The following is a 72,089-nucleotide window of genomic DNA, read 5'->3' on the forward strand; positions in this document are numbered from 1 at the left end:
TCAGCGCCCGACTTCGGCTCAGGTCATGATCTCACAGTCCGTGAGTTCGAGACCCTGATTGGGCTCTGTGCTGACAGCTCAGAGCCTGGAGCCTGTTTCAGATTCTGTGTCTCCCTCTCTCTCTGCCCCTCCCCTGTTCATGTTCTCTCTCTGTCTCAAAAATAAATAAACATTAAAAAAAAATTTTTTTTAAAAGGCAGTGGAATCTTGAGAAGCCACACCCCATGTGGTTTAGTTCCCTCATCTGTAAATTGAGAATAATTGTTGTATTCCCCTCCTACGGTGTTTGCAGCTTACATGGGATGATTCATGTCGAGCAATCAACCCAATGCTTAACAGAGGGTAAGTGTTCAATATATAGTAGCCGGAAGGAGCATGGAATACTCCAGTAAATGATGACCAGGCCCTCGGAAACGTCAGTAGGGAAAAAATTACCTGTATTAATACACGTGGGAATTTCTTCAATGTGTTTCATTACTTACATCTGACTGTCAGACAAGTCAGTATGGATATCCCAATTTGGGGGTTAAGGACCAATAAACAGTCTTTAGGATTTCAGGACCAATAATTAAAAAAAAAAAAATTTAGAGCCAACATTCTTTTAATTTTGCTAAATGAGCAAACAATGGTAAGTGTCCAAGAACCGAAAAAATACGAAGGACATAATTGCAATTTAGAGGTTGTCAGTCCTTCCAATGAAATTAATTTGGCTTTATGAAAACTCTCTTTTTTCAAGGACTTGTGGAAACTTTATCTTAAACCAGTGCCGCCTGCAAACCACTGATTAGGAAACACGGGGCTGTAACAAATTTAACCGTGAGAGCCAAAAACACATGGATTGACAGCAAACCTGGAGGGTGACTTTCACTTCCCAGCTATAGGCAAGGGACAGAGCCCCCCGTCCACCTGGAGGAAACATAGGCAAAATGGGTGGTAATGACTGGGGGGTCTTGAAGCACCGGGAGAAAGAAGGTGCAACGTAGACGGGAGCCCCGCTACTCATACTTAATATCGCCATATTCGCCACTTCCGTTCTTCTGCCCTAGAGAGACAGTCACCTCTGAAATGTTCGTTGTGAATAATCCTAACATATTGTTTGTCCTTCTGTTCTTGCCCCTCCCCCTTCTCATCACCGTCAAACTTTTTTAACCTATTAAACCTTTTCATGATGAGCCCCCCCTAGCTGGACTCCACTCGGAAGCCCCCAATGCAGGTTAGCCTTTGAACATAGGAAGTTGATGTGCACTCCAGGAACTTTCATTTTTGAATGTGCAGTTGGCAGCTCAGCGTGTTAATGGGAACCGAATTCCATTGAATGGTATGAGAAGGAAGAGCCCTTTTCCTCATAGGTACGTGCTTTCTAAAGAATTTCTAATGATAAGCACTTCTGCATCAAGTTTCTTAGCGACACATGCCCACAACATTAATTCCATTACAACCTTCCACATTTCACATTTTTGCTACAGGCAAAGGCAAGTTCACCATAAGCAGTTTTCTTTCAACCCATTTTGTGCAAAATGAGCCGGATTCTCTAACACGGTACCAGAGGGCCACTCCAGGCTGAATAGAGTGAGAGGAAATTGAAAGGCAAGATGTTGTTTACCTGAGATGTGAAATGGGTTGAAGTATTAAGTGACACTATATCACATAAGGGAAAACTGTGTCACACGGACGCTTTCTCCCTAATGGTGTTGTGCCATTTCTTTAGACTCCTTTTCTTTTTTCTTTTTTTTTTTTTTTTTTTTTTTTGGCCTGGAAAATTGGGGCTTTGGGGAAGACATAGAAATTTCATCTCACAAAGAAAATCTCATTATGAGACGTGCAGAGTAGAGGTCTTTGCTCTCAAAGCTGCACACCCTGTCTTTGACTCGTTCGCTGTTCAAAATTTTCCACCCATATTTAAGGAGAGGCTGTACAAACAGGGACACAAAGGTTAAGTCGCTGCAAAGGAGATTTGACACAGGACCACTGAAAACTGCATTCCCTGAACTCCGGCAGCATTTACGAAAAAGGGCTTTCCTTGGAGACAATCACCCAGATGGAAGGGATGGATGGTGGTGGGAACAGAGGCTTCTCTTTCTTCCCCACCTCCTCCGGTAATCTGGGAACACTAGAAAGAAATCCAGCAAAATGTCAATTTTCTAAGTCTAAACCCCAGCGAACCAAAGACCAAAGGCACAAATTGTAGTAGGAAAGAGAAAAAGGGAAAAGAAGAGATGTCTAAGAGTGCCTTTTTCAATTCATTATGTAGGCTGTTTCCCTAAAGGAGAGAGTCCATGTTCCCCCAAAATGTGCTGGAAATAACTGCTTATAATTACTTTGTAGTATCTTTTTCTTCTTTTTAACTTCCCTTGACAAGTGCGGCCTTAGACGAAAGATTAGGTTTGACAAAATAGATAGAAAACCACTCCCAGTTTCAGCTTTGACGTGAAATAAGCTTAGACATCTGTCATTCCGGCCCTTAATGTACGAAAAAGTGAAACAAATGGAAAAGAAATGACTTTTCTTGGACTGATCAGAGAACTGAGGTTGCACAGCAAACCTCTACCCAGAGATCTGGAAAAAAACAGCAGAATCCAGACAGTCGTGCCTGACCTCTGCTACTGGAGGCACACCTGGAAGAACAAACAATCCTAAAATCTGTATGAAACCACAAAAGAGGGGCACCTGGGTGGCTCAGTCGGTTAAGCGGCTGACTTCAGCCAGGTCACGATCTCGCGGTCCGCGAGTTCGAGCCCCGCGTCGGGCTCTGGGCTGACGGCTCAGAGCCTGGAGCCTGCTTCCGATTCTGTGTCTCCCTCTCTCTCTGCCCCTCCCCCGTTCATGCTCTGTCTCTCTCTGTCTCAAAAATAAATAAACGTTAAAAATAAATAAATAAATAAATAAATAAATAAATAAATAAATAGAAACCACAAAAGACCCTGAATAGCCAAAGTTATGTTGAAAAAGAAGACCAAAGCGGGAGGCATCACAATCCCAAACTTTAGTCTCTACTACAAAGCTGTAGTCATCAAGACAGCTTGGTATTGGCACAAAAATGGACACATAGACCAATGGAATAGAATAGGGAACCCAGAACTGGACCCACAAATGTATGGCCAACTACTCTTTGACAAAGCAGGACAAATGGAAAAAAGACAGTCTCTTTGGCAAATGGTGCAGGGAGAACTGGACAGCAACATGCAGAAGAATAAAACTGGACCACTTTCATACACAAAAATAAACTCAAAATGGATGAAAGACCTAAATGTGAGACAGGAAATCATCAAATCCCTAGGGGAGAAAACAGGCAACAACCTCTCTGACCTCAGCCGTGGCAACGTCTTACTCGACACACGTCTGAAGGCAAGGGAATTAAAGCAAAAATGAACTATTGGGACCTCATCAAGATAAAAACTTCTGCACTGCAAAGGAAACAACCAACAAAACTAAAAGGCAACCGACGGAATGGGAGAAGATATTTGCAAATGACATACAGGATAAAGTGTTAGTATCCAAAATCTAATGAAGAACTTACAAACTCAACACCCAAAAAACAAATAATCTACTGAAGAAATGGGCAGAAGACATGAATAGACACTTTTCCAAAGAAGACATCCAGATGGCCAACAGACACATGGAAAGATGCTCAATGTCACTGATCACCAAGAAAATACAAATCAAAGCCACACTCAGATACCACCTCACGCCAGTCAGAGTGGCTAAAATTAACAACTCAGGAGACAACAGATGCTGGTGAGGATGTGGAGAAATGGGAACCCTCTTGCACCGTTGGTGGGAAGGCAAACTGGTGCAGCTGCTCTAGAAAACAGAGTGGCAGTTTCTCAAAAAATTAAAAATAGGACTACCCTATGACCCAGCAGTAGCACTACTAGGAATTTACCTGAGGGATACAGGAGTGCTGATGCATAGGGGCCCTTGTACCCCAATGTTTATAGTAGCGCTTTCAACAAAAGCCAAAAAGTATAGCGTACTTGCAGTGGAAATACCAGAACTAGAAGGAAGAGGAAAGGGAGCAGAAAAAAATATTTTCACTAGTGATGACTGAGAATTTTACAAAATTAATGCTAGGCAGCAAATACAAAATCCAGCAAACTCAGAGGATTATACAGAAGGATAGATACCAAAAGGTCTACGTCTAGGCATATCAAATTCACACTGCAGAACACCAAAGAGAGAGGAAAAGAACTTCAAAAAGCTAGGGAAAATAGAACTTTAACCTATAGAGAAATAGGAGAGGGATTGCAACAGTCTCCTCATCAGAATCAATAGTCACTTTAAATATGAGTGGTCTAAATACACCAATTAAAAGACAGAGGTCATCAGAGGGGATTCAAAAACAAGATCACAGGGGACACTCACATGGGAAATATGTATCTATGTAATTATATATCTTTTAGGTAACTATATATCTTTAAAAAAAAATTTTTACATTTATTTATTATTGAGAGAGACAGAGACAGAGTGTGAGCTGGGAAGGGTCAGAGAGAGAGGGAGACACAGAACCCGAAGCAGGCTCCAGGCTCCGAGCTGTCAGCACAGAGCCCAAGGTGAGTTTTGAACTCACACACCGCGAGATCATGACCTGAGCCAAAGTCAGATGTTTAACCAACTGAGCCACCCAGGCGCCCCAGTAACTATATATCTTTTAAGCAATTTTTATTCTCTTTGTTTGAAGCAATGCAGAAATGTTGTTGCTATTGTGTCTTCATTTAAACTGTCTCTGACAAGGGCACCTAGGTGGCTCAGTCAGTTGAGTGACTTCGGCTCAGGTCTTGATCTTGCGGTTTGTGAGTTCGAGCCCCGCATCAGGCTCTGTGTTGACAGCTCAGAGCCTGGAGCCTGCTTCGAATTCTGTGTCTTCCTCTAACTGCCACTTCCCCCCTCTCAAAAATAAAAAAAAAAAAAAAATTAATTAAAAAAAACATTAAAAACCATTTAAACTGTTTCTGACCTCCTTTTGGACCATTTCAGGACCAGGTACAAATCTCACTTTAGTCTTTTACGCTTATTAACTGTTGTCTTTTGAAAGAGAAGTTCGATGAATATATCTCACCCTGCATTTCTTCTTTCATAACCAAACAGTTCAGAAATTTCATTGCATTTACCAAAAAGTAATGCAAAAGTAAAATTCTTACTGAATTGGATAAACATAGATACTAATACGTTCATTTATGCACTTGTAATTCTCCACTTTCCTTACAGGAATTTTTAAAATCTCTTTCATGTTTGCTCTTGTATTACTCCATCACTTTGTGTCATTTCTTTTTGCCTGCCTATCTCTCTGACCAAGATGATTTCAAATTTAATCATGCTCACAATAATGTATTTCAAAACGATTTACATGCAAAATAAGGAAAAGCAACTGTACTGATGTGCAAATGTTAAATCCCTCAGGTTCTGAGACAGACTATTTCTCAAGAACTAGCCCTTGCTAATTTGGGGGAAGTATTTGCATATAAGAGTCACGGTGTCACCCGATTATGCTCATCCTGAGTTGCTTGGCTGTGATCAAGCACACAAGTGTCAACTTTACCTTTTTTTTCAGCAAAAAGTGCTTTAATGACCTCAAGATGTAACACATGAAATGGTCCCTTGGTGCCCTGAGTTCCTCCCTAAACATTTCTGTGATTTTCTCTAGTTCCGCATAATAGGAATTACTCTGTTTCTGTAGGCTGCATTTTCTTGGCTGTGTAAAGCAGTCTAGGATGTCATGTGACAGTGAACAGACTCTAATACTATGTACTGACCAGAGTCCTTAAAAACAAGTCTAGTTCATTTTTTCATATTTCTTAATTGAGGGACAATTCAGGGGAAAAAATGCCAGGGAGAGAAAGAGAAAGAGAGACAGAGACAGAGACAGAGAACAAAGAAAGAGAGGGAAACTTAAAAAAGAAAAGCTTGGTTGGCTGCTGGATGGGCTGCGTCTTTGCTTCCGTGGCCTTGCGAGAGAGTCCGGAGGACCTTACTTAGCCCTGCCAATCTGCTATTGAAAAATGCATCTCAGTCTATTCAGTCTGCACAAAAATCAAAGCAAAGCCATTCATTCTCTTATTTTTTTTTTTTCTGCTTCATGGGAATGAGAATAAGTTAACCAGAATGTCTTTCACTGAAGTTAACATTTCAAGGTTTTCCTTTTTCCCTGTTCAGTCTTTTCCATGGACCCACTCTGCAATGGTATCTTCAGGACTTAAGTGCAAAGCCACAGAGACGTACTGAACATATTGATTACCAAGTAAAATGGTTTCCATGGCAACCATAACCCAATGAAAGCCCTTAGAACTGCCTTCCTTTCACACATGAAGGTTTTCTAATGATTACAGACATCACAGATAGCAGGGAAATACCTGCTTTAAATGCATTCCTGCAAAAACAAAGCTGATGCAGCAAGAGAGACTCTGCTTCATTAGCTAATATATTTTTAATGTATAATAGAGGTTTTTCAATAATTATAAAGTGAATTCATTTCCTCATGCATTATAGTATGTGAATACATTAGTTTTTTTGTTTTGTTTTGTTTGTTTTGGTTTGGTTTTTTACTGCCATAATAAATCACCATAAACTTAGTGGCTTAAAATTAAAAAAAAAAAAAAGTTATTATCTTACAGTTCTGGAGGTTAGAAGTCTGACCCAGGCCTCACTGGACTAAAATCAAGGTGTCCACAAGTCTGTGTTTCTCTCTGGAGGCTTTAAAGGAGAATCCATTTCCTTGTCTTTTTCAGTTTCTAGAAAACACCTGCTTTCCTTGGCTCATGGCCCCTTTCTCTTTTTTGTCTCTGGTCCTTCCTCCACTGTCACTTCACAGCCCATAAAGATTCTTGCTTTTAAAGACTTCTGATTATATTGGGTCTGCCTGGATAATCCAGAATGATCACCCCCTGCCCCCTTACAAGGTCATACCTTAAGTTACCTGCAAAGTCCCTTTGGCCAGGTAAGGTAACATATTCACCTGTTCCAGGGATTAGGCCACGGAGATCTGTAGAGGATCATTATTCTGCCTACCACAATGAGTCTAGTGTTTATCATATTGAACAACAACAAAAAAGGCTTCTCGAAATATTGATGTCAATGCAGCATGCACTTTGAACTGCTTTCGTTTAAGTGCTGGTGATTATTTGCTATTGATCTAGATCAGAGATCAGCAAACTTCTTCTGTAAAGGGGCAGACCTTATATATATTTGGCTTTGCCAACCATGCAGTCTCTGTTACAACTACTCAATTCTGCCATTGTCATGTGAAAGCAGCCATTGACAATACATCAACGAATGAACTTGGCCATGTTCCAATGAAAATTTCTATACAGAAACAGGCAGTGGGCCAGATTTGGCCTGTGGGCTATAGTTTGCTGACATAAAAACTAAAGCTATGAAATCTCTAATCCCATAAGTAAAATCTGCCACACATTTTCAGAACTGAGACCTCTCTTCTTGGATGTAGAAGATAATAAAAGTAAAAATCTGCACGTGGCTTCGTTTTTTTTTTTTTTTTTTTTTTTTACATTTTTATGTTTAAGAGACAGAGAGAGACAGAGCATAAGTGGGAGAGGAGCAGAGAGAGAGGGAGACACAGACTACGAAGCAGGCTCCCGGTTCCGAGCCATCACCACAGGGCTCAATGCGGGGTTCGAACTCACAAACTGTGAGATCGTGATCTGAGCCAAAGTCGGATGCTCAACCAGCTGAATGACCCAGGCGCCCCTGCACGTGGCTTCTTTAACCATATAAGGAGGAACAGAGGCATTCTTCATCATCATAAAACCTTTGTTGAGTATCAGCGTTAGGGAATAGGACTACAGGAAGCTAGACCAAGAGCCAACCCTCAATGGGCTTGCAACATAATTGGATATGTGACACATACTCATTGAAAGATAAGTACATAACTTTTGACCTATATATATTTAGTTAAGCACACTATTTAACCTCCAAAAATGTCTTTAAAAATTGTATAATGGGCGCTCTACTTCTGGTAATGGTAAAGGACTTTTTATGACACTAACCTCCCTGAAGACAACAAAGATAAACTCTGGGCAAAATATTTTTGAAAACAAACAACTATATGTCGGCAGTGGAGATTGACTGAAAGCACACCAGCAAAGCTATACTGCAAGAAGTACTCATAGAAATTCTTCATTTGGAAGGGAAATAACAACAGATGAAAGCAAGGATCTACAGGAAGAACTAAAGAGTGTTTGAAATGCTAATTATATGGATACATACATAAGACTCTCTCTTGTTCTTTTTGACTATGTATTTTTGTATGCACATATAATATGTGTGAAGCAATATGTATTTGTTGCTTTTTAGATATATTTAAAAGCCATAAGAATGTTTAAAGCAAAAGTAAAAGGGAGCTGATAGGAGCTGTGAATCTATAATGTATTTGATGTAAGATACACAACAACAATAGCACGTGGGATGAAGGATAAATTGCAATGAACTATCACATTGTCCTTACATGTTGCATGAAGTGATACAATATGAGCTCTGGTACATTGTAATATTAAGTATCTATATTGTAATTGCTTTGACAAACACACACACACACACACACACACACACACACACACACACACTACAAAGAGGCATGGCTACAAAGTCAACAGAGGCATCATAATGAAACACTAACAAGTATTAAATAAAGCAAAAGAAGGCAGAGAAGGAGGAATAAATGAATATAAAACTGATAGGAGAAAGAGAAATGAATAAAATGTATAAACCTAAATCCAAACATATCAATAATTATTAAACATAAATGAATTAAAGACTCCCAATAAGAAGCAGAAATTATCAGACTAAAATTTTAAAGCCATCTGTGGGAATCACACCTTAAATATAAAGGCAATCTATATATAAATATAGAGAGTAGAAGTAAAAATATGGAGAGTGATACCCCATAAAAATAACAGCAAGCACAAGAAATCTGAGTGGCTATGCTAATGCCAGAAGAAAAATGACATCAGTATAAAGATTATTACCAGAGATTAAGAGGGCCAGTTCATAATGATAAAACCTTAATCCACCAGAAATACATAATGATTATAAAGTTTGTGCAATAGTTGAAGAGCTTAAAAAATAGCAAAGCAAACATTGACAGAATTCAATGGAGAAATAAACAAATCCATACCCATAGATTGGATGAGTCAATACTGTTAAAATATTACTTCTCCAAAAATTGACCTATAGAGCAAATGCAATCTCAGTTAAAATCCCGGCAGGATATTTTTGGTAGGTAATTACCAGTTGACTTCAAAACTTATATGGAAATGTTTAGGGCCTAAAATAGCCAAATAATCTCAGGTGGCGGTAGGAAAGAAAATATTTGGAAGACTTTCACTACCAGATTTCAAGAGCTACTATAAAGCTGTATTAATCTTGATAATGTGGTAATGATATAGGATTGATAAATAACTAATAGAATAGATCCAGTTTTATACGATCAAGTGATTTTTTAGCCAAGGAAAAAAATTAATACAGTAGAGAAAGCGAAGTCTTTTCAACAAATTCTGATAGAGCAAAAGGCTGAAATTAACTCAAAATGGATCATAGAGCTAAAAATAAACCTAATATTCTATGGGAACATCTGGAAGAAAACAGGGGGATATCTTTGCAAACTTAGGGTAGGAGAAAATTTCTTAGGGTCCAGAAAACATTCTCCATAAAAGAAAATATTGGTCAAGTGTATTTCCTAAAAATTCTACGTGCCAATAGGCACGTAAATAGTCCACACTAGAAAAAGTATTGTGTATATACATATATTTTATATATATTTATGTATTAAATATACATAATTTATAACACATAATACATGTCAAGAATATTAAATATATGTCCAGAATATTTGAAGAACTCTTACCACTAAGACAAACAACTCTAAAAAATTAAGATGAAGAGAAATCCTCAGAAGACATTTTAAAATGGAGGGGCCCCTAGGTGGCTCAGCTGGTTAGGCGTCCAACTCTTGATTTTGGCTCAGGTCATGATCTCACGGTTCTCATGAGATCGGGCCCCACACTGGGCTCAGGGCCAACAGTGTGGAGGCTGCTTGGGATTGTCTCTCACCCTCTCTCGCTGCCCCTCCCCCTACAACACATGTGCTCTCTCTCTCTCTCTCAAAATAAATAAACATTTTTTTAAAGACACTTTAAAATGGAATGTATACGAAGGTCCAATAAACACATGAAGAAGTGTTCAACATTGGTAATCATCTACAAAATGCAAATTAATGCCCCTAACACCACTAAAATGGTTAATTAAAACAAAACACCCAAACCCTTGAGTTCAACTCAAGGTATGAATGTGGAGTTGATAAGAATGTGGAGTGCCTACAACTAAAATACCTTGCTGATGAAATGGTACAAACATTCTGGAAAAAGGTTTAGAAGTTTATCATGAATTAAATGTTTACCTACCCTATCAACTAGAATTTTCAGCCCTAGATATTACTTAAAGGAATGAAAATATCTATCTGTTTCAGAATGCTCATAGCTATTTACTTAGCCCCAAACTGGAAACATTGCAAATACTCATCAACAGAACCATGGGTAGATAATTTGTGGTATATCGAACAATGTAATGCTGATTAACAATAAAAAGGAATGAACAACTGACAGGTGAAAAACATAGTTGAATTCCACACAATTTATAAGTGAAGGAAGAAAGACGCAAAAGAGTGCCTACTTATATAATAGAGTTTATAGGAAGTTCTAGAAAGGCAAAACTCATCAGTTTCAAAAAATATCAGAACAAAAATGTTGGCTCTGGGAAGGGAAGACTTAACCTAGGAGTAGCATGACAGAACTTTCTAAGGTGATGGAAACAACTAGGAACTAGACAGACTATTACAGGTGGTTGGGTTTGTTAAGTTCATCACATGGTGCACTTAAGATTTGTGTATATAATTATATACAGATTTTATGTGAAAGAAAACCCTACAAACAAAATTTAAACTCTACTTAGTAAGTTTGCTTTCCACACTGGGCATTGTTAGCAATTTGGAAACTACATTCTTGTTTATCATAGGAATAAGCAAAGGAGTGACATGGCTGAAGAAGCGAGTTACAAATATAAAAAGGCAAGGACTAGAATTTATCCTCTGATGTTTTATTGTTGTAATGAAATCGGATGTATCAGTATGAACTTGTACTCCTAACTCCGTGTAAAACTTTCTTTCTTTTCCTTTCCTTCATCTGTCTCCGTTTCCTCCTCCTCAGCCCCTCCTCCTTCTTTATTCTCTCTCTCTCTCTGTATATGTATGTGGACGTGTGCACGTGCACGCACACACACACACACACACACACACACACACACACACACTTGCTAGCTCTGTCTGCTCCGAAAGTCTATAAATAATTGTAACATCAAAGCAATAAGCACGTCTGGCACCTAGATCTTGGTTTCTAAATACCATTGCCTACTTAAAGAAAACAGACTTTTTGGGAGAAAAGTTTGACTCCAGGATTGGCAGGGAAACAACAAAATGAAATTGCAAAAGCTTACGTCAGAAAAAACCAGTGTGATGGTCGGTTTCATGTACCAACATGTCAGAGTAGGCAGTTAGATAGACCTGAGCAGGAGGATGACAGATGGACAATTACCAGGAACCACCAGTTGTCCCCCCAGAGGCCACCCATCTTCCTTAGACCAACCCCCTTTGTGGTTTAGCACAGACTGATTAACAAAAGATACACGCTGCTAAGAATGCTTCCACTTTGGAGCATGAGCACTGAAGAAAGACCTTGTCCGCTATTATAATGTCATTATAATACCATTGGCATTGCGATTTGGGGCCCCTCACCCCCATGGGTAGCTCTCAGGCCTCAGGAGGAGATGATTAACACAAGCTTGCACAAAAAGGTTGGAGGGGAGAAAACCAAGGTGGACCCAAGGGTGGAAATGTAACTATGACATGGGAGAGAGGAGACAGAATAAACCCCCACACAAAGACACAATGAGAAACTCAGCACACTGTCACCTATCCTCCCATCAGTCTGTCCACTCCTGTCTCTGGAGCGTACTGTCACTTTTTGCTAAATAGTAAAGCTTTGCTAGTTTAACTCTCCACAGAGTCTCTCACCTGAATTCTTTCCCTGGAGAAGACAAGGACCAAGGAGTTGCACACCCCACCAGTGGTAACAAACTTAGCTCGACTCTAGCCCCAGTTACCAAGCCAAACACTAGTCTAAGTGCTGTGGAGAAGGTATTTTGTAGATGTGATTAGCATCTACAATCAGTTGACTTTAAGTAAAGGAGATTATCCAGGATAATCTTCGTGGGCCTGACCCAATTAGTTAAAAGGCCTTAAGACCTAAACAGAGGTTTCTCTGAAAAGGAATATATTCGCTCAGGGACCACAATTTCTGCTCCTGCAAAAGAGTTTCCCATCTTTCAGGGGGAAGATCTCGTCTACAGATTGTGGATTTACCTAGGCAGCAATAAATTATCTATCTATCTATCTATCTATCTATCTATCTATCTGTTATCTATTTGTCTATCATCATCTCTTAGTGTTTTTCTCTCTCTGGAGGAACCCTAATTGACCCAGTAAGGGAGTACTCAATGACGACAACATATCAGAAAGACATAGCAGCTAGCTTGAAGAAGCTCTGCTTACCCAAAATGGAAATATGGGACCTCAAAATAAATCATGGGTTATAACGCATTGTAGAAAATAAGAATCTACACTTCCATACTAACATTAATAAGTGAATAAATATAAATAAGTGGGAAGATGGAAAAAAACTTTCTTATGAATGCCAACTGATCAATGAAGAAGGAATAGTGTAGCTAGAAAACCATCAATGGACGTTACAACTCAGTAAAAGTCTGTGCGGAACTGGATACCTACACAGTGTCCAGCTATCTCCTCCCAGATTATTAATTGTAGAGAAAAATAATAACTTTACGGTGAAGAATAATGGGCCACATCATCTAAATTAAAGGATCAAAGCTAACCCTGTCATTACTGGGACAAACCGAGCTCATACGCCTCGTGATATAATTGATGCACTCAGAAGGACACGCCATCACTTCTGCGGTATCCCTGACAAGATGCATGTAGTCTAATCATGAAGAAAGAGACCCGAAAATGAGAACGATTTTGCAAAATAAATGTCGGTTCTCCTTTAAAATGGCAATGTCCATACAGATTTTTAAAAGGCTGTAGAACTGCTTTGGGATAAAAGAGACTAATTAGCATAACAACAAAGAGTAATTTGTAATCCTGGATTACATCCCGCATGATAAAATAAAATTAGCCACAAAGAACATATTGGGCAAATTGACAGTTTTGCCTATGGGTCAGCTTATAGTAGTGTATCAGTGTTAAATTTCCCAACTTTGATAACTGCACTGTGGATAATAGGATAGGATCCTTATTCTTGGGAAATGTAGTCTGAAATATTTAGGAGTAAAAATGGTAATGCATGTTGCCAAAGGCTCAGAAAAAAAAATGCAAATCTCAACAAATATATAGTGGGACAATAATCAATGGAACAAAAGGTAGATAATTGGAGAAACTGATAAAAGGATGAGGAGTTCCTAACGCTATTCTTGCAACCTGTCTGAAAATTTGAAACTATCACAAATTAAAAAGTTACAAAAAAACACAAAACATGTGTAAAGGAACGCTATGTGGCCAAAGTTGCATTTTGTAGTGATAACCACATGGGTATGAAGAAAATAGAAAAACTGGAGGTATTATTTCCATTGAGAAGCAATCAATAAGTAAGACTAAACATCAAGGGACCCGGGTGACTCAATCGGTTAAGCCTCTGACTCTTGGTTTTGGCTCAGGTAATGATCTCACAGTTCGTGGACTGGAGTCCTGCACCGGGCTATGTGGGGGCAGCAGAGGGCCTGTTTGGGATTCTCTGTCTCCCTCTCTCTCTGCCCCTACCTTGCGCGCTCGCTCTCGCTCTCTCTCTCTCTCTCTCGCAAATAAACATTTTAAAAAATGGCTAAAGATCAACAGCTAAGACAAAGCTGGCTTTTACATTCCGCCTCATTGCTATAGGCCAGCTAGAACATGAGACCAGAATTTTGTTTCCTAACTCTGCGAATCTTCACTGGTATTTTTGTTCTTCATTTTTCGGTTTTGCTTTCCAGTCTTTTATGTCTGGAATTCCCCACACCATCGGTTCCAACTAGATCATTCTCCACAAATTGTATCAGGGTTAAAGAATGATCTGTTTTCAGGGTGCCTGGGTGGCTCAGTTGGTTAAGCGTCCGACTTTGGCTCAGGTCATGATCTCTTGGTTTGTCAGTTCGAGCCCCGCGTTGGGCTCTGTGCTGACAGCTCAGAGCCTGGAGCCTGCTTTGGATTCTGTGTCTCCTTCTCTCTCTGACCCTCCCCTACTTGTGCTCGGTCTCTCTCGGTCTCTTAAAAAAAAAAAAAAGAATTATCTGTTTTCATAAACCTCAGCAGAAGGCAATCAAACCTTTATCATAGCTAAACAGCAGAATATCCACCAGGGGAGAACACCTTTTCAGCCAGGCCCCATGCTTTCTTGAGTGGCTTCAGATAGCATAGCCTAAATAATTTTAGAAGAAATTCTCATCTCAGTTTAGTAAGTAGATGATAGCAGGCTTATTTTATTGGCAAGGAGCCACTATAATTGGAGTTTGAGAAGGAGGCGGTGGGGGGGGGGGGAACATGATTATATTGCTTTGTTGTTGAATTGGTGAGAAGAGGGATGGACTTAAATTGATAATGTGGGTTGAACTTTTCCCATTTGTAGAGACCCCTATTGTTAAAATAAATGGGTTGTATGTGGTTTTGTTTACTTCTTTCCCCAACCATGGGTTCTCCAATCCCAAATAATTTTTTTTCCCCAAGGCTGCAATTACCGAGATTACAAATAATGTGAAGCATCACAGATGGTCCTGGAGTGTTTCCAACACATAATCACCTGTCGTGTGCACTAATTCCTGCTATGATTAAGCCCCTTTATTCACACTAGGGTCTGACAGCTCTATTGTTTAAAATGTCACCCATTCATAGAACAGGCATGAGCTTGTCTGTACTTTAACTAGTCTCCTTGCATATTTTCTATGTCAGCTTCAGTTAAGCTGTTATACTGTGTATTTGATGAATCATCACTTTTCCTGGAGCCTGGTATTATCAGTAAAAGACTAGGGATATGTGAGACCACAGCTTAATTAGATATAGATAGATACGGATAGATAGGTAGATATGGATTCCAACAAAGCCTTCTAGAAAACATTAGAGAGAGATTTAATGGGCTCCAGACTAAAGGAGAAGACACAGAATCACCTTGGTTGTTGTTTTGTTGTTGTTGTTGTTGCTGTTGTTTTAAGATAAAATGCCAGGGCTTAAATAAGACAATCATAAATTCCCTTGTTTTGGGAAAAAAAGCTTATGGCTAAATGTGTGAAAAATGGGCCACTTGACGTATACATTCAATATATATTGCAACATATATGTTCAGCATATTTCCAATGTATTACTGATAATCAAGGCAATCTTTTCAAAATATTTTTATTATTTCTATGAAAACTGGACTCCAAATATAATTAAGGTGGCAAATCTTACGAATCAGACAACAGAGACACTGAGCTCACGTCAACCAAACGAAGAATCCAAATACACTCTATAGGTGACATCGTAAAACGGAAAATTACAAGCGCTTATTCTGTTGTTTGAACTGGAAATCTGGTGTGATCTTAAAAAGCTCCATTGAGAAAAATTGGCACAGCCCTCAAGTGACCCAAATGGAGACGCCAGGAAGAATAAGGAAGGCTTTGTGTTAATGCTCACGTTCCATCTCCCAACTATATCGTATTCAAATTCACGCATGCTTTGCTAATATCTTTCACCTGCTCCGGTTTGCATTTGTGATCGCAACAAGATTCCTCCAGTCCTTAATCACAGAGCAGCCTCATTCTGTTTCCATAACCCAAAGAGACCACGCAATCATGTCTGCACTCGTTTGTGTTGTCTGATGTTCGCCTGAAGTTTGATCACAGACCACAGCGAGTTACAGTGACCGTGCAGACCCTTCTGAGATGAATGCTTTCCCCAGGTCCATCTCATCTGCCAGCTGCAAAGACTGAGACAGAAAAGAGACAGATAAAGGGAGAGAAAGATGATAGGTAGGGATAAACAGAGACATAGGTAGATGATATACAAAGATGATAGATAGATGATAGATAGATAGATAGATAGATAGATAGATAGATAGATAAGTAGATACACAGAATCAGAACTCCCAACTCCAACACTTCCAGCCTATGGACCCATGTGTCAAGTCCTTCTGATTCTTGCCTCAAGACCTTCACTTGTTTGTTGTATTTCATTACCACGTCCTAACCTTCCCCTTACATGTAGTGAAGACTTTATCCCTGATGGATCAAAGAACTTGAAAGGCCAGTCAAAAGTTATCAACCCAACCAATAGGAACCAAAAGACATCCATTTTTTTTTTTTTGGTAATTTTTAAAATGTTCATTTGTTGAAAGAGAGAAAGAGAGAGGAAGAGGGGCAGAGAGAGAGGGAGACACAGAATCTGAAGCAGGCTCCAGGCTCTGAGCTGTCAGCACAGAGCCCAATGCGGGGCTGGAACCCAAGAACTGTGAGATCATGACCTGAGCTGAAGTCGGATGTTTAACTGACTGAGCCACCCAGACACCCCAAGAGAAGACGTTCTTAAATATGGTTTCAGAATTCCTCCTTTGTTCACCACAATAGAAAGCTGCTTGACGTAGTGTGCATTCATTCTGAAGCACAGAGATGCATGGGTATGGAAAGAACGAGCCTCTGTCCGCACCAGTTTTTCCCTTTTCTCCCTCCTGAACTAAATCCCAACATGCTGCCAAAGGACAGCTCCTGGGAGGACAGATGCATTTCATCACTTGTAGAAATTAGGCAAATATGTAGATAGCAGAACAAATTGGTACTTACACTCTGCCATGTTTCTAAAAATAACAACAGTAACAATTACCCCTGAAACTGCTTGTTAAAACGTCTAAAACTCTTTCAAAAATAATAGTTAGGAGTGCTACTGAATCATCAATTATTTTTTAAAGGCACTCACTAATTTCCATAAAACCTCCCCTGTTGATTTGATTTATTGCAGATATTTAGTCTGTTACGGAAATAACATAATTTTTTTTACATAATTTTGGGGAAAAATGCATGCAAATCTAATTTTGTTAACTGTATAACATTTTAAATATTCTTGGAGAGTTTTCTACCTCAAAAAAAAAAACGCTCATGCTGTGTCCATTTGAAAGCAAGAGCAAGAATGTTAATATTGCAAATAAAAATGGCCTACTTTATCTTCTCTATATTTTTAATATCTTACTCCTTACAATTTATTAAAGCTACTCACATTTATACAGAATAGTATAATCTTGTAGGATGCATATATATATATATATATATATATATATATACATATTGCATATTAATGTAATATAGTCACATATTAGAATCTCGTAATGAAATACGCCAATTTAGGTATATTCCCAGTCAGGTTATATTTCCCCAACATAGCAACTAAATATGTTATGTATGCAGATTGTAAAAGCGTGATGTAAAGCCAATTAAAAAATCTTTAAGTGCCTGGGCTCTAGAGTCAGCTATCTTTGATTCCCACCTCTTTTAGTAGCCTTGGGAAAGTTGCTTATACACTCTAAGACTGTTTCCTCAACTGCAAAGCAAACAAGAATAATAGTTGTATCCCGAAATACTTAAGGCATATAATAGCGCGTTTGCACAGGACAAATTGATCAAGATGGTTAGAGTCCCATGTCAGTCAGTTCTTGCTGAGGTAATGTTGTGTAACAACTTCAAAATCTGAGAAATTTATAAAAAAAGGTTTGTCACTCAGGTGACATGTCAGGAGCTGGCTGACTGCAGCTCTGTGGGTCTGAGGTTATGTTGAAGGCAGCAGGTGGATGATGGGTCAGCTCTCCATCTCTGCTTATGCTGAGAGTCAGGCAAGCAAAGTGGCTTCTGTTGATGCATGTTGTTCACATGGTGGAGGCCACAAACTCAAAGATTAGTGGTGCAAGTATGTACCACCTTTTAGAAATTCTGCTCAAACTGCCACCTTGTCACTTCTCACACTACATCTGGACCAAGTGGGTCACAGGGCCAAACCCAGAGTCAATGGGGCTGAGATACATACCCCCTACCAGGAAGAAGGCAAGTCACATGGCAAAGAATATGTATTGATAATTAGTTTGTTCAAGGGCAGAAGAGAAGATCTTAATAATAATGCAACTTACTATATATTCCCAGTGACAAAAATAATATAATTTGACAAAAAAGGGGAATTTGCTAATAGAGATCATTGATTAAAGAAAGGCATGAACAGGGGTGCCTGGGTGGCTCAGTCGGTTGAGCATCGGACTCTTGATTTGGGTTCAGGTCATGGTTCCAGGGTAATGGGATCCAGCCCTGCATCAGGCTCTGTGCTGAGCTTAGGGCCTGCTTGAGATTCATGCCCTCTCTCTCTCTCTCTCTCTCTCTCTCTTTCTCTCTCTCTCTCTCTCTGCCACCGCCCTTCTGCCCCACTCAAGCTCTCTCTCTTTCCCTCTAAAATTAAAAATTAAAAAAAAGAAAGGGATGAACAAGTAAGTCATGGACATGGTAGACACATATCTGGGCTTCAAGAACAATAGGAAAAAAAGACCTGATACAGCTAGGCTTCTGTATCTCTCTCCCACTAGTGGGTTTTGACTTTCATTTCCTGTCCCCGAAGAAGATTAAATTCCATCGTGTGGCAGAAAACATGGCTGTCTCTGGCTCCTGATTCTCACATTCTTCCACCAACAAGGAGTGACTCCTCTCTTTACCACTTCTGTTTACAGAAGTCCTGAAGAATACCGACTGAATCATGTGTCTGTGGTTGGCCCAACCTGGATGAGATGTCCCATCAACCATTAGCCCAAGCTGGGATCATTTTCCCCAGGACCACATAACGGTGAAGGCTGATATGGGGGCAAAACAACAAGTGTTCACCATACCAGGACTTGGCACATGGACGTATTCAAGAGTTGAAAATGATTTATAGAACAGGTAGTATTTTGCTTCGTGTACTTAAATGTATTTTTTATGTAGTGCATCGGTTCTCTAGGGCAATGTCCCGTAATGCAAGTTTAAAGTTCCCTATGCAATTCTGAATGACTTTTAGAGCCCGATGTACCTAGTCGAGAACAAACTGCCTCATCTGTTGATATGAATAGAGAGGCATATGAAGAGAGTACCATGTCATGTGGTTTTGTGAGAGTGAAATAAGTTAACACACCGGAAGTTAACACACCGGAACGGTGCTTGGTCCATAGTGAATGCTCAATAAACATTTATTTTTAATTGATCTAGACTGACATATAAGTGAGAGGGTGCGTGCATATCTATATGAAAAGCATACATATAGAATATATACACATATAAGGGGAAATGTCCCTCTCACCAAGGAGAAGGCTATCATGAGATTGTTATTTTGTGCTTGTATTGTTTCCTGGGCCACATTTTACCTTAATGGCTAAGCAACAAACAAGGTGAAAACAGATGGCTATTCTGCTGTGGGCCCAGATGGCTTCTCTGTAGTCCTATGGTGAGAAGCTTCTGCGTTCCCCTTGAAATGTGTACAGTATCTTATTTCTCTTGGTGACGCAATGACTCGAGAGCTCTACAAGCGTCTGCCAGATGCATGATAGTGAGGATACCACAAGAAGAGCCCTCCACATCCTGCCCATGCCAGCCTCAGATGAATTAACTTAATGCCCTCTCATAATTTTCAAAGTACCTGCCATCTATCTGACCTCACTGAAATGTTTTTGAAATGATTATTTTTAACTCAGATACATCATAGGGGAAATATGGTGAAATTTCTGAGGTCTTTTTAAGAAGTGAGTGTTTTAAATTCCCTCTAACTTTTCATCATTTAGAAAAATTCCAGTGACATTTTAATGGCATTCTTCTGGGGACAGAGTCGGAGTGGGGGGAATACCTTCTCGATAGAGAAGACAGCATATCAAAGCAGTTCATGAGGCCATGTTTTTTCAGATTACCTGAATAATGTCCGTAGTCACTCTTAGATTATTTACATGCTTTATATTTCTTTTATGGAAATATGAAAGTTGCAAAAAATAGGTCAAGATACATAGGAATGCTCTAGAACATAGTGGTAAAGACTACAGATTTCAGCGTAATTAAAACTAAGTAAAAATCTTAGCCCCACTACTTTAAAGAGAATTTGTCTTTACTTTTTTTGAGACAAAGTAGTTTTCTTATTTTATTTACTAACATTTTTGAAAAATTTTAGACATAACCAACATGGATGGTTCGATGGATGGCTATATGCTATGCTATGTTAAGCATCTCTTAAACATAAGAACATTGTTCACTCAATCACAATATCCATATGACCCCTCATAAAAGCAACAATTCCTTGGTATCATTTAAATGGATTCCATATGTATGTTTCCCCAGAAACTTTTTTTTTCCAGTTAGTTTGTTCAAACCACTATCAAAAGAGAGACTACGTGTTACATTTGATTGTTATGGCACTTGAATGTCTTTTCTTTTTTATGTTTATTTTTGAGAGACAGAGAGAAACAGAGGTGAGTGGGGGAGGGGCAGAGAGAGAGAAAGAGAGACACAGAATCTGAAACAGGCTCCAGGCTCTGAGCTGTTAGCTCAGAGCCTGATGTGGGGCTCGAACTCGGGAATGGCGAGATCATGACCTTGAGCCGAAGTCAGACCTTAACCGACTAAATCACCCAGACACCGCGTACTTGAATGTCTTTTTAAAAATTATTTAATTTATGGAATTTACAGCAAAAAAAATAAATAAAAATAAATTATGGTATAATTCACCTTTTTCAGGGTACTATTTTATGAGTTTAGACAAATGCATAAATTTGTGTAACTGCCACCATAAGATACAGATAGTTCCACCACTACCAAAAAATTCCCTTTTGCTGTCCCACCATAGTGACGTTCTCTTCAACAGCCACCGATTTCTTCTCCATCTCTAGAATTTTGTCCTTGCCAGCATATCATATAACCCTGAGTAGTATTCCATTGCTTAGGTACACCACAACTTGCTTATCCATTAACCAGCTAAAGGACAGTGGGTTGTTGCCGATGTTTGGGGGGATTATAAGTAAAGCTGCCATAAACCTTCACATCTAGTATTTATGTGAATATTTCCATTTCTCTGTTACACATACATGGCTCACAGGGGGCCCTGGAACTTATGTCAGTTCATACGCAGAGTTGGACGGTGTCCTTCTCCAGATCTCTGCAATCTGGGACTTGTCCTACAATCTCAGGCCCCATTCTGTCTTTCCTAGTCCTCTGTCCAGAAAGACGGAGCTCTCGAAGTTTAGCCTTCCACGCTGACACACAGTTGCACACAGCTGAAGCTGTCCGTGTCATGCCTCATTACTCAGATTTTGACTTTTGTCTCCAGTCCACCTGTTGTTAAGTTTTCAGGATCTTCAGGCAGCTGCTTTTATATCCTGCCCAGAGTTTTTGTTATGGTCAGTGGTAGAGATGGGCTGATATCAGTTTTGTCCAGCTTGGCCAATGCAAGAAGTCACCTCGAGTCTCTAAATCCAGAAAGTTCTCCCCCTCTTTTTCACTGGTCTATTGGCTTTTTGAAGAAACTGGATCAGAAGAGCTGGATCACGTCCCACCGTCTGGCTTCATGTGCTTCCGCATATTGTTATGAACATTCCTTCGTCCATATATTTTCAGTAAACTAGACACTGGTTCCAAAGACTGGCTCAGCTGTGTGACTATGGACAAGTTCCTTTAGGTCTCTGGACCTCAGTCCCTTCTGAAGGTATAAAAATGGTAGTTATTGCATTGAATTGCTATAAGGAGCAAATGGGATAGTACATGCAAAGAGCTTAACAAGATTTCTAAAATAGAGTCATATATACTCTACAGAAACCTGAATATATGGTTTAACCAAGGAGTTTTCTTTTATCCAAGTAACTAGAAATGCAGAAACACATAGGCCAAGGCTGATGGCGCTGCCTAAGAACACCGCTCAGGACCCAGTACCATCTAGCTCTGGCTTTATCACTCTGTTATATAAATGAGCCCCTGCATATTGGCCCCCAAGTTGTTTATTCCCTCACTGCAGGCCAAGACCCATTAGCTCAAAATCCCGCCAGCACCAAACTCAAATTTTTACACGTGCAATTATTTTAAAGACAGTCCAAACAAGTAGATAGTTGGCCACTTGGAGCCTGCCTGCTTTGCATACCTCACAAAACATACCTCCACATTCGCTAGCAGTAGACGGTATAGAGCCGTATGGTTATAACAGCTCAAGCTGCCATGGCCCTTTGGGGCTCTCTGACCCACAGACTCTCCACTGTGCTGCTGAGGGAATATCACTTGGGCGCATGAGACCCTTCTCCGGTCCGCATCTCCTCTGGGAGTCTCCTTGCCCTCCTCCCCTTCTTGGTAGTGATCCCTCCTCACTGTGGGCTTCCGGGCAGCCCCATGTTGTGGAGACTTTCCATCTTGTGCAACCCTGTCCAAGCACAAGCCAGTTAAGCGTGCTGTGTGTTACTGTGCCTGGTGGCCATATCTTTTTTCTCAATCAGCTCCCGGCCACTCTCAGGGTATGGCTTTTATCCTCATCCCTCTGCAGGATAGCCTCTTTCTGAAGGGTAAACAAAAAGGGCATGTGTCGTCTGACTTGATCACCCTTTTATCAGGAAAACAAGTTTTCCTATACGTGCCAATGAAACGTAAGTAGGCTCACTTATATCTCATTGTCCAAGATGGCGAAAGAATCTGGAGAGGTGAGCATTTAAACTGGGGCCATCCTGGGGCTCCTAGGTGGCTCAGTCGGTTAAGCGCCTGACTTCAGCTCAGGTCATGATCTCACGGTCTGTGAGCTCGAGCCCCACCTCGGGCTCTGTGCTGACATGACAGGTTGGAGCCTGGAGCTGCTTTGGATTCTGTGTCTCCCTCTCTCTCTGCCCCTCCCCCCACTCATGCTTTGTCTCTGCCTCTCTCTCAAAAATAAATAAGCATTAAGAAAAATTTTAAACTGGGAACTTCCATACTCTGAACAAAGTTTTCTGTAGGAAGCAAGAGGAGGAGAAGGGGTATTATCTAGATAACTGGCGGTGCTTCTCATCCAGACCAGTGGCTTTTTTGGTACTTAAAGAGAGGTGCTGAGCCACCGGCAAAGACATGCTCCATATGCTAGAAAAGAATAACGTGCTGGTTTTCTTATCACACATGTAAAACTTCACTTCCCCTCACAGACAGCTGGTTCAATTCCTGGGTCTTTTGCATATGGCAAACAAGTATCATTTGGTACTTTACTTTTACTTCCCAAATTGTTTACAACAACAATTACTTTCCTGTGAAAAGAAGTGGCTTAGTGGAGGGACTCTTTTTCCTACTGGAATTGTAGCCTCTCATGGCAGCGTTATGGAACTAGACCGTATTTGTGCAAATGGGGCAAAGTCACAAATGTAAGTATCTAAGCAAAGATGAGCTTTTCTTCTTTTATCTTTCCCTTTTGCCTGGAGATGGCTATTACTAAAAACTGCAGGAGGTGGAAAGAAGACTTAGGGCTTGAACCTGTTCTTCCAGTGAACAGAACATGCTCAAATTCAAGACTCTACATTCACATCATTTTCACTATGGAACTCTTGGTTGAAACTGCAGTCAACAAAGGGAGAAGTTTTTGCTTGTTCGTTTGTTTCACCAAATGAGGTCTCTGAGTTTTCTTTTCTTTTCCTTTTTAAGTTGAGGCAGAGTTCGCCACATTTAAACGTGTATTTTGATGAAATTTTGGTAATTCTCCACAGTTGTGTAACGACCAGCAAAAGCACATATATAGCATTTCCTTCCACCTAAACATTTTCCTCTTATCCCTTGTCAGTTACCCTCCTCTGCTCGCACCCAGCCAGCCCCTTGTAATCACCATGGCTTTGCCTTTTTTGGAATTTAATATTTATGAAATCATCCATTATGTAGTCGGTTGTGTTTCATTTTTCTCACTTAGAACACATTTTCAAGAGCCATTCATATTTTGTGTACTAATTTTCTGTTGTTCCACAGTATGGATACACAACAGTGTGTTTATCCACTCATCAGTTGAATATTTGGGTTTCTTCCAGTGGTTTGCAATGATGAATAATATCGCTATGAACTTATTTATATGCCTGTCTTTGTGTGAACATACGTTTTTATTTCTCTTTAGCAGTGCCTACAAGTGGAACTGCTGGGTGTGACAGAATATTTATGTTTTTATTTGTAAGATGCTGCCATATTGTTTTCCAAAGCATATGAACCAGATTTGCATTCCCACCAGCAAATGTGTGAGGGTCTACTGACTCCACACCCTCACCAACATTTGGCATTGTCAGGCTTTCTTAACTTGTATTACTCTAGTGGGTATATGGTAGTATCTCATTATCATTTTAAGTTACATTTCTCTGATGACTAATGACATTGAGCATATTTTCTTGTGCTTACTAGCCATTGATATATATTTTATAATGTATCTATTCAAATCTTTGATCTATTTCCTATTGGGTTATTTAGCCTTATTATTGAATTGTAAGAATTCTTGAGGTTTTCTGTTCAAACCCTTGTGAAACATGTTTCACAATTATTTTCCTGAATATGACTGTGGCTTGCTCTTTTCCCCCTCTGTTATATCTTTCAAAGAGAAAGTGATTTCATTTTAACGAAGGCCATTTTACAATTTTTGTGCATGTTACAGTTTGGGCTTTTTATACCTGTGTAAAAAATCTTTGCCTAACATAATACCACAAAGATTTCTTCCTATGTCTTGTTTTTGAAGTTTTATAATTTTAGCTCTTATATTTAGGTGATGATACATTCTGAGTTAATTTGAGTGTGTGGTTTGATTCAGTGTTCAAAAAAAATTTTTTCCCCAGAGATGCAGTTGTTCCAGAACCATTTTTTGAAAAATAATTATCTTTTCCTCATTGAATCCAGCACTTTCGAAAAAAAATTTTTTTTGACCATAAAACTGTGAGTTTATTTTTGGATTTTCTATTCTGTCCCATTTATTTATATGTTCTGCCCTATACATGAACACACTGTCTTGATCACTGTACCTTTGTAGTAAGACTTGAAATCAAGTAATGTTTACGTTCACCTTTTTATTCTCTTCTGAAATTATGTTGGCTGTCCTGTGTCTTTTTCCTTTCCATTTAAATTTAGAATTAGCCTGTAAATCTCTTTCAAAAGCAGCCAGTTAAGACTTTGATTGGAATTACATTGAATCTACTGATCAGCTTAGGGGGAACTGCCATCTTAACAGTGTCAAGTCTTCCAATCCATAAACATGGTACATCTCTCCATTAAGGCCTTCTTTACTTTTCCCATGCAAAGTATTCTAGTTTTCAGTACAAAGGCCTTATGTGACTTTCATTAAATTTATTCCTATATACATTCGATGCTATTGTAAATGGAGTGTTGTTTTATTATTTCATTTTGTAATTGATGCTATATCTAAACTTTTAACTGCTTTTTATATATTGGCTTTGTATCTTGCAACCTTGCTAAATTCACTTATTAATGAGAATTCGCTAAGTTCTCATAGCTTTTTTGTAGATTCCTGTCACCTGCAAATAAGGAAATATGTAGTACTTCCTTTCACATCTCTATGCCTTTTATTACTTTTTCTTATTTTATTGCACTTGCCATGATCTCTAGTGCAATGTCAAATAGTAATGCTGAAGGTGTTCAGTACATGTCCTTAGTCATGTTGAGGAGGTTCACAACTATTTCTAGTTTGCCGCATGTTTCTACTGTTAAATTTGGTCAGGTGTTTTTTCTGTATCTATTGAAATAATTATATTTTGCCATTTTGTTATTAACATAGTAAATTTACATCGTTCAATGTTTAAATGATGAACAAGCTTTGCATTTTGAGGATAATTCATGATGTATAATCCTTTATATATAAATATAAATATATATTTTTCTTTTCTGGATTTGATTTTCCAATCTAATAGTTTATCAAACATTTTTGCAGTTATGTTCCTGAGGGATATTAGTCTGTAGTTCTCATCCTTTGTGAGATCTTTGGCTTTGGAATCAGGATAAAACTGTTTTCATAAAATGAATTAGGAAGTATTTCCCCGATTTCTGTTTTTCTGAAAAGTTTGTATAGGATTGATATAATGCCTTCCTTAACTGTATGATAGGATTCAACTGTGAAATTACCTGGACTTTATTTGTGAAATTGTTGGGATTTTTTTGACAGAAAGTAGGATTTATTGGTGGGCATGATTGAGGAGGGGCAGTGCTGAGGCTCTCATGAGTGCAGAGCCCATTTGTCCAAGAGGCCATGATTAGGGATGTATTTGACCCCCACAAGCCATCTGGAATGAGCTGCTTTTCAGCCTCCCTGTCTTCAAACACATCCACATTAAACTTAGTACAGTCTCCTTGGAAATGTGGATCTTCTGGCAGCCAGAGAACTTGAACTTGGCGCCGCATAGGGCCTCAATCACACGCTTCTTGTTCTACAGCTGGGTACAGATGCCATAATGACTTGGCCAATGTTCACTGTGCACTGAGACTTTCCAGAGGGACCCCACACACCTGTCTGCAGCCTGTCAGCTCCATCACAGCACATCTTGTTGATACGGATGACATGGAAGGTTAGAGCCACACTGGGATGTGAAAACCATCTTTGTACAGCTTTCACCATGTACTTTTGGAACAAATACTGGCAGCCTCCAGGGCTTTAGAGGAGTGCTGCTGATATTCATCTGACACCATGTGGCCACATAATGGGAACTCATCCACTTTTGCCTTCTTCCACCCCAGGTCAAAGATGCAGATCTTGGCATTAGAGACACCTGTGCAGATGCCAGACTTTGGAAATGGCTTGTTCTTACAATACTGGTAACACCAGGTGGGGTGGCAGCCCATGGCAACACCAGAATCTTGAGTGGTGTACCAAGGAAAAAAGCTAAATGGGAAATTGCTTTTAATTATAAAGTTGATTTTTAAATTGAGATAGCAATGCTCACATTTGCTATTTATTCTTGTGTCAGTTTTGGTCATTTGTGTCTTTCAAGGAATTTATCCATTTCATGTAGGTTGGCAAATTCATTGGCGTGAAGTTCCCATAAAATTTCCTTATAATTTTTTTAGCTTAAATTTTTAGTTAACATACAGTGCAATATCAGTTTCAGGAGTAGAACTCGATAATTCATCACTTACATACAACACTCAATGCTCATCACAAGTGCCCTCCTTAGTACCCATCACCCATCTAGCCATCTCCCACCTTCTCTCCATCAACAGAGAACAAACCGAGGATCCTTATTATCTTTTTATGGTTGAAAGTTCTGCAGTGATTCCCTTTCTTTTATCCCTAATATTATTCATTTGTGCTTTCTTTTTTGCTAATGAGTCCAGCTGGAGGGTGATCTGTTACATTCATCTTTTCAAACATTAGCTTTTAGTTTCAAGAGTTTTAGTTATTGTTTTTCTGTTTTCTATTTTATTGATACTAGTACTTACCTTTATTCTTTCCTTCTTTTAGCTTGTTCTGGGTTTAATTTATTCCGTTCATGGTGGAAGCTTACTTTGATCATTAGAGACTTCTATTTCTAATATAGGTATTTAATACTATTAGTTTTTCTCTATGTCCTGCTTTAGCTCTGTACATTTCTTAATTTCTCTTGTGATTTTTTTCTCTGACCCAGTTCACTAGAAGTGAGTCATTTAATTGCCAGGATATTTTGGGTTTTCCTGCTTGCTTTATTTTAATATTTCTAATTTAATTCCACTGTGCTAAGAGAACCTACTTGATATGATTTCAATCTATTTAAATTCATTAGGGCTTGTTTTATGGGTCAGAATATAGTCTATCTTAGCGAATCTCTATCTGCATTTTAAAAGAATGTGAAATATTTATTCTGCTGGTGGTGGTGGAGTGTACCATAAGTATCACTTAATCAAAGTGATTGGTAATGTTGTTTAGATTGTCTACATCTCTGATGACTTTGTCTAATTTTATCAATTGCTAAGAGATGGCTGTTAAATTCTCCAACTGATGTAGAATTGACTGCTTCTTCTCTTGATTTTGTCAGATTTGCTTCATGTTTTGGGTGCTCACACATTTATAATTACTATATATTTCTGATCAAGTGGCCCTTTTGTCTTTATTAAGTGTCTTTATCTCTGGCAATACAATATTGTTAAAATCTATTTTATTTGATGTTAACATAGAACTTTAAGCATCCTTGTGCTTATGGCTTGCATTGCATATCTTTTTTCCATCCGTTTACTATAACCTCTCTGTGTCTTTACATTTAAACAGAATCCTGGTAGAAAATGGTTGGTTTTTGTTTGTTTTGTAATCCATTCTGACAATCTTTTGAATTGTTTAATCCATTAATATCTATCATAATTATTAATTCAGTTTTGTTGGGTCTATTATTTAAGCATCGATTTGTCTTTCCAGTTTTTTGTTCCCCTATTTCTTTTTTCCTACTTTTTGGATTATTTGAATATTTTTTAAAATTCCATTTTAATATTTCTCCTGGCTCTTTTTCTATCCTTTTTTTATTTTTTTGCATTTTTTCAGTACTTGCCCTAAGAATTATAATACGCACTCTTAAATGTTCATTGGCTACTGACAGTAAAAATATAACTACTATAGTGCACCTGGGTGACTCAGTCAGTTGAGCCTCCAACTCTTGATTTCATCTCAGGTCATGATCCCAGTGTCATGGGATCGAGCCCTACATCGGGCTCTGCACTGAGCGTGGAGCCTGCTTATGATTCTCTCTCTCCCTTTGCCCCTCTCCACCACTTGTGTGCTCTCTACAATATATATATTACTACTAAGATAATAGCAGTTATCTGTTACAGTGACATATGTTATAAACCCTACCAGAAAGATTATATCTTTCTTTACACCATTCAGTTATTGACAAAGAAACTAGGAGTAAAGAGGACCAAAAACAGTCTTTTGCAATATCCAGATATTCATCTTTTCCAATGTTCTTCTTTTGTTTCCTGAGGATTCAAGTTTCCATCTGCTGTCATTTTCCTTCAGCCTGAAGAACATCCTTTAGCATTTCTCATAATGCAGGTCTTCTGGTGACAAATTATTTTCATTTTCTTTCCTCTGAAAACGACTTTTTAGTTTCATTTTTTAAAAATATTGTGTGTGAGGGGGGCGCCTGGGTGGCTCAGTCAGTGAAGCGTCCGACTTCGGCTCATGTCACGTTCGCTCAGTTTGGGAGTTCGAGCCCCACGACGGGCTCTGTGCTGACAGCTCAGAGCCTGGAGCCTGCTTCAGATTCTGTGTCTCCCCGTCTCTCAGCCCCTCCCCTGCTCACACTCTGTCTCTCTCTGTCTCTCAATAATAAATAAACATTAAAAAAATTAAAAAAATATATTGTGTGTGAGGAATACAGATTAAGCAGATACCTTAAGCTTTGCCTTTAAAGACTTTCTAAACTTCTTAATGAGGTAGCGTGCTTAATTAAAATGGCATTGTGCTTTGTATGTTTTCTTCCTGCAAGTCTTTTTCTCTCCTCTCCTCTCCTCCTCTGAATGGAAATTTTATCCTCGTACTTTGACATACAATTCAAATACCATTTCTTCTTGGGTGCTGTTCTGCCCACTGTGCTAGCCAGAGAAGCGTTATTTTCTCCGACTTCATATTTATATATTATATATTACATCTCCAATAGGAAAAGAACAAATCATAAGCACAGATGGTGAGGATGTCCTAAGGGAGAGCATCTCTTATCTGAGCATTTCTTTTTACTTTCAATCCCACTTACCCTGCACTGAGAATTTCAGCATGCAGCTATGTTTTCCTTTTGTTTGTTAATCCAATTATGTGTCCTCCTCCACTAATAAATTTTTCATGTGATTTCCCATTGCTATCACTGTGAGATCTTTGATTGCAAATCTGTCCCATTCTTTTATCTTTCCTATATCTACATTTATGGCCCTTTTGTTAAGATAGCACTGGATAGTGCATTTGTTCCTTCACCTGTGAAAATCCCAATAGATAGAATGTCCAATGGAATTGCAAAGTATCAAGGATGTTCCAGAACACTCTCCATTATCCTGGAAACAACGTCTGGCTCTGGCCCCAGGTGCAAGTTTTTGCAAAGAGAGCTGAGAGAATATGCCACTGCTCTGGGCGGTTGCCTTTAATCTTCAAAGATATTTTCAATAAACATAGAATTCTGTTGGATTTTCTGTGCTCAGTGTGGTGGTTGTGTGTATAGCATGTTGTATTTAAACATTTCTATCTTTCATCGAATTTAGGAAGTGTGCCGCTATGATGTCTTCACATATTTTTTTTCTGCCCCATTCTCTCTCCCTCTGGTATTCCTGTATGTTTGATCATTCTATCCAACCTAACAAGATATTGTTTCTTTTTCAAAATCTTGTTTTTCTTGTTTTTCATTTTTTATCATTTCTATTGCTCTATCTTTGCATTCATTTACTCTTTCCTCTGCCGTGTCTATTTGACTATTAAGTTTTTAGCGAATATTTTATCGTAATTCTAATTTTCAGTTCTGTAACTTCCATTTGCTTATTATTTTATTGTTTTTATGTCTCTGCTGAGACTTCTCATTTCTCTGCTGAGATCCCCAATTGCTGAAAACATGTTCTGTTTTCCTTCATTGACTATTGTTATAATAGCTTCTTCAATATCCTTATCTGTTCGTTCCAGCAACTTGCTCATCTCAGGGTCAGACACAATCCATTTTCTCTTCTCTCAAGAATGTGCTCCATTTTGGGTGACCTTTGAACGTTGGGTAATTTTGGATGTATCTTAGACATTGTGAATGTTAACAGATCTTGGATACTGTTTTTTTTGTTTTTTTGTTGTGGTTGCTTTGTCTGATAGTGTGGTTTTCTTCGTTGTAGCAGGGAATTTTCTTGGCCCGTCTTAAAGTGCTGACGGTTGCTTGGATGGCACCTCCGGTTCAGTTCAGATCTTTTGTCTCTAGCTCAGCTGCTCTGAGTCTGTTCCATGCACACCTGTTTCTGGGGTCAGTCAGAGAAACTGATGGGTGGAGACTGGGGATCCCTCCTCTGCCTCATACCCTTCCTGGATTACCCCCACTTGCATTCAGTTTCCTGGCTTCACTATGGTTTCTCGGAAAACCCGATTACCCCTGCCATTGCTGTGTGAGCCATGCAGACCATACTTAGCCCCATGGCTATTAAAAGGCATGGAGATGTAAACTTGACTGTGTAGATCCACGGATCTCCTCCTGCAAGTGCACGTGCACTCCCATCAGTCTGTGCTTCAGTTCACTGTCTAGTACCATCAGGCAGTCTCCTCCTATGTCCAGCTTCCATACTTATTTTCTGCAAAGGAGGGAATTGTCCGGTAGGGTCTTAGTCTGTCAGACTCATGAGTGGATGTTTCTGCATAAGTTTTTTTTTTTTTTAAACAATTTTGTACCCAGGGGCACCTGGGTGGCTCAGTCCGCTATGCAGCCACTCTTGGAGTTGGCCCAGGTCATGACCTCACAGTTTGTGAGTTTGAGTCCTGCATCCGGCTCTGTGGTGACAGCATGGGCCTTCTTGGGATTCTCTCCCTCCCTCTCTCTTTCTGCTCCTCCCTTGCTCATGCTCTCTCTCTCCAAAAATAAATAAACACAATTAAAAAATAAAATAATTTTTGCCCTGGTGAACAGCCTCTATTACATAAGTATGAAAAACCACTTTAAAAAGAAAAAGAAATAAAAAGAAAAAGAAATTTAAAAACACTTTTTAATCCAAATGTAATGGAAAGAGTTAAAAAAAAAGCTATCTTGTTCACTTGCTCTAGGAAATCAGTAAAGATACCAAATCGATCAATAAATGCCTGGGAGAACTGAGGTTCTCTAATCCTCAAGGTAAAAGTGGAATAGAATAATTTTTAAAGTAGCAAATATTTATCAAGTGCTTATATTTACCCTTCAGAATGTCATGATGGTTCACGTTCTATTTTCACTTCTGTTTTACAGCTGAGGAAACAGAGGCATCGAAAGTTAAGTAACCTGACCAAGGTCATAGAGTGAGGGAGCCTGGACATTCCAGGGGAATTCAGGGACAGCCGGAGCTGGTTCTGGCCTCCCCCGGGCTAACCTTTGCAAGACTGTCAGTGTCCTCAGCAGAGTTCCATGGCCAACAGACAGAGCAAAAGGGAAGCATTAGCGTGTAGAGATACCTGAGGGCAGACTCAGAAGGTGCCACCCACTCTTTCAGTGAGAAAAAAGAAGATCCCACCCTAGATAGGAGGTGCAGAAGTCACAGGAAAGGTGTCCAGTTGAAGTGGGAAGGCTGTAGAGTGTTGGACCCTGACAACCCAAGGCACTGGGGGAACATGGCCAGCAGGGAGTACCAGCTCGAGGCTCAAAACTAGCAGAAGGCACCAGTCACACCTCAGTGGACATCAGAGCAGGACATCCAGAAGAAGCAGAGAATGCACAAGATGCTGGCACCATGAGCCCTTCCTACATTTAGAGGCCCTCAGGAAAAAAGACTGCGAGGAGAAGAACCGTGAGAGAATGCCTTGAAGGAAGTGCGATTAAATACTCTGAAGTCTTACTAAAATTAAAAGTGACGTATTAGCTAGCAACCCTAAGGGTCTTTTCCTTCCCATTCACAGCCGATATGGAAGTTTTGATTTTTTTAAATTGTTTTTTTAATGTTTATTTATTTTTGACAGACAGAGACAGAGTGCGAGCAAGGGAGGGGCAGAGAGAGAGGGAGACACAGAATCCGAAGCCAGGCTCCAGGCTCTGAGCTGTCAGCACAGAGCCCGATGCGGGCCTCGAACTCGTGAGCTGTGAGATCACGACCTGAGGGAAGTCAGTCATTTAACCGACTGAGCCACCCAGGTGCCCCAGAAGTTTTAAAGTAAGATGACATCAGTTCCCAAAAAAGATATTTATGATTTTTTTTTTTTTTTTGTCCACCTGAGTCTTCGCAATTTTTAGATTTGGACCCTTGTCTCTTACACTAGCAAACAGACATTTGCAATACAATGTGTTAGTCGGTCCTTGGAAAACAGCAGAATCTTCTGAGAAGATGTGGTGTCTAAGCTAAGAAGCTTCCAGGCAGGGAGCACCAAGCCTGGGAAGGAGTTGCCCTTGGGAAGGTGTTTCATGATCTCGCCTTCAGTGGTCTCAGCCAATGAAAATATTTCCAGGTAAGCATGATTGGTTTGTGGAATTTCAAGTATACAGTTAGGGCTGGCATTTTCAGAATAAGGGAGAAAGCAGAAATGAGGGTAGAGGTGAGCGAGAGGTAGATCCTTTGTACTCAGTTCTCCATAAATTAAATGAATTATGCACAATGTCTTGTAAAAACCACAGCAAGATTATTATGGAACTAGAAAAGCTGGCTCTAAGGTTAATAATGAAAAATACTAAACAAGAAAACCAGAACATTTTTGAAGTATAAGAGCAATAAGGAATCATTTATTGTAACATATTGCAAATCTCTAGTCTACTAAAACACAGTGTGGTTCTGGTGCATGGGTAGATTGATCCAAGGAACAGAATGGAAAGTCCAGAATTAGACTCAAATACATAAGGTAATTTAGTAAATGATAAAAATGACATTTCAAGTCAACGGGAGGGGGGATTGGTTATTCAATCGATGGTGTCTGAACATCTGGAAAAAATAACAACAACGCTGGAGCCATACCACACACTTAGGCCAAAACAAATGCAGAATTCTGATGAAAAAACTTTAAATGTCAAAAATAAAACCATTAACATTCTGGAGAAAGCCATAAAGTTTTTTTTTTTTACAATAATACCAGAACGAGGAGGATTTTTCTCAGTATGAAACAAAACTCAGAAGCCAACACTTTTTGATATATTTGGTGACATACAATGGTTCCTCCCAGAGAAAAATGCCATAAGCAAAGTCAAGACAATGACAAGCTAGAAAACAAATTAAAAAAAAGTTAGTCCACAAAGGACTAATTTCTTTAATGTGTAAAGAGAAGGACCAACGGTATGATAGGTAACGAGCACAATATATTGTCAGTTCTCCAAAAAAGCTAAAAAGAATACGAGAATGTGTGCAACCGCTCTTGTAGAATTTCTAAAATGCACTTGGAAGCACCAATGGATTTCTACTTCTCAGGTGGACAAAAGCACCCATGGGGGGCTCTGTAGGCTCTCACTGGCAGGGAAACACTAGTCCCTTTCAGAGGATGCGCGACCTGGGTCGGTCTGGAAGGCAGGGTTTCTCAACACCGCTTGCCCTTCCGAATCACCTCGGGCCTTTAAAAGTTCCTCGTGGCCAGGGAATAACCCAAATCTTGGTGGGTGGACCCAAGAATCTGCACTGGGGGATCCTCCTGTGCAGGCAGGTCGAGAATCATTGCTGGAAGGAATTGAGGGATTTGGGCTGCAGATATACTCACACATATAATATTATATGCACAAAGGTTAGTCTTTGGAGCATGGTTTGCGGTAACAGGGACAGGGAAGGCAGTAAATATCCACTGGTCAGATGATCCCATGCCTCCGGATGATGGAAAACTATGCTGAAGGTAATTCTATAGAGGTTGATTTGGGGCAATTGCGATAATGTGCAGTATATTTAGTGACCAAAGTGGACCATGAGAGTGTGGATAGAGCAGTACCCTCGGTGCTCACAGACCCTATGTGTACATATGCTTGTACCCGCGTGGAGACTGAAGACGACTGAAAGGTCCAGAAGACACTGGTATAGGAACTGCCTCTGGGGAGGGGACTGGGAGGGAGACTTCGTGTCACTATATAACTGTTCTTTTTGGATTTTGAGCTATGGGCATGTATTCAATATTTTTTTTAAGTTAAAATAACTTTTTTAAGTTTATTTATTTATCTTGAGAAAGAGAGTGCACACACAATGGGGGAGGGGCAGAGAGAGAGGCGGAGAGAGAGAATCCCAAGCAGGCTCCTCACTGTCAGTGCAGACTCCGGCGCGGGGCTCGATCTCATGAACCATGAGATCATGACCTCAGCCAAAACCAAGAGTCTGACGCTGAACCAGCTGAGCCACCCAGGTGCCCTTAAAGCCAAATAATTTTTTTAAAGCAGATGTGGGTCCAGACTGTCAAGCAGATATGAATTGTTGTCCTGCACAAGGTTTTAAACTTTTTAAAATTCATCATCAGTATTTGAAAATCAATAGCTACATATTAAAACCCCACTTTTTGTGTTCCCTGAAAAAATCAGAAAATCTGGCAGCACTGGGCCTAAAGCACCATACGGCGTCCATGAGCTGAAGGTGCCTACAGACAGGGCAGGAGTCTCCTGTTGGTCACAGGAACCTTCTAGGGGCTCTTGAGGCAGGAATTTTACGGTGTTTACTTCTTACTCTGCCAGGATAGTGTCGAACACATAGGAAGTGGTCGATAATTTTTATTTCAAAACGGAACCAAATTTCCATATTAATTATAAGTGCCAGCTTACTGGCATGGAAACAGGGGAATAGTGTAGGAAGGGGTTGCTGCAATGAAATCATTCTATTTTACCCTGAATTGACAGCTGTTAATATGCAGCACATGTGGCTAGCATTTAAAGAAGGTCTGGTTATTCTTTTCTCACGATATTGCAAGACTTAACAGACACCAGAAAACACAAAGGTACGTGAAGACTGGAAATTAATGTCTCCAAATCAACATTTCCAGGAGGATGGACCTCTCCTTCAGAAAGATTTTGTTTATTTACTGATGTATTCCAGGGAAACTGATTTGTAATCTGGTCAGGATGTGCTTATGAGTTAATACATTCATTTTTCTCTCGTCAAAAAAAAAAAAATTAAAACGTCTATCAACTAGTATGCAATTCAGAAAATGGAAATTGGCACAGGAACTAATTGCAGCTCACAGAGGAAAAAAAATCTGCTATTTTGATGAATACGTGTTTTCCTAGCGTTTCTGTTATTTCCGATGGTAATTGCAGAAAACAGTTTTAGTGGGAACAATTATTATGGTTCTCTATGTATTTCTATTCTGAGTTGTGAATAAGGCAGTGTTCCTGGCAAATATTTAGGATCCATCTGGAAAGGGGGAATGACAAAAATTCCAGAAGATAAGCTTTCCTGGTTTCAGTGTGTCTGCAGCTTTCAACTGCTGGTTGCATGAAAAATACACGTGATGTGCAGTACGAGACTCAGAAACTTACATGCATACTTTTCAGTTTCGAAAGAATGAAAATCCATAGAATACGTAAATATCTGGACACAAAAATGCTCAACAACTGTGTGCTCTCCGTTTGCTGAATACAGGTTAGGATCAATTCAGAAAGTCTAGCTCACAACCAGCTGTTTTGTTTGGAGGCTCTTAGGGACATTCTTTGGCAGATTGCATTTTGAAATTTTTAAAAAATTCCAGGGTGTCATGTGGCCCCAGAGCCTACTGTTGCCCCAGCTGTCAGGGTGAGGAGTCTGCTGGGGCCCAAAGAATGTGAAAACAGAGGAATTAAGATGGAAAGGAGAGATCTGTTTTAAGACAGCATGAAAAGTGCCAGTATTTTATAGATTTATAACCATACGTTTTCAAATCAATTTCACAATTTATTCTATAATGAGTTAAAAATCCTGCTCGCTACTGGCATGCATTTCAAATTGGAAGCACATTTTTCTATTCAATGAATGTAATAAATGATTCAGAGGCACCCCTGAAACTCTTGAGCAGCCATAAAGTTGCCAAACACCATATATTTTAAAGGAAACAAAATAGTACAAAACAGAAAAAACTAAATTTGTATTTGAAATAGTTAACAATTACCTTAAAGGCAGTTTCTTATCATAGAAAGAAATTAATCAGTAGTAATGAAACGGATTAGTACAAAAATTATGAGAAGATCTATTTCACCCATTACAGAGACTTGTAAGTCCCTTCTTTTCCTCCCTAATTTTATATGGATTTCCTGTCCCCCCTTTTTTTAATGTTTATTTATTTTTGAGAGAGAGACCGAGTGTGAGCAGGGGAGGGGCAGAGGGAGAGGGCAACCAGAATCCGAAGCAGGCTCCAGGCTCTGAGCTGTCAGCACAGAGCCCTACGTGGGGCTTGAACTCACGAACTGTGAGATCATGACCTCAGCTGAAGTCGGACCTCCAACCAACTGAGCCACCCAGGAGCCCCTCCTGTCCCTTGATATAGAGGGATCATTACCCATATACGTATATGTATCAGCGTTAGTTAAGGTTGTGGCAAAGAGAGATTTTCCTCAGGCAGCTGGGCACAAACTGGAAAGGAGGGAGAGGATTGGGGGGTATGTACAGATAACAGTAAGAGAGGAAAAGCCTTCCGTGAAATGACTTGAGCTGAGGACAGAACCACAAATAAGAACATAAATGGGCCTGAGACTCTCAAGAGAAGGTACCAGCCCACCAAATGGAGAGTGAGGTCCTGTCTGGGGTCTGCCCCGCTGGTTGACCCTGGGATCCAACTGATGGTTTTCAACTGTCTCGCCAGGTGTTACCAGAGAGCCGGGCATGTAGCAAGGGTTCACAAACATTTGTAGACTAAGTGAGTGCACAATTACACGGGCAAATGAATCCTGACCCCTGGGGTAGGCTGGTGGCTTTGCGCATGCGCGCGCGCACACACACGCACCCCACGCGCGCGCATGCACACAACCTCCCTTTCAGAAGAATGACAGAAGTGGGAGGGGCGGGGCGGGCAGGGTATTGAGCGGTGGCGTCGGAGGAGGTCCGGGCAGGGGCAGGGTGGCTCTCTTGCCCAGGTGCCCTGGCTCCACTCCACCAGTCCTTGGAGATACGGATCAGACTTGAGCTGGGCATCCTCCCTCAATCTTGCTTCTCTATCCCTTCAGGCTCTAAGAATACTTTCCAAGATTCATTCTTGCACTTGAAGGCGAGAGAGAGGGCACAGAAGACTCGGGGCAATTTTTCCAAGAGGACTCGACAAAAACTGATCTGTGATCCATTTGGTGCTGGGAAAGAATGATTGGGTCAATCCCGGTTAACACTTTAAAGTGTAGTCTTACAATGTAGTTTTTCCCTCTTTTGTGTTTACATAGTCTTGATAATAGGCACAAGCTATTATTTTATTGGTAAGAAGATCTGCGCTGTAAGCGTTTTTCCATGAAGCAATGTGTGACCAAGCATAGTTAACTGACCTGCTTGTAGTTAGTAAGTGACACAGCCAGGACTGGGATCCAAAGATTCAGATCACAAGGTCATCATTCCTGCCACCAGTTGAGAATTAGCACCCCAACATCGAGCCAGGTACATGTTTCTATTACAGGCAGAACATCAAGCTGAGCCCAGAACTCAGTTCCACAGCCTTTGTTCTCTCACAGCTGGGCCTTCTTAAACTCCACCCATAAACTTGGCCTTGTCTTGGATCATCCTGTTGCCATCAGTCAGGTGCTGGCCCTTGCCCTGGTCTCCGGTCCCAGTTTCCCCCTGACTCGGGCCTCCTGGCCATGCTTTGGGTAGCTGCCTCCTAATGACTGTGATGGTCGACTCCTGCCCTCTCCTGCCTCCTGTGGGCCTGGCCTGGGACTCATACCCTCCTGCCTCTGCTCTGACCTTCCACTTTCCGCTCCGCTGCTCTCTGCTCCTGGTATTAATATCATCTATTCAGCATGGATTGAGCACTTAGAGAGGCAGATACCTGTTCGCCACGAGGAGCCAGCAACAAGCGAGTCAGAGGCCTGCCTTCACGAGGCTTGCAGTCTGGAGATGATGAGCTGACCGAGACCAGAGAGGAGAGGCCACTCCAGGCCCCTTGACAGACTTTTGCATGATACTATCATTTGCGTACCAGACTGGAATGTGTCCATCTGAATGTAGCTGGATCATGTGAGGTTCTGGCCTGTCCTCGCCCACTCTCTGTGGTCCTAAATCACACGCCGCTCCCATGTCAGAATATGACAGAAATAATACCTCGTATGAACGCATGCCCTATCTGTAGCTTATCCGTCATTTTTCTCCTTTAATTCACACCTTTCCAAGAATGCACACCCTTCACAAAAGACAATGTCCCAGAAGTGGGCATTGTGTAAATGAGTCAGCCTGCATCAAACTGGCAGCACAAGGCTTGTCGGAGCATAAAAGAATGCGCTCAGGAATATATTGCTGATTGACTCTGTTCAATGTTTTAAATGTGGCTCACTCATCTGAACATGAGTCAGCATGAGTCCATACGTGGGCTTTCAAAAGGCACTTAAAGAGTTTCTGAATCTCTCCTCGACCCACTGAGTTCTCTGGGGGAGTAGCTGAGCGAGGAGAGTTTAAATTTCCAAGGTGCCCCAGCTCTCTTGGTGACTTGGAAGCATCTGGAAAGCTGTGCTGGCCAGGTAAAGGCACAGGATGGGGGTGGGGGTGGGGCGTCCCTGCGAACCCCAGCATGCTCCAGCCAGTTGAAGAGAGAATCACTGGAGTGAGGCAGGGGTGGGGGGTGGGGAAGAGCAAGGGAGAGAACAGAACCAAGCATGATGTTGTAAAACTATAGTTTTGGCTTTTGGCCAAAGACAAGAAAGAGCCTGATTATATTGCATATTTTAGGAATCTCTTTCTATTCCATTGAAAACAAGGAGGCAAAAAGCTTCTCTTTGTCATAAGAAATCAATTTCTTAGCTGCCATTTCTGCTTAGCACAATGTTTTTCTGCTATCTCCTTTAAAATGCCATTTGTTAGTGTGATTACAGAATGAATCCCAATCCACGTTTAATTCTTTCACATCATCTTTTGCTTTTAAAGGGTATAAAAAAGCATATGGATGAGCATATTAATCACAGCTACTATTTCCAGGGTCTGAGTGAAAAGAAGTATTTATGTTAATGGTGTATGTGGCTGAGCATACAAGGCTAGAAATATTCCCGATTACCAAAATTATCTCTTTTGCTGCAACAAGAATATAACTGAAAGAATAAATTACCATAAAGCACCACAGCACACCCCATCCAGGTTAGCTTCTCTGGGGTTAGACTGCTGCTCTTTGGATCGAGGTTACAGAATATATATTACCAGTCACACCACTTAGGCCATGATTGAATGAGCCAAAATGTTTAGCCACGCTCTCTGGCTCTGACCCTGAATTGATTTGGAAAGTCCCAAATGCATCCAGTTGGGCTCCCTGGAGAATGAGACCTTATGAAATTATTCCTTGTTCGCTCACAGTAAAATCTCTCGCAATCAGTAACTTAGTTGAAAATTGGAATCAGCTTGCCACGCATCACTCACACAGGCTAGCAAAGCACTGGGTACCTGATACTGGGTGGTTGTAAATCTAACACATCGTGTCAGAATTAGGCAGAGGAGGCTACTAAACATCCCTTTGGGGGCCTGGGTCCTTGAAGAGTGTCTTAGAGCCAAAGACGGGGAAGTCTTGGGGATGATAAACCAGTGCCATGTACCAATGTCACATGAAACAGGGGAAGACCAACTCTCTCGGATTTCTTGTCGGCTCTTTTTCCTTCCACGAGGTAGGACAGGCTCTCCATCACATGCATGAAGGATGCTCAGGTCAGTATACCACTTCCAGAGATGAAGAAAGATTCCGTTACTGTTAATTCGGAATTACAACCATGGGAGCAAGTGATTTTTTTTTTTTTTTAGTCAATTCCAAAAGCATTGTGAGCCACTGACATTTTTTTTTTTAATCTGTCAAAAAAAAAAAAAAAAAAAAGAGAGAGAGAGAGAGAAACTAATACCTAAGCATCTAGGGCTGCCAGATTAGGAGCCTAAAATGATCAGACCCTGGATATCAGTTTCTGCTGCTGCTGCTAGGTTTCAGACAGAGGAACAAAAGTTACAAAAAGCTTCTGAGATGAAAAGAGCGCTCTTCACCAGGTCAAGCTGAGGTCTTAGCACATTGCCGCATATTTCTTCAGTGTATCAGAATAAAAAGTCAGTAAGCACGGAGACCCTCACGCAGCATTCCAAATCGCTCAGCGGGGCCCTTGCTAGCACTGTGTTTATTGTTCAGGGGCAAAAAAAGAAAATTAATGAAAGGTTTTAGAAGTACCCCCAATCGAAGACGTCACCCCACCGCACATGGGTGTACCTGAACGACGGGAACTAGAGGGATCATTGTTACTCCTTCACCGGAGAAAAGAAGGTGCTTCTCAGCGTCCACACATCAACAGACAGTGTCCACACGTCTGACACTGGCCAATCGTTGTCTTCCTCAGCATCCTCACGGCCAGCAAGCATCTTGAAGCACCTATATTACACGCTTTACCCGTGTTAATTCATTTAATCCCTATGGCAGCTGTGTTTGCTTGGGTCCTTTCAGCAATACGGCCGCAAGATGGGATTAGATCTGTAGGGGATTTAAGGAGAAAACAGATTCAAGGGGGTGGGAAGCGAGCTGGAGAGGTCACAAAGCAGACTAAGCTGGAAAAGATGGGGAGGGAAGGAAGGTTGGGAAGGAAAAGTCTTCGACTATAGCACAGTTTTTAAGGAAATCTGTGGACAGTCCCTGAGCCAAGGCTGCCCATCCAAGGAGCCCACATCGACCAAGAACAAGCACGGTTCCCTGTCTGTGCCTCACTCGGTCATTGGCACCGAAGTGTGGCCTTGGCGAGGACACTGTGATGTATCGTAGCACAGCAGTGGGACCGTATCCCCATGACGCCTCCCACAGCCAGAGATCTGAGCAGGACTGTGATCAGTCTGGGGCCAAGTAAGAGAGAGAAACCACACGGTGAGTTAAACGGGAGGGGGTTGACAAAGAATAATTAAATTCTGATCAAACAGTGTATACAAGACCCAAAGACGCTCTGTATTATACCCAGGGCTTAAGGAGGGAACCAAAGGAAAGACAGACTTGAAAGGGCCCCCTCCCTGAGGCAGGGGTTCAGACTCCGTTGCAGAAGTAGCCCAGGGACATTTGTTGGTTTGCCCCAGCTAGAGCTGGGTTGCTGTCACCAGGCAAACAGAAAGTTGTCTTCTGGGGTGCATGTGGCCTGGGCTGTAGACAGAGTGCTGGCTCAGAGGGAAGTCACAGGTGTAGGCCAGCCACACCTGGGCCTGCAGAGGGGCCTGGGGACCAGCAAGGGCAGGAGGCCTCAGGACGCTGGGAAGCCTGTGAATTGAGCCATGGGATCAGCAGGCCGGGAGGACGTTCTGGGCACAAAGCTGGGGGCAGGGATCACTAGATTCCTCACCCTCCCACCGGGACCCACTGTGCAGCAGGGAACCCTGCTCGCTCAGCGTCCCTGCAGGGCATGGCCCTGAGAAAGTTCACTGTGAAGGAGAGACGCGTAAAGGAACGCTGTCCATTCGGGCGGAGCATCTATGGAAGGTGAACCTGGACCCCAAGAGGGGTGATGCATTGACAATGGGAGCACATGGTCACCTCAGGAACCCAGGAGGTCAGTATGCCTCTTGTCCCTTTGTAGAGAGGAGAAAACGGAGGCTTGGGGAGGTTATATAATTTGCTCAAGTTCACATACATAGCAAGAGGAGGAACAGGGGTTCTGTAGGATTCCAGAACACATGCTCTCAGCCATCATACTGTTTTATCATGATTCATCACAGAAGATACTAGAGGCCTCCATAAAGCCCCTGATTATGACAGGAGACTCTTTTCTAATAAGCTCTGGGATTTGTTAGTATACCATCGAAATAAGTTGTGTTTTCCTGCAGCCTTGAGAAACATTCTTCCCTTACATCCTGTAATCATTCGACTCTGCCAAGAGCACAGAGACCACTGTTTAACCAGATGTGAAGAAAACAAACCCTCCTCGTGTGATAGAATCAAAGATGACAGAGCAATGGTGGCCAGTGTCCACAAGGAACCGTTCGAGGCCCTTGGCTATTCAGACTCAGGGAGAAACAGGAAAGGGGCGATGACTGAATACGGTGAAGATTTTCTGGACTGAGAAACTCAGCAGCTGTTCTCCTTTTCCCCTGGGGTCTGAATCCGAGGAAATGAGCTTGCTGATTTCTGCTGCATATAAGGAAGAACTTCTTAACCATTGCGATGATGAAACACTAGAAGAAAATGCCTTGTGAAGTAATACAGTCTTCATTCCCGGAGATATTAAAAAGGAAAAATCAAAACTATCTATCATGAATGAGTTAGACATTCCTCTAGATGAAAATAACAGCTCTTCAAGGTCCTTTCGTGTCCCAGATTTCCCATATGCCTTAGTCATCTTTAATTCTTCCTTGCCACTAGAGGTAAATGCCCTCTAAGGACGTGGGCCAACAGGGGGGCATCATTAAAAGAATTCATACCTTTGGACTGCTTATATTTGCCAAACGCTTTACACACACTGCCTCTCGTCTTCGTAACACCACGAGATAAGCACCATTATTTCCAGCTCCCAGATTCTGACACTCAGAGAGGTCAAGTAGCATATCAAAGATCACACGGCAAATAAACAGTAGTCAGAATTCTAACCCAGGACTGTCTGTGAACAAGCCTGTTTGACCTCAGGGGTAAACCGTGCCTGTTTTGCCTTTCAGCAGGTTACTTAGCAGTAAACGCTTGGAGGCTTTCACCCACTCCTGAAATCTCCCCGAATCTGCCAAGTCTAATTTGTACAACTCATTTAATACTGCATTTCTAGAAAAGTAGCAAATAAGTAAGCCACAGATGGAAAAAGAAAGATCACCGATAAAGACAGAGAAAATGGAAGCAAAAGTTTCAAGAACACACAAGATCTTGTATCTCTACTGCCCAGGCTCCCATCAAATAGCAAAGAATTGACTCCGTTTGCAAACCTAATCTAAAGGGAGAAATGCAGGACTCAGCCCTAGTCAAGCATGCGAAAACTGAGACACCACCCGCCCCCCATTATTTTTGCAATGGGAATGTGTGAAAACTGAATAAGTTGTGTTTTATTACATGTGCATGCAGAAACGGAGCCGTCTGAAGTTCATAATCCCATGTATTTCTCTGAGGGATTGGGTTACGGTGTTTTGATAATTGAAGATTCTTTCTTATTCCCTTGCTGTTAATCTTTTGCATCTGAGGTCACAGAACGAGGGAGCAAATCTCTTTCACATGGATGCATCACTGGGACAACTCCACCTGTCGTGGGCGTTAACTAAGTGCTGTGGCTGGTACCCTGCCCAGGAAGCGGGGCCCGCTAGAGCCTCCCCAGCCACTCCAGCTGGCTGGCTCATGATCTCTGTTACTCCCTCTGTCCAGATGGCTTCAAGCTGGAAGTTATGAGAGCTCAACATCAATGTCTATCTGCCTTGGAAGATTTTTACAAAATACTCTTAAATGATCGACCAACAAAATATCATCGCTCTTCTCTACCTCTCTCAACATTAACATAAACAACTTATGGGCCGGGGATTTTGAAACAAAGATGAATAAATAAAAGACTTTCCTTGCCTTCAAGGAGTTCACAAGAGTGGTATAGAAAATCGAAATGACAGTAACCACAATAAGATGTGGGGCTCAAAAATGTTCAGGGATTTCACGTCGGCAGATGAAAGACGTTTAGCCTTGGACACTGGAGCACAGTCTCCAGGGTCTGTGGTTTGAGCAGAGCCTTCTGTATCAGTCACCTCGGGCTGTATAACCAAATGGCTTTAAGCCACAGTTTAAGGTCTCCACAGCTCTGGAGACTGGGAGTCTGATATGAGAGTGGCGATGAAGTTGGTTCCTGGCTTTCACACGGCCGCTTTCTCACTGTGTCCTCACACAACAGGGAGAGAAAGAGTTCTCTGGTATCTCTTATTATAAGGACATTAATCCTATGGGATCAGGGTCACACTCTTATGACCCCATAACTTCCTAAAAGCCCTTATCTCCAAATACAGTCACGTTGGGAGTTAGGGGTTCACATATGAATGGAGAGAGGGGTGGTATCGCTACTCAGTCCATAGCACCTTCAAAATGATAGGAGTTGGCCAGGTGGAAAGCAGTCAGATCAGGGATGGCATCCCAGGCAAATATATCAGCGAGCACAGGTTGAAAGGCTTAGACAGATACAGCAGGTTAGAGGCATGGAGATCAGTCCCACATGGCTGACCATGGAGCGTATGGGGAGGGATGGGCAGAAGGAAAAGTCTGTAACGTTTCCTAAGTAGTGTGTATTGGGCAGTCAGGGTTTTTGCAGGACTTTTAAATAAAGGATCTGAACAGATTTGCATTTTAGAAGAACAACAACAACAACAACAACAGCTAGTCCATATTTGAAAAGTAAATAGTAGGACAAGGGGAATTGGAATTTAGGACCCAAGCTATGGACGCTGCAAAAATTCCAGGAAAGATAAGAAGGGGTTTTGCCAAGACGGCAGCAATTTACATGAGGATGAAGAAACAGATTTGAGAGTTATTTAGGAGGCAGAATTGGAAGAATGTAGGCTAGAGAAAGGGGAAGGGAAAGGGTAGAGCCCTACTTCTCTGGAATGGGTGCCTGGGTAGCACTGGGGTGTCTGTATTATCGCTATAGTTGAACTAGAACTACATGTTTTGCTTTTTGCCGTTACTGTTGTTCTCTCCATGGACCACCCCGTCCCCAGCCGTCCCCACCTCACTTAGCACAGGGGCTAAGTGGGGCTACCGTGTGGATCACAAATCATCATCAGTGTAACGAGTAGAGTTTAATACTTAATAATGGTAGGAAGTTTGATGAAATAAGCAACAGAATTATAATGTAAAGACCACATGTGCAGATATTTTGCATCTTACATCGCATTAATGGTAATTATAGAAGCTTACACTTATAAAGCTAACCCAACATATCAAATGTAGTGTCGTTTCACGTGTAATTGAAATAAATATTATTAACAAAATACGTTATGTGTTTGGTCTACTGTGTCAGCGAAGTCTAGTTGGCATCTTATACTTACAGTACAACTTAATCCTGTGAGTTACATTTCCAGTGCTCTGTGGCCACATGTTTGCTAGTGGGCACCATGTTGGACAGCAGAGGTCTAGACCAAGAAAATCCCTTGATACAAGCGTTAAATATCGGCAACTGGTATTTATTAATCAAAAGATCCAAGTACACGTAGTAGTTTATGGTAAAAATGTGAAACACTGAATGTTGTTTTGAAGAACATAGCATTATTTTAAAGTCAAGCCTCCTAAAGCTATCTAATAAGCCAAAGTTTAATGCTCCTGTTTTGTAAGTAAATGTTCTGGCACGTTGCTTATAAAGCCATCTGAGGACACGCAGTCTGTGATTGCCCAAGGGCATTTGATTAGACTACCTTGTCGCAGAGATAAAGGAGATATCCTCCGCCTCCACAGACTAGCCAGAGGACTTTGGGGGATAAGAAAAAGTCTACTTTTATTATGTGCATAACTTGTTATTGAAAAGAACAGAGGAAATTTGTAAAGCTCCATGGATATCTGATGCAATGAGACAGTAAATGTCAATTAGTTTGGTTTACCAATATTTGTTTGTCACAATTGCACTCATCTGGCTCAAAACCAATTTGCTAGTTATCCTGGGACTGTTACTCTGAACACAACTTGAAAAAAAAAAAAAAACCTTGTTTTCTACTGAAAGGATTTTATGTAGGAGAGAGTTTTGAACCGTGTTAACTTCATGATGAAACAATTGAAGAAAAAGTTTAGAGTTTTCTGCCGGCATAGAGGAAGCGAAGCAAGTTGCAATCTTCCCATCTTTTTTCTGAACATTTGCCACTGCTCATGAGTCCATGTGTATATTATAACCTAGAGCTATAACCTGTAGAAAGAGAAGGCAGCTTCCGTTACTACACAAAGCAGAAAGCCAGATGCCCTGCTGGTTGTTCTGTCCTGGGAGAATATTCTTCCACCATGACCTTTCAATGCCATCCCTGAGTGCAGGCCAATACTGCCACCATCCAGTTTTACCTAGCACCCGGATTTTGATCCAATCCATGCAGGAACTAGGTTTAGGCTTTTTCTTTCTCCATCATCAGGGATCCCTTTCGGGCAGCAGATGTAAGCTAAGGATGAGGTGATGGCGTAGCAGGGGTTGACGACACGGGATCTGGGCTACTGCTTATTCAGCTTCTGGGAACATAGCCAATCACTAGCCAAGATCAAGTACTGTCCAAACCAGGGTCCAGTAGAATGCTTGGAGCGGTTTATACAACGCTCTATGATTCTTCTGTAACGCATTCCTCTGAAATTCAAGGCATCTGTGTGGTGATTCTCTCACTGAGGATATGAGGTTGACCCTCATATGTGGCATTAATGCCACACAGCATGTTTTTCCACCTCTGATGAGTCTACTACATAGTAGGCCAAGTTGGAGAAGTCACACGGCCCAAGTGGCACAGCTGTGCGTGCTACTGTCTGGACCTGCTGCTAAGCCCTTTGCTGATCTAGCTCCACTCAGGACTGGCAGCCTCTGTGTCCCCAGAACCTGATGAGGACTATCAGGCACCGTGCATCCCTCCTGCTCGTAATCAAATGTCTGTATTATGTATGAGCGACCTCTGGGCTCTGTGTTCTGTTCCATTGATCTATTGGTCTATCTCTGATCCAACTCTACGTGGTTCTAACTACCGTGGCCTTTCAGTAATTATTGATTTCTAGTAGGATAAGTCCCTCTACTTTGTTCTTCTTCAGCTATGAGACTATTCTTGGCCTTCTACATTTCTACGTAAAGTTTACAACCAGCTTATCAACTTACAACACACACACACACACACACACACACACACACAAATGTTATTGTGATTGGAGTTGCTTTGACTTGTAGATCAGTTTGGTAACGACTGACAACTTTAAATATTGAGTCTTTTACATAAGTGGAATACTTTAAAAATTAGGTATTCCTTACTTTCTCTTAATAATCTAGTTCTACGTAGAGATGTTGTACATATTTTGTTAGTTTGGCTCTGAAGGATTTGATATTTTTATTACTGCAAGTTGTATCTTTTTCATATTTATCTTCTTACCGTTTATTGCCATTATGCAGAAATGCAATTAATTTTTGAGTATTGAACTTACATCCAGAATCTTATTCAATTTATTTGTTAATTCCAATTACTTATCTCTAGATTCTTTTTAACTTTCGTGTACATAATCATATAATCTGTGAATAAATGATAGACTTATTTCTTCCTTTCTGGTCATTATACTTTTATTTCACTAATCAAGTGAGCTATTTGCTTACTGCCCTGGTTAGAACCTCTGGTACAATGTTTTTGAAGTAGTCAGAATAACTACTTGTGTTTCATCCTTCTCAGAGAGAAAGCTTTTAACATGTCAGTATTATGTATCCTACTTATACGTTTTTAAAATTATTTTTTGGTAGATAGGAACTGAGGAAACTCCCTTCTTTTTGTAGTTTGCTAAAAGCTGTATCATGAATGATGTTAAATTTCAACAAATATTTTTTCTGCATCTACTGATACATGATTTTTCTCTTTATTCTTTTAATATGGTGAGTTACGTTATTTTTAAATGTGAAATTAACCTTGTTTCTTAAGAAAATAAACCCAACTGTATTTTGCTGTATTTTTGTTTTTTCCGGATTGTTGGATTCTATTTTAATTAATATTTTACATCTTTCCTCATCAGTGATATTGCTATGCCAATTTTTTTTTATTATATATAGTGTTGTCCATTTTTAGTATCTGAGTTATGCTGGCATAATATAATATGTTGCGAAGGGCTCTTTTTTCTATTTTCTCAAAGAATTTTTAAGATTGACATTATGCATTCCTTTTTTTTTTTTTTTTTGCTTATTTATTTATTTTGAGAGAGAGAGAGAGAGAACATGCACAAGCAGGGGAGGGGCAGATAGGAGAGCCAGAATTCCAAACAGGCTCCACACCATCAGTCCAGAGCCGGATGTGGGGCTCAAACTCATGAACTGTCAGATAATGACCTGAGTCGAGATCAAGACTCGGATCAAAACTCCCTGGGGGTGGAGTTTCACTACTGAGACTGTTTTTAATTACAGACTCAATTTCTTAAAAAGCCCACTATTTGTATTTTCAATTTCCTTCTGTATGAATTGTAGTGAGTTGTATGTTGCTAATAATTTATTAGCATTAATTTGCTCATAATATTTTCTTAACTATTCAGGGACTAGAGAATCTGCCATGATGTCCTCTTTTTCATCCTGACACTGATTATTTTTTATATTTTACCTTTTTCTTGATTAGTATAGGTATTTGTAATAAATTTAACAAAATAAGTGCAAGATCTTTGCACTAACTGCTACAAAACATCGCAGGGATAAATTTTACAACACCTTTAATAATGGAGGAGGCATGGGGAGTTATATACAATGTCCATAAGCATAGACTCAATAATGTAAAGATGCCAGCTCTTCTCAAACCGATCTCTAGATTCAGGGAAACTCAAATCTGAACTCCAGTAAACTTTTTCGTAAAAACTGAGAAGCTGCTACCGAAATTTGCACGGAAATTAGAGAGATACAGAATAGCCACAACGCTCTTGCAAATGAAGTACAAGTGGGGAGCTCACACAAACTGATGTCAAGGCTTACTACAAAACCAGAGTAATTATGATAATGCTCTATTGGCATGAGTATAAGCAAACTGGTGTAGGGAGCAGAATGGACTTCAGAAATAAACCCACTCAAATATGGTCAACTGCTTTTCTTCAGTGAAAGGCACCAATGAAATGCAGTGGAGAAATGAAAGTATTATCAACAAATGGCACTGAAGAAACAAGGGAGCTGTATGATTATAAGCCATAACCCATTTCTCACACCACACACATAAATGGACCTAGAATTGGTTGTACAGGCAAATATAAAAGGTAAATAAAGATCTTTGATAGAACTTGAACAGAATATCTTTGAAAACTTAAAATGGGCAAAGATTTTCTTTCTTAGATTTCAAAAAGTAATATCTTCATATAATTTCAAAGCTTTGCTCCTCAAAAGACAGCACTAAAAAAATGAAAAGCCAGTCTACAGACTGGGAGAAAATTTAGATGATAGATAGGTAGGGAGGTAGGTAGATGATACATATAGTCAATTCTCATTGCAATAGTTAAGTCCCATAAAGTCATGAAATTAGCAAATACTAAACTATCGTACCTAAGGGAAATAAAGGGTTAGGTTCCTACAAGCCTTTGGTCACAATATTTTTATCACCTGATTAATATCTAACCTTGTTTCATGCATGTTTTTCTTTAAAGGTGTTATTTAATATACATTACTGATTCACTAGAACTCACGCCTGAATGAGGCTTATCTAACACACAGATTTTCTCCATAAAGTACATCACAGCATTCTTGCACTTAGGAACACCAGACACTTCAGCACTCCACTTAGGGGCCATTTTAAACAACCAAATCATCACCAAAGGAGATAACAAAAATGTAAAACTTGGCACTAAATAGATTTTTAAAAAGCCACTTATTTATAGTATGAACCGAAACAAGAAAGCAGAGGATTATTTTGCCCTCATCTGGGAACATGTGTATCAGGTGACTCGAAATTTTCACAACTCTGCTCATGTTTGTAAGAGACCACAAAAGTGCCCTGAATATTGATTTTGAAGTTATAAATTCTTTTGAGCAAGTAGGCAAATTCACAAATTATGAAATCCATGAATAATAAGAATCCACTGTGTATATATTTGTATATATGTGTGTGAGCCTCAAAAGAATATGTTTCTGGAATATATAAATAACTTTTAGAGAGTAAGAATAAAATACAAAAAGCTCAGTGAAATGGACAAAAAGAACAGACAATTCAGAAAAGAATAGAAATGCACAAGAAACACATGCAAAGTCAATGAACTTTATTAGTCATAAAAGAAATGTAAATTTTAGCTAGAGGAAAATAACACCACATACGCAACAGATTGGCTAAAACTAGAAGGCTTACAATACCAGACGTTGAAAAAGAAGCATAGGAACATGAATTCTAATACACTGCTGGGGGAATGTGTAAGTAATATTGGGAAAACATTTTAGGCAGATTCTTATAGAGTTAAACATACACCTACTTCAAGATCCAGCAATTCTACTCTGAGTTCCTTGTTCCCCTGAAATGGAAACACGTGTTTACCAAAAAAAAAAAAAAAAATTACTCAAGAACTTCAATGGAACTTAATATTAACCAAATACTGTAAACAACTCAAATATCTCAGCAAGGAAATGGTTAAACATATTGTGTTATATTCATACAATAGAATACCTACTACCCAGGAATAAAAACAAATAGCCTTCCAATATTCACTACAACATGAGTGAATCTATGTCAAAGAAAAGAAACCGGGAAAAAAAAAGTCATACATTATTATTCTACTAATATAAATTTTAAATAAACAACAAATAATTAACAGATGGAAATCAATGTAGAAGTTGCCTCTGGAGAGGAGAGAAACTGATTGGATTTTCCAGGATGATGGACATATTGTATATCTTCACTAAAGTATTAGTTTGACTAATGTCTACATTTGCCCAAACTCACTAAATTATATAATTAATATCTGTGCATCTTACTATATGCAGTCATATCTCAATTACAGAGAAGAAGAAGAAGAAGAAGAAGAAGAAGAAGAAGAAGAAGAAGAAGAAGAGGAGGAGGAAGAAGGAGGAGGAGGAAGAGGAGGAGGAGGAGGAGGAGGAGGAGGAGGAGTTGTTGTTGTTAGAAGAAAAGAGAAGGAAAAGAGAGAGGGAAAGAAAAAAAGGGAAGGGGGAGGTTCCTTGATAGCAGCATAATGAAAACAGAAAAACTGTGGGTGCATTTAAGACTAATTCCTCTCCATCTTTTCTAAGTACTATGATCCTAAAAAAGTAAACACAAAAAGGGAAAGAATTTAGATGAGACATTAGGAAAACCTAACTTTGAGTTCATGGGCTTCTTCATCCCCAGGGATATTTTGATATACGGATTAGGGGGTTGGTGAACCCTTTGGATTCACATGAAATTTCGTGCTTGCAGATGTTTTCTGTGTAGACGTCTTTCAGAAGATAAGGCCAACATCTGTTTTTCAAAGAGCTATGGATCTCAAAATATGAAACATCACAATCTTAAAAAGAATTTGCTTACCATCAGGCTAGGTTACTGGGTGGACATATTAAGTGTCTTTCCTGACAGATCGCTACAAATAAAGAGCGCTATGTATTAGACAATATTTTAAAATTAATGTCAAATTCCTCGAGGGTATGTTGATGCTGTGATAATGTAGAAAATGCCCTTATTCTTAGTAGGCATATATTCAAGTGCTTCTACGTATAGTTTCATAATATCTTCAAGGTTCAACAAAAAAGTATGGATATATAGAGGGCAACAACAATGAAGCAAATGTGGCAAAATGTTGAGAGCTGGTGAGTCCAGGCAAAGGATATATGGGTATTCATTGTACGATTCTTACAACTGGCCTATGGTTTTGAAGTTTTCCAAAATAAAATGTTGAGAATAGAGGATGAGACACATACTCAAAAATTTTTGATCAGCTAGGCAGAAAGATCAAGTTTCATCTACAGTTGCAAAAATTCAGTCCAGCCTCAGATTGCTCTATGATATTCACCACTAAAAGATCTTAAAAGAGTGCTAACAAAGTTCTTAGGGAGAACAAATTTTAAGCCAAGACTTTAAAACCCAGCCAAATGTTTGATTAAGTATAAAGGCAACAGGGAACATACTTCCCAACAGCCCTTCTTGAAAATAAGCTACATGAGATATCTCATTATGGTTTTCATTTGCTTTTCTCTGATAATTAGTAATGTTGAGTAACTTTTCACGTGCCTGTTTATAGTGATGGTATCACAGGAGAATACATATTTCAGACTCATCAAAATGTATACATTACATATGTGCAAATTTTTGGACATGGAGCATACCTCAAAAAAGCTGAAAAAATACAAGAGAATAGATTCCATTCTACTTAACTAAGACAAGAAGGAGAAACTATGGCAAAGAAAATGGAAGTGCGTGATTGTACTATAATTTAACTATTATCTGAATACTGAAATAAACCAGAAGATTAGATTGCAGGATAAAAAGTAAATGTTAAAAGCCTAATGGTGAGGAAGTGGAAATAAAAATGCTTGGGAAGGCAATGGGGAGGGAAAAGGGAAGGCAGTGCAAGCCCACTGGTTTTCTCACCTCTGATATCTGGAGTTCAAGAAAGAAAAATAAAAATAAGCCAAAAAAGTAGTATAAGTATAGTTCAGAACACAAAAAAAGAATATCAAAAAAGGATATGAACCAAAAAAGTGACAGAGAAGACAGAAAGAGAATAGTTGAAATAACACTAATTTCATCATTGTCTTATAAGAGTCACTACATTAGCACATTTTTTTTTAAAAAAATGAGATAATCCAAAAAAGGAGACACATTTGAAGAATTTAACAATGATTCGTAATTAAAATGGCTAATTAGCTAAAATGAGAAGGGAACTTCTTAACCTGATAAAGTACATCTATAAAAAATACATTAGGATAACCATCTCGAACCAGAAAGTATTCTAAGTATTCCCTTAAAATCAGGAACACGACAGAGATGTCCACTAACATCACAGCTGGTCACCTCACAATAGAGGTTCTAATCAGCCCAAAAACCAAGAAAAAAAAATTAAGGCATAAGAATTGGAAAGAGGGAAGAAAATGTAATTATTTGCAGATAGCATGACTGATCAGAAGTATTTAGAGATTTTAGCAAAGCAGACAGATGATAGGCCAGTATATAAAGGTCAACTGCATTTCTACACATTAATTAGCAACAAAGAATTAGAAAGTATGGTTTGAAAAGATAGTATTTATTACAGCAGCAATATTTCTAAAATGCTTAGGAATAAATCTGACAAAAGATGTTCTAGACTCACACATAGAAAATTACAAAGCATTATTGAAGGAAATTAAAAAAGACTTAACAAACGAAGAGACGTTCTTAACCATTGACAGGAATACTTAATCTTGTAAAACTCAATTGTTCCCCAAATGATTCATAGAGGCAATGCAGTTCAAAAAAAAAAAAAAAAAATGCCAACACACACAGCTTGAAACATGGAGCTTTGCTTCTAAAAGTTATACTGAAGAGGGGCGCCTGGGTGGCTCAGTCCTGCATCCACCTTTGGCTCAGGTCATGATCTCACGACTCCTTGAGTTGGAGCCCCGCCTCGGGCTCCGTGCTGACAGCTCAGAGCCTGGAGCCTGCTTTGGATTCTGTTGTCTCCCCCTCTCTCTGCCCATCCCCCACTCCTGCTCTGGCTCTCTGGCTCTTGAAAATAAATAAACATTAAAAAACATTTTTTAAGTTAGATTTAAGAGCAAAGAACCAAAGAACAGGTAAGAAAATGTCGAAGAATAATAGCTGACACAGTAGGGTAGAATGGGGACTGTCCTGGCAGATGGAAAGAGTTCTCACACAGCTGTAGTAACTAAGAGATTGTAATATTGGCGGTAGGATAAAGAACACCAAAGAAGCAGAATAGAAAGTCCCCCCAAAGTGACACAAGAACCAAAGCTAAATGTTACTTAAATCGACAAAAATGGAGCCCACAGCAAAGACAGGGTGACTTGGAGTCCCTATTTACTAGCTAGCATAGTTTTAACATTAATAAAACAGAAAGAAGGCATGAAAAACAGGCAAAAACACATTATTAGTGGGAATTATTCAATTCCATTAATTTTATTTTTATCAGATGTGTAAATCAAAGACACGTAAAACTTAACATAATCACAAATATATTAAATGAAAGAATTCTCTTTTCAGTATATACTACATACTGATAAGAAATATATTTTTATGTATTGAAAAGAGAATTCCCATTTATTTTAAGTACACACAACAATACAATAAAACCAAAGTCAATTACAAAACCAGAAAACTAAACTCTACAACTTGGAAAACATAACTTGCTGGGAAAAGATAATTTACTAAAACTGATCTCAGAATATAGCAAAAATATAAAGTCACTAGTTTTCATAGAAGAATAAAGGAAATTGTCAAAGGATTCTTCCATCAATAAACATCAAGTCCAGATGTGTTCACAGGGGAATTCTACAAACCATATAGATAATTCTAATGTGAGTTTAAACTGTCCCTGTGTATAATGTAAAGGAGATTTTCCCAATTATTTTAAGGAAAGTATTTTTCCTAAATCTTGATACCCAAACCCATGTGTGACAACACTGGAAAAGAAATTTAAAGGCACACCTGGGTGATTCAGTCAGTTGAGCGTCCAAATCTTGATTTCAGCTCAAGTTATGATCCCAGGGTGGTGAGGCTGAGTCCTGTGTTGGGCCCCACACTGAGCGTGGAGCCTGCTTGAAATTCTCTCTCTCTCTCCCTCTGCCCCTCTTCCCCACTTGCGCTCTCTCTCTCTCTCTCTCTCTATATATATATAATAAAATTTTAAAAATAAAAAAAAGAAATTTAGAGATCCTCACTTAAAATGTTTATGAAAAATACTAATAAAATATATTTAACCAACAGAAGCCATGAATACAATAAAAGAACATTGCATCTGATTAAGGGGTTTATGCTAGTAATACAAGGTTGGTTTAACATTAGGAATCACCTCAATAGGTGCTGGCCGTGAAGACGTATTGCAAAAATTAACACCTATTTTTAATATTTCTTCAACTTTAAGGTAAGTATAAGTGTATATTCACTTAAAATGAATAAATGTTATACACTCCCAGAATGCTTAGTGATTTGCAGATACATTTCTGTTACATCAGCAGCCAGATTGGAATGTCTATTCCTACTACTATTACTTAGCAATGCTAGTAGATACCAGCTAATGCAATAAAAAAGAAAACAAAAAAGATCTATAAAAGCTAGAAAAGAATAAGCAAAATTATCATTACTTGCAGATAATTTGGATGGAACACTTTTAAGAATAACTTTAAAATAATTAGAAAAAGTAAACCTTAGTAAGATGTCAGGGTACAAAATTAGTACATGGAAATCAACATTTATCATATGTTAAAACAACAACGAGGGGAGCCTGGGTGGCTCAGTCGGTTAAGCGTCCGACTTCAGCTCAGGTCATGATCTCACGGTCTGTGAGTTCAAGCCCCGCATAGGGCTCTGGGCTGGCAGCTCAGAGCCTGGAGCCTGCTTCAGATTCTGTGTCTCCCTCTCTCTCTGACCCTCCCCCGTTCATGCTCTGTCTCTCTCTGTCTCAAAAATAAACAAACATTAAAAAAAATTAAAAAAAAAACAAAACACAACAACGATTAGAAGACCTAATCGAAGGAGGAACCCAGTTAACAATAGCATTATTAACAACAGCAACAACAAACTCAAGGGACACACGTAGCAAGGGTCTACATAAAAATCTTTTAAAGCACAACAAAAGGACAAAGGAGAAGGCTTGAGCAAATGAAAAGGCCGTGATTTTGACAGGAGAGGGCCAACTAATGACATAAATTCTCCCTAAGGTAATGTGGAATTTTAATGTCATACCAACAAATTACTAATGGATCTCTTTTAACCGTATAAAATCATTCAAGCATTCCCATGGAAATACAAATGGGCAAAAATATCAACAGCCAAAAAAATTATAAAAAAGAAAGGCACTAAGGGGAAACTAGCCTACTAAATACTAAAACATATGACACATAAACAGATGAAGATCATAGAAAAGAGCAAGTTCAGTAATACAACAAAATTCATGTGGGAACTCGGCATATGATCAAGGTTGTATTTCACATTGATGGTAAAAAGATAAATTAGTCAATAAAAAAATAAAATAATGAGATAGACACCTGAAAACTATTATTTGAATTTATACCTCACACTTTATACCCTCTCCATCCAGGTTTTTAAAAATTTAATTGTTAAGACTTTAAAAATACATTAAAATACTAGAAAAATATCATGAAAAGAGATTTTTGGCTTTGTCTGCTTGTTTGTGTGTCTGTTTTGTTCTTAATAACTTTAGAGTTGGGAAAGCCTGTCTAGATGATACAAAAGCCGGAAACCACAAAATCCAAAATGAATAAAGTCTTCAAGGAAATAAAAAAATAAAGAACATGTCTTCAAGGAAAAATACACAAAGTCAAAAGACAACAAACTGACGAAAATATATCTAATGTAACAATTCAATTTTAGGGGCACCTGGGGGGATCAGTTGATTGAAGCATCCAAATCTTGATTTCGGCTCAGGTCATGATCTCAGGGTTGAGGAATTGAGCCCCATGTAAGACTCTGCATTGAGCATGGAGCCTGCTTAAGATTCTCTTTCTTCTTCCTCTGCCCCTCCCTGACTCACTCTTTCTCTTTCTCTTTCTCTAAAATTAAAAAAAAATTTTTTAAACAAAACCAATTCAATTTTATACCAAGAAGCAAGAGCCTAAAAATCCAAAAGAAAAATAAGCTTATAGTGACATTTTTCTCTTAGCAGACCGGCAATAATCAAAATGTTTGCCCACCTAACATGTGGGTAATGGTGGGAGGACCCACATCCTTATGCTCTGATAGTGGGAGTAGAAATTGGTACAACCTCTGTACATAGTACTTTGGTAATAGCTACTAAAATTGAAAATGTCGATGACCTTGGACCCAGAAATTTTCCCTCTGGGGCACCTGGATGGCTCAGTTGGTTATAGCGTCAGACTTCGGGGCAGGTCATGGTCCCGCAGTCTGGGGGTTTGAGCCCCACAACAGGCTCTGTGCTGACAGCTCAAAGCCTGGAGCCTGCTTCAGATTCTGTGTCTCCCTCTCTCTCTGCCCCTCCCACATTCGTGCTCTGTTTCTCTCTCTCAAAAATAAACATTCATAAAAGAAAGAAGAGAAAGAAAAGGAAAGAAAGTTTACCTCTGGAAATTTGTCCCTCTAGTCCACAAGATATGTATAAGGTTGTTCATTGACAATTTATTTATGATAGCAAGAGCTTGAAAATAACTTAAACATTCAATAATATGCGTTGTTGAAGTAACCTTTGCGTGGCTATAATACATACAACTTTAACTGTTCAAAGGGACAAAATAGCTTTATTTATATATTTTTGGAATGGAACAATCCCCAAGATATATTGTTAAGCGAAAAGGCAAATGCAAACCATTTGTGGAAGGTGAAAAGAATACATTTGTAGATGCTAGTTATAAGCATTGATTACCTCTGAATGACATGAAAGAAGCTGATAACCATGAATGTCTCTAGAGAGGGATCCTGGTGGCTGGGAGTATGAGACTTTCTTTCTATGCTGTGAATTTTTTCATGTTTGTGCTATGAACGTGTTGATACATGTGTTGGTGGAATAAAGGCCCACTTATCTCAGTGGTAATAACCACAGTTGTTATGGCAACTACTCTTGGTTCATCCAATGAGAAAACAGCTTAAAAAAAAATTCACTTAAGCTGTGGGCGAAAAAATTAAACTTCCCACGGGACTAATCTTATGCAAATTTATACTAATTTTTTGTTTTATGAATGTATTTTTTGAGCTCTCTTACCAAGCATACAAAAGAAAAATATGTTAAGGAAATACAAATCTTAGTATCTAAAATAATTGTTGATGTGATAATGTTACAACTTAATAAAAAAAAGGTTTTTTACAGTAACGATTCAATATTCAATAAAATTAAGTACTGCTAGTAGGTACTAACCTACAGCCTAAGGGCCTTTATTTGCCAATTATACAGAAAAGTAGCACATCTCTCTCAAGTAAGAAACATAATCATGAAGGGGCACGGGGGTAGCTCAGTCGGTTAAGCATCCAACTTCGGCTCAGGTCATGATCTCGCAGCTCATGAGTTCGGGCCCCGCATTGGGCTCTGTGCTGATGGCTCAGAGCCTGGAAACTGCTTCAGATTCTGTGTCTCCCTCTTTCTCTGGCCCTCCCCCGATCATGCTCTGTCTCTCTCCCTCTCTCCTTCTCTCCCTCCCTCTCTCTCTCTCTCTCTCTCTCTCTCAAAAATAAACACTAAAAAAAAAAAGAAAAGAAACATAATCATGAAGAGACCACACCAATGAAGACCTTCAGCTTTAATATATTCAAGTAAATATTCAGTTTGAAATGGATAATCTATCTGTTTCTACGTTCAGATAAACCCAATGAGATGATTGCAATACAGCAGATTTTTACTAAGATGTCACATACTACCATCTTATGCCTAATTTATGAAACTTGCAGGGCCATGTGCTGGGTAAACTAATCCCCCAAACTTGGAGCCTCAGAGTTAGAAAAGTGAGACAGGAAAAAAAAGTGTTAATTTTTTTTTTTGTTTTATGAACAAAAGGTGGATCACAAATAATAACGTTCAGTTATGAAACTCAAACCTGCACAAACCACTTCTTTCCTCTGAGTCTTTCCTCATTGGTGGTCTAATAGTATATCACTCACAGCTATACCTTGGTGTTTTTCATTTGAACATAAACAACTTCAGAGAACATTGCCATCAGACAAGGTCATTCTGTGACCATAATAAACGATTCAAAAAACAGAACACTTCATAATTTTATCTAAGGACAGACAAAAACAAGGTCACTGTGTGAACCTCAAAACCACCACTCTGTCCTAATATAAGTGACTGCTACTTCTTTCCTAATATAGTTTTGACCTCACTCTATCTTTCTGCTCTGGTGATATTTTATTAAGATAGCCAATCGTAGAAATATCTCATTTCCAGAAAGCTTCCAATCCAGAGCAAAGATCCGGTTACTTAAACCTTTCCCCAAATTACCAAACATCTTGCTGAAATGTCCACTCTTCTCCACAGTGTGTGGTCTCCCTCATTGTAATATAATGAGCAACAAACCCACTTTGCTCAACTACAATATATTCTTGGTGGTTTCTGGCTAGAGAGGCAAAAGAGTTGCCTATACTCAGTGACATGTTCTTCTTCAATTCTCTCTTAAACGCACACCAATCAGGCTTTCAACCATACCAAGCCACTGAAACTCCTAGTCAGTGTCACCAGTAACTTCTAGGTGACTGAATCCAATGGTCAATTCCCAGTGCTCATGTGACATTTACTGCAGATTATTTCCTGCTGTTGATAATAGTTCACTTGGTACCCATGACACTTGGTTTGCCTCCTCCCTGGCCTGCCATTATTCATTAGTCTCCTTTTCCAGATTCTGCCTCATCTCCCTAACTTCTAAACATGGTATCCCCGGGGCGCCTGGGTGGCTCAGTCGGTTAAGTAGCCGACTTCGGCTCAGGTCATGATCACGCGGTCCGTGAGTTCGAGCCCCGCGTCGGGCTCTGTGCTGACAGCTCAGAGCCTGGAGCCTGTTTCAGATTCTGTGTCTCCCTCTCTCTGACCCTCCCCCATTCATGCTCTGTCCCTCTCTGTCTCTAAAATAAATAAATGTTAAAAAAATTTAAAAAAAAAAGAATCTTTAAACATGGTATCCCCAAGGTTGTCAGTCTCTCACTTCTATCGACACTTATTCCCTTTGTGATCTCTAGTCCCCTACTTGTAAATATCATTTATGCTGACGACTTGTGGGTGTGTATTCATTTGTTCCATCCTGAAATATGTCTATCCTGAAATACAGAAGTCTGACTAAACTGGAATAAGTAGGTATTCACTGTATATTCATTCCATTCAACTCCATTCATTCTGATCTCAACATAATGGCAGTCTGTACTCAGCATGTAAAAACATAAGTCAGATAGCTCAGACCCTTGCAAGCTCAGTGGCTTGAATCTCACTCATTGTAAAAGCAAAGTCTATATAAGGATCTACATGATCCACTCCCCTCACACACACACACACACAAACTTACCTCCAAAACGCTGTTCAAGTTCTTCAAGGCTCATACTTTGAAACAGAATTCAATTAATCAAAAGCATCCAGAATATTAGAACTCAAACACAAAGTTTTAGGACAAAAAAGAATTAATTCAAATTAATTATTATGATGTAGTACTTTTTATTCAGATGTTCTTATAAGAGGTTACGATTAGGGGCACCTGGGTGGCTCACTTGACTAAGCGTCTGACTCTTGATTTCAGCTCAGGTCATGATCTCATGGTTCTTGAGCTCGAGCCCCACATGAGGCTCCATGCTGACAGTGCAGAGAATGCTTGAAAGAAAATTCTCTCTCTCCCCCTCTTTCTCTGCTGTTCCTATACTCATGCTCGCTCTCTCTCTCTCTCTCTCAAAAGAAATACATACATACATAGAGGCTAAGATTAATGAGTGACTGACTGATGTACTGGTAACCCTAAAATGTGTAAGGGTTTGGGGGATTGTGGGTCCTTCCCACCCCAGATGTTTGATGATTCATCTTCTTCCAGGACCCTAAGAGCATCCCACAACCCACCCAGTCTTGTCTTCTGCTGAGCTTCTCGGGGGTTATCCCATACACCTCTGTCACACCTTCCCAGAAACAGCTCATCAAACCCTCATCAGGTTAGACATACAGGATTAATGTCTAACAGCTGCTTTGCACCAAGGCTTAATCTAGCAATCTTGAAATAAAATTTGCCAAGCAAAGCACTTTCTTTATTCAACAAAAAATGTGTGAGTTAAAGCAACGAGAATAATAAAGAATCACAAAATGTTAGATCTACATGAGCTCTTAAATACGTTCTAGTCCAGGGATTTTATCTGTAAAGGGCCTGATAATGAATATTTTACGCTTTATGGGTCTTGGAGTCTGTGTTGTACTGACTCAGTACTGCCAGTGTAAAGCAAAAGTAGTCACAGAAAACGTGTAAACAAATGGCTGTGACTGTGTTCCAATAAAACTTTATTTACAAAACTATGCATCAGGCTGAATTTGGCCTGTGGGATACAGTTTGCAAACTTCTGATTTAATCCAACTCGGTCATTTCATAAATGTAGACAAAGCAATTTAACACAAAGAATAAGGGTGACCCATGCTCACGTTGACCAAGATAGTCTCTGTATGTGCCTGTTGTCTCGATATAACTATTAACATGCCCCTTATCACTCTCAAAAGCATCCTGGTTTGGATAATAAATTATATGGTCGCCTTTTATAATGCTATGTCCTTCAACTCCTGTAAATCCCCATATTTTTGGTGTATTAACAGCACCCCCAAAATAGTTTAAAACTGAATAAACATATAGCACAGATAGCACTAATGTTTAAAAACTACTAAAGTCAGTTGAAGAGGTCTATAATATTGTTCAAATTTTTAATAGCCCAACAGTAATCTATTTTCTAAAAATCAATAAGTAATACTGCATAACAGAACAAAAGATTCAATATTTATTATATGTTATTTAAAGAAAATGTGATTATAACTATTCAAGAAAAATATTAAACAGCTATCTTGTGAATGCACAAACCATCTTTCAAAACACTAATAGCATTAAATATTTAGAAAGCTGTAGGGCCAGTGGTGCCTGGGCGACTGAGCCTGTTGAGTGACTGACTCTTGATTTCGGCTCAGGTCATGATTTCATAGTCATGAGATCCGGCCCCGCGTCCGGCTCCATGCTGGGCATGCAGTCGGCTTAAAATTCTCTCTCTCCCTCTCCCTCTGCCCCTCCCCCCAGTCTCTCTCTTTCCCTCTCAAAAAAAAAAAAAAAAATAGAAAGCTGTAGGCCCAGTATTTGCCAAGTTATCTTAAGTTATAACTTCAAATTCTATCCTTTGACATATTCCCTGAGTTTACTTCTTCTTCCTGTTGGACGCTCTTCCTTGATGTTCTTAACATGGCCTCAGAGTCAGGCACAGCCACAGATGGAGGCATTTTCTAGCTTTGAATGTTAGAGAGAAACAATCAGCTCTAAGAATTAAACAGAAGCAGGGGTTTCATGGGATTGCATTTCTTTCCTGTGCCCCTGACTCTTTCACCAGCCTGATTTAGGCTTTTAGATTGAGTCCCGAGTCTCAAAGACTCAACACAAGATGTGGTTAAACCACAATTATGGACTGAATATTTGTATGCCCACGCCCCAAATTCGTATGTTGAGTCCCTAGCCCCAAATATGATGGTGTGTAAAGAAAGGGCCATCGGGTAGTAATTAAGTCTAGAGGAGGTCATGGACGTAGGTCCTCATGATGGCATTAGTGCCTTTATTAGCAGGGAACTCTTTCTCTCCCTTGCTCCCTCTCTGTCTCTCCCTACCATGTGTAGATACAGCAAGAAGGAAACCGTCTGTAAGCCAGGAAGAGGGCCCTCACCACTGACTCTTCTGGCACCTTGATCTTGGACTTCTTAGCCTCCCAGACTACAAGAAATAAACATCTATCATTTAAGCCCCCAATCTCTGGTATTCTGGTATAACAGCCTGAGCTAAGATATCCAGCTTCCCACCAACAGCATCTGCGAATGAACTTACCACAACCCATTCTCTGGCAGAAATAGGATAGATTTGGTCCTTACTGATGAAGTATAAGGTTTCAGTTGGGACATTCAGTGATAACACGCCTGTGGGCACTTTTTCATGTCTGAGAGGAATCACAGTTTTAAATAGCTTTGAAAAGTATGTGAGTATTAGATTTATGTTTTTAGATGAAATTGCATTTTAGAAAGTAATTTTACTCCTAGATAAAATATTGTATTTTCATAACAGAGATATATGGAATAAGCTTGGGGTATCATTCCAAATAAAATGATAAAGGTTTATTTCACAGTTTAAAATATTGTCACTTTTAGCCCATCCTACTAAACTTGGGCCTGAGGCTTACGCATCATTCACTTGTCATCCGCCCAAAATAAAATCTTATCTTTTGAGACATCTGTATAAGTGGCAAAAATGCTGAACGACATGCAGTTAGTCATTACTACTGTCCCAAGTTTGAATAGGAAAATAGAAGCAAAATATCCCCCTTTAAGATCACCAGGTAGGGGCAGACTATGTCCTGTATAATTTATCAAATGGGCTTTTTTTGTGCATTTTCCACAGACCACTTATTTTAGTTTCAATTCTAAGCTACTTGAGAACAAGGATCATACCTTGGTTTAAAAGTTTCTCAGTAACTCCCTACTTATGCCAAGAATCCTGGTTGGCCATGACGGCCCAGCACAACTCTTGGAAAACTCCTAACTACCAAAGGTTTTATCTCAGTTATCTGCCTATCAGAGCATCTGTTGGAGTGCATCAGGAAGTCAACGCACACGTCTCAGGTCGTCCAGGAATTTCCATACCTCACAAATATCCCCCAGCCTAATTGTGAGGAGGCCAACTCAAGACACTGGACATTTCTGGACCACATCTGTGTGGGTTAAGGGTGAGAAAAACATGAAAGGACTAGCAGGCCTATGAAATACAACCTCTGTCTTCTAACTCTAGAAGGTGAAAGGAGGCCACAATATAGCAACAGCATCCTCTGGTTTACCTCATCCCCAGCCTGGGAGCAGTATGGAAACTACCTAAGATTCAGAGGGAGAAAAAGCAACTCTTTGTTTCTTCTCCCTACATTTCCACCCTGGTATTTACTAAAGGGAAACAAAGAAGAGTTCATTAGTGTTTAGGAAGAAGGATGGTCTGCAAGTTAGAATTATGGAGTCAGCTGAGTGTCCACCAAAAATCTGTCTTGTTTTGAGCACAATGCCAGGCTATACTATACAGTTTTCCTCTCTGTTATGTGTGACCATATGACTAGGTTCTCAACGGCTCAACTTGAAAAAGTGAGGTATGCTATTTCTATAGAGTCTGGGCCTTAAGACAATACCCTTGCTTCCTTCACTATTTATTTTTCCTTTGTGGAAACTGGAACCTACCAGAAGGATTAGTGTGAACAGAACACGTAATTAACCCCCATCCTAGCGCGTAGACTTAGGACTCCTGTTTCTTCATGGGGTATTATAAAGGAAACATCCATTCTTTCTCTACTTCTCACAAATTTTTCAAATGGAAGGAGAGTGATTTATTTGACTGGTGAAATTGAGCACAAGAGTCAGTCTCCGTGCCTTGACCAGTCTGGTGACTCTTATTCTGAGTATCGTCCCATCCTCAAAGGGTTCATTTTCTTTTTAGTTCCTTCTGTTTGTAGCTAATAAATATACCTGGGTAAGGGGTCAGAATCAACCTCCATGGGAAGACCTGGAAGCCCATCTTTTTTGGCTTCAGCTTTCCTAGACTTGATGAGTACAACATAGGCTACCATTTTCAAGGCAGCCATCTGGGTAAGCGCCCTTATAAACTGCACTCTTCAGACACAACCCTTTCCAGTAGCAATCCTCTAGCCCAGATTGGGAAAGGGGAGAGAGATCATTGAAAACTGCTTTTTTTTTTTTTTTTTTTACTTCAGACCCAAGTATAGTCTCCGTTCAACCCATGGGACCTACCATATTATGTTCGCCAACTAATTTCTAGGTGTATTTCTCAATTTGCTTCAGAACCTTCAGAGAAAGAAGGATGTAATTGTTTGGCACCTTTATACCCCAAATGAGAGTGCAACACCTCAAAGAAATGTTACAAAGCCCAATCATTATTTATTTCATTACTTTGCCTCTGCTTTGAGAAGTATGAATTTTGACTCATTAGGTACATGGATACAATCATTCTGGAAGACTTTCTAGCATGATCTATCAACAGTTTTAAAAAAGGTGCTATGGCTGATGGGGCACCTGGGTGGCTCGGTCGGTTAAGCACCCAACTCTTGGCTTCAGCTCAGGTAATGATCTCACGATTCATGGGTTCAAGGCCTACATTGGAGTCCACATTGACAGTGCAGAGCCTACTTGGGATTCTCTCTGTCTCCCTCTCCCTGCCCCTCTCCCAGCTCACGCTCACACACTCTCTTTCTCTCAAAACAAATAAATAAATTTTTTAAAATGTGCCATGGCTGAGATGGCTACAGGTCCACCACCGATTCATGTGTCACCAATTCATCACCCTCACCTTGGGTGGAATGACTAAGCTATGCAGGGTCATTTCCCATCCCCCTAACACCTAAGTGAGGTCATGTGACTCTCTCTCACCAGTGGAACATAAGCAGATGTGAGGAGCGTCATTTCTGTGCCACATGCCACAAGTCTGGCTGAAGCGGACTTGTGTGATAACCCTGGAGGCCTCGTCCAGAAGATGGCAGAACTCAGTGCCACCAGAGGAGAGAGAATCAGCAACAACCACTTTGAAATCTGAGTAAGGGAGAAACTGTTTGTATTTGAGCCATTACCCTTTGTTTTCAGTCTACTCGCTATAGCACATGGCCCCTAATAACAGCACTGAAGCCACAATTCTACCTATAGACAATGGCCCAAGGACATAATCAGAGATACACAGAAAAAGGCATATCCAACGATGTTGTCACAGCATTTTATGATAGCGTAGCCATTTGGAAGCAACCGAAAGGTCGAACAAAAGTCAGTTAGGTGAGTAAATTAATTTATGATAAGGTATTTTTGAGCATTTAATATAAATTTTAATTTCAAATTAAAGGCTATAGTAATAATTTTTAAAAAGCTAATTAATACCTACGAAGTAGTTGCCACATTTCAGGCACTGTTGTAACTACTTTAATCTTTATACCAACCCTGTTGTGTGCTTTTTGTGGATAAGAACACTGAGGCCCAGAGGTTAAATATCTTACCTCAGGTCACATGGCCAAAAAATGGGGGAGGTAAGAAATGCACATAAAATTACATGGGGAAATATCTATTAGAGATAAATATTAAGAAGCAGAGAACAAAATTCACATACATTCTTATCTCTACTATTTTGTATGAGTGGGTCAGGTCTGCTGGGGATCATTCATGCATTCATTCATTTATTCATTGGTCCATCCATTCAAAAATGTTTCCTGAGTGCTTACTACACGTCAGGCATTACTCTGCAACAACACATAACACCAGCTTCATAAACCTTCCACTCAGGTTTATGAAGTTTCTCCTACTCAGGTAGGAGAAACATAAGAAACAAACAAGCATGTGATAAAATGTTGACTTGAGAATCGCTGTGAAGTGAAGCCAGGTAAGGAGATAGATGAGCGAGCGGGACACTCACTTGAGGAAGGATCATCAGAAAAGGCCTGAGAGAAAGGAGAACGCAGGTCACACGGGGTCCTGGGGGACAATTCTGTTCTGGGCAGAGGGACATGCAAAAACCATAAGGAAGGAACAAACCTGCAGTGTCGGTGGAAAACCAAGGTGGCCGTAATGGAATGCATGGAGAGGACAGAGGGAGGAGAGGAGGTGGAATTCAGACAGGTCCAGTCTGCACATGGCTTTGCTGGGAAGGAGTTTGGATCCCTTGTGAGTGAAATGGGAAGTGTGGCATGTTGAGCTCCCTGAGACAGAGTTCGAGGTCCCGCAGGGGCAGGATGTTTCTGGGAAGGGATCTCAGGCATCTGTGTCTACAGAAGAGTGAAAGAAGCAGGATTGGCAGAGGGAGAAGTCAAACTATGATGTAGCCTCTTCTCCTGGCAGCTCAGAAGCTAGAACAGCTAATACAATGCAGGCTCAGTATGCCTGCCTCAGCCATCCGTGGATGTGGGCGGCGTGAAGGGGACCTTGGCTGAGGTAACACTCTTCCCCAGATTTCCTAAAGAGACTCGGCTGAGGCCTGTCAGCTGCCTACCATCCCAGCATCTGAGGAAATTAGTGCTTCAGTCCCGGAGAGGGATGTCTAGGCAGAGCACCAGACCATCGACTACAGGAGGCCATTGGAGGGTTTTGAACAAGGGAGTGACAGGACTGGAACCATGTTCCTCAGGGTCACTCAGGCTGCTGTGAGAAATTATGGGGAGGGCAAGAGCAGAAGCAGGGAGACCAGTTGAAAGGTGAGTGGCCGCTTTGGGCTTCTGGTCTTCACATTTTCAAAAATAAATTAGGAAGCTGTATGGAGCCAACTAGGCATCCAAAGCAATTTCTTGATTAGTCGTATCAGAGAATCAGAGCATCCATTGGAGAATTCCACTTAGACTTTTAACATGAGCAACAAAGTGAAGAAAGTTACGTGGCTCTCAGGAGGCACCGTCAGTCTGACTTCAGAGACAGGCGATGCCACAATCACTTTCTACAGTTGTGATAATAAATTGGTTCAGAAAAACTGGTGATCTTAAAAAGAACTGTAAGGGTGACTTTGCTATATCTCATTAAGGAAGATGGGAAAGTGTGGCTGTTAATTGAAACTGACAACATAAACAAAACAGGAAATGCCAATTTTCCTACCCTATGAAGAGGCCGGCTTTTGTCCGGGCTACAGAAAACTTTATTGCAATAAATACAGTGATGGGTATATATGTGCAAAGTTCTAGACCAAAAATTTAATGCTGAATCACCTGGTATATGAACTTAATCAGATCTCAGATTTAATTCGTTAATATGTTTCCAATTTGGATCTTAAACTATCTCTCATCAAGAAAGTGGTTCTGAAACTTTTCTGTGCATGAGGGCCACCTTGGATGCTCATGTCAAATGCAAGTTCCAGGGTGCCTGGGTGGCTCAGTCAGTTAAGGGTCTGACTTTGGCTCAGGTCATGATCTCGTGGTTCATGAGTTCGAGCCCTGCAGCAGACTCTATGCTGCCAGCTCAGCCTGGAACCTGCTTCAGATTCTGGGTCTCCCTCTCTCTCTGCCCTTCCCCGACTTGCACTCTGTCTCTGTCTCTCTCTCAAAAAATGAATAAACATTAAAAAAAATTTTTTTTAATTCAAGTTCCAGGGGCACCTGGGTGGCTCAGTGGGTTAAGCATCTGGCTCTTGATCTTGACACAGTTGGTGAGACCGAGTCCCTATCCCCCGCAACCCCTGCTCCCATCAGGCTCTGAGCTAACAGCACAGGGAATCTCTCTCTCCATCTCTGCCTCTCCCCTGCGCACTCTCTCGCTGTCTCTCAAAAATAAATGAATAAACTTTAAAAATAAAATTAAAATTAAATTAAATTAAATCAAAATTTTAAAATGAGAAAATAAAATAAATAAAACAGAATAAAATAAAATAAGGTAAAATAAAATAAAATAAAGTAAAATAAAATAAAATAAAATAAAATAAAAATAAAATAAAAATAAGTAAAATAAAATAAAGTAAAATAAAATAAAATAAAAAATAAAATAAAATGCAAGTTGTAGGCTTACACTCCAAAGACTTGATACAGGTCTGGGTGTGACTCAAACTCCCATGATGATTCTGATGGAGGTGGTTAGCGGGCGGTCTTCCAGAAACTGTCTAAGGAAATACTCACCAACAACAGAAGACGACTGACATTCTAGTGTGGCCAAGATATCTTGGTAGGTACAGCAAGGATATATAATTCTGAACGGATTTGTGGTCATCTTCACCATAAATATCCTCTGCCCAACACAGTTGTATGTCTCCCTTGCACATACCTGGGTTTAAAATCGTCCTCAGCCACAAAATCCTCTAAACCCGGGTTCATAACATTAGTGCCAGAAAATAGCTCAGCTGAAAGTCATTAGGCAAAAGAAGTGCCACAGACAAAAATCACAGGAAGACAGGCAATCACTTGTACTTATCACCACATCTGCTGCACTGCAGGAGAAAGTTTTGGTTTCACACCCAAAGTGAAAGAAAAACTTAAAATCCCATAAATAATACATTGAAGGCAGCAGAGTTGTTTTAATGCAGTGTCTGGAGAGGCCCCGCTAAGATAAAAGGCCCTGTTCAGTGTTCATCTTGCCGGCAGAGGACAAGGCAGGCAGTGAGGCAGGCTTGTCATTGACCCAAAAGCGTCTATGGGAAATGAACCAAGGGGAGTGTGGATTTAAAAGCTTCATAACAGAAACAGTGCAATCAGGTAAAGAGTCCAGCAAATCTGCAATTCAAGTGATGTGAAAACACGTTTGACTCAATATACCGATGCACTGAATTTGTACAGAACTCAAGCTTTTGTCCTAGTGTATTTGGCAAGGTCCAGAAATAAATTTGAGGTTCAAGTTTTAGCGTCCCCTTTCTCTGAGACACACCAAAGGATACAATTAACCAAAACAGCTGGTTACAAGCTCTACTGGACCTTCTAGGAAGCCCGTACATTCCGCTACTAAGGTTAGAAGCTGAAATCTACGGTAAATATTGAATTTGTAAGCCAAGATGCTTATTAACTCTGATCAACATATAACCTTCTGGTAAGACCATACAATCAGTGCTAGAGCATCTATTTGATGATTCTTATATGAACAGGTGTTTAAAACTGCCTTATGACCAAAGTTCTGTTAACAAGCATAAAAAAAGAGATTTTTATTTGATAAAAAACCTGATATAGAAAATTATATTTAGTATAAAATAGTCAATTCATTATTATCTACCGGAACGAAGAAATAAAACAGAGCAAAAATAGCTAAAACTTGGCTTTAATATTTATAATGTTTCATAGATTTATTTTATCAACTGGGTTTTTTTTTTTTTTTTTTAGAAAAAACACTTCATTTAGATATGTTTTACTTTTACATCCCAAGCACACTCACAACGAATGGGGACTGGCCCAGGTGAGAAGGTGTCAGGATAAATCATGTTGATATTTAAAGCTTAGAGCTTACCCTTGTTAACCTGGAATCAGAAGACGTAAGTTAAATATAGAACTTGCACTTGCATCTCTGATAGAGTAACTAGGAGACCTGCTCTCCCACAAAAACAACCATAAAAGTAGACAAAACATATGAGGCAATTGCTTACAGGCATTGAAACATAGGCAGCACAGAACCATGATCTTTGAGAGAAGGGAAACACACAATATAAGCTTCACAATAACCCAATTTTCTGCCTCGGGGCAAATTCCTTCTGTGGCAGGAAGGTGGGACCCTAGCAAAGCAGCAGTCTGAATGAGATGAGATGAGCAAACAAACTAGACTGCTGAGGCAGCTGGAATTTGCAGGGAAGGTTATTAGAGAAGTGGGAGAAGCCTGCAGGGTCACCCCACACATCTGCACAAACCGTGAGTCCTTGGCCAAGGGCTCCGCTGTGCACCTGCAGGGTATGCCTGTGAAGCACAACGTTCCCATGCTTTAGGGCTGAGACCTGTTTGGTGACATCAGAGGTTCAAAGTGCTGAGAAACACTGGGGCTCCTGGGGGGCCGGGCGGCTCACTTAGTTAAGCTCCTAACTCTTGATTTCAGCTCACGTCATGATCTCACGGTTCATGAGTTGAAGCCCTCCGTCAGGCTCCGCACTGAGCATGAAACCTGCTTAAGATCCTCTCTCTCCCTGTCCCTCTGCCCCTCCCTTGTTCATGCTCTCTCTCTCTCTCTCAAAATAAATAAATAAACATAAAATAAAAAGGAAACAATGGAGCTCTAGTCCAATCAGAGTACAGTTTGCTCACTAAGCAGCCTCTTAAGTAAGAGACATGCCTTAGGATGAAGTTCAAAAAAAGATTCTCCTAATAAAGAATATAAAAAAGACTCATGGGACAATTAGGACTCACCATTAATTCAACTGGCTGCCAAAAGAAAACTCAAGCTCAATATCCTTCAGAGGTAGATAATATAATCCAGACTCTATAGAACATATCATCCACACTACACAATATACAAAAATTACAATAATAAAATAACAAATACAATAGACATATAAGTAAGAAGGAATGCATAGCTCATAATTAAAGGGAAAAAGAAATTAATAGAGATAGAGCCAGTCGTGATCCAGATGTAGGGAAAGATGGTCATAATGAATGGTACAGATGGTAAAAATTAGCAGAGAATTGGAAACCATAAAAAACTCAAATGGAAATGATAAAATTGAAAAATATAATATCTGAAATTAAGAACTCACTATGTGGGTTTAACAGCAGATCACAAACAGAAAAATAAGTGGTCAAATTTAAAGATAGATTAATAGAGGGGAACCTGGGTGGCTCAGTCGGTTGAGCACCTGACTCTTGGTTTCAGCTCAGGTCATGATCTCACAGTTTGCGAGATCTCACAGGCCCCACATTGGGCTTTGTGCTGACAGTGCAGAGCCTGCTTGAGATTCTTTCAACCCCTCTGTCTCTGCCCCTCCCCCACTCACTCTGTCTCTCTCTCTCTCAAAAATAAATAAATTTTAAAAAAAATTTAAGATAGATCAATAGAACTTTCACAATATGAGGATCAGAGATAAGAAAATCAGGAAAAGTCAACATAGATACATGACCTGTACAGCAACATAAAGCAGTGTAAATGCAATTAGAATTCCAGAAAGACAGGAGTGGGAAAACGGGACAGAGAAATACGTGAAGAAATAAGAAATGAGAGTCAAGACAATAAGAAATAAGAATCAAAAACCTACATTTAGTAAAAACAAACCAAACCAAAAACCCATAAACTCAAATACCTACGAAATCCAAGCAAGATAAAGATAAAGAACCACATACCTACACACATTGTAGTCAAAGCACTGAACACAAAAGACAAAGACAAAATCTTTTTTTTCTTTTAACGTTTATTTATTTTTGAGACAGAGAGGGAC

The 72,089-nt window shown here is 39.9% G+C and overlaps 1 pseudogene; it reads right to left on the reverse strand.

The window, feature by feature from the left end:
• Positions 1-2,001: 2,001 nt before the first annotated feature.
• On the reverse strand, positions 2,002-26,925 carry LOC102949597 (annotated as a pseudogene).
• Between the last annotated feature and the right edge of the window lie 45,164 nt (positions 26,926-72,089).

The sequence above is a fragment of the Panthera tigris genome, chromosome F2, assembly GCF_018350195.1.
Source record: "Panthera tigris isolate Pti1 chromosome F2, P.tigris_Pti1_mat1.1, whole genome shotgun sequence".
Lineage (NCBI taxonomy): Eukaryota > Metazoa > Chordata > Mammalia > Carnivora > Felidae > Panthera > Panthera tigris.